The sequence below is a fragment of the Lycium barbarum genome, chromosome 1, assembly GCF_019175385.1.
Source record: "Lycium barbarum isolate Lr01 chromosome 1, ASM1917538v2, whole genome shotgun sequence".
Taxonomy (NCBI): domain Eukaryota; kingdom Viridiplantae; phylum Streptophyta; class Magnoliopsida; order Solanales; family Solanaceae; genus Lycium; species Lycium barbarum.
In genome coordinates, this window is record NC_083337.1 from 11678701 (window position 1) to 11750789 (window position 72089).

The following is a 72089-nucleotide window of genomic DNA, read 5'->3' on the forward strand; positions in this document are numbered from 1 at the left end:
GCAGTTGTAAAATTTCATCTTACTCTTGTCTTTCTTCTTGAAAAACCATTTTCCCTTCTTGGGATTTGGCCTGTTCCTTTTCTTAGAGGGTCCTTCTCTGGTCTCCTTATCCTTTCCGTCACTTTTCCAACTCTTCTTGCGCTTGAAGCCTGAAGACTTCGTACCACTTGATTCTGCCACATAGGCACTAGATACAGTTTTAGCAGTACTAAGCCGCTTGTCTTCAAGCTCGACATGACGGGCAACATCAGAAAAAGTTTTAATACTGTTATTGTGGGTTAAGTTAACCTTCAAATGTTCCCAACTATTGGGAAGAGATCGGATCACTGCCTGAAATTGCTGCTCATCAGAGAGAACATAACCAGTACTTTTGAGTTGAGCAATCATGTTAGACATCACCCTAAGGTGTTGTTTGACATTTTGATCATGACGCTTCTTGTAAGTGTCAAATTTGATAAGCAGTTGTCTAAGGCGGGTCACAGTAGTACCCCATATGTCTCTCGTAAGTGTGCCCACATAACATGAGCAGTAGGGTATTCCTCAAATTCGTGAATGAGATCATCAACAATAGAACTCACAATAATCCCACGAGCGGTAGAATCTTTCTTTTTCCGCGCATTATAAGTTTTCATACCACATTTTACGACTACAGATGTCGTAATTCTCACCGTTTATTTTCTCACCCTCGTTTAAATCAGCAATGATGATCTTAGATGCCATATATGTTGATTGAGACAATTAAGCAAGTTTTTACTCATCAATATTTACCCTTAAAATAAAAGCATTTGATATACACATTCAAGCAAATCAATTTTCATAAAGGTTTCACATTTAGTGTAAAATCGCAAGGTCACCAAAGTTTCCAATCATTATCTACGAACTAAATGTTTAACCAAAATTAAAATCACTTCTTAATGTGTATTTATTTTAAAGACTTTCAATTAGGTCTCATTCTCTCACAACATTCTGTTATATGTATAAATGAACAGAAATGAGGCCTTGGACATGTCTTTTAGAAGTCAAGATTCCTTAATTTTAGCTTTTTATGTCCCTTTTCTCCTTCCACTTGACTTCAAGCGTCTGGGTATACACTAGAGGCTCATTTCAACCATACTTGGAATAAATATTGGTCAATACCTTACCTCACTGGCTTGAGAGAAAAAACCTTTAATTACTAAAGCTCTTCTTGTGTTAACCCATATATAATAGGTCCACAATTTTGCCTCTGACCAAGAAAATGAATACATACTTTTGTCTGGTTTACATTGAATCATGTCAACCTAACAAAAGAGACAAGTTTTCATTATACTTAGACTACTCAGAGGAGTATGTTAACAGGCATCTATATCTAATCTCTCAGGCACTGCATTTTGGGATTCATTTCAACAAAGGAAAAAACAACAACTTTGAGGCCGTGATTGGCGGTAAAGAATCCTACGATGAATATGAGATTGCAGATATTTGGACTTTATGTCGGGATTAATACTTTGGCCTGACATATTTATGTACCAATTCTCAAGATATAATGGAAGACCAAGTATGTTGCAGAAAGCATCAGTCCATCAATGTCCAAACATTTATCCATTTCATTAAAAGGAATCACAAGTCATTTAAAAAAAAAAATACTGAGCAAAGTTAATCCATAAATGAATGCATGCTAATGCCTTTTATCAATGCCCCACCAAAAGGAAAACTTTAAAAACAAATATGAAACACCCTTTTACTTCCAAGTTCCAAGTACGTGACTATGATGCAAGCACCCTTTTAGTCATGCATTATCCAGTGAAAAGAGATTTCCGGTCTCTCTTTGAACTTGAATCGAACCAATAGTTTATTAAATACTATAGCAAATTACTTTCAACTGTTAAAATATTTCACTGATGGTACCTGTTGGAATATTTCACCTGTGGTACCCATTTCAATGGTGGTACCGAAAACAAGTTTTCAAGGACTAAACAAATTTTTAAGGATAGTACCTATTTCATCTATAGTACCCAAACTAGTTATTTCAAATGTAGTACCCAAGTAATTTAAACAATTATTACTCCAATATTAAAAACTATATAACAACTCCCACAGTAAGACATGTACATCTTAATTTTAATAGACCAAGATAAAACAAGAACCATGACACAGTTGAAACAAAGTGCAATCAAGATTCCAGTTTCTTTTTAACGTGTTAGACTAGGAAGCAAATTAACCCGAGGCTCTTATACCATTGTTAGAAAAGAATAACGGGGCAAGAACAACGAATTGTGTACCTTTCAGTTGCAACGGAAATAGTTGAACTTACCACCAAAATAATTGCCCAAAGTAGACTTTGTCTCTCTTGGAAACGTAGTTCTATTCACGAACTAAATGTCACAGTAATCTTTTCTATGTATCAGAGATCGCAAGGAAGAATGAGAATATTTGTGCTAATTTCTCACGGAGAAGAAAGAAAGAAACGTTAGTTTCTTATGGAGAAGTCGGCAAGTGGCGGTTTACCTGTAAACCACGTTTTATTAATTGTAAAGTGAAAACTTTTCTTATCCCTTTGGTAACTTCTTTCATCTCTATCTCTTCTAAATGGGTAATGGGTCGGGTTAGTTCACATGGGCGACCTGTGACCCAAGTTCCATATCCAACATGGCCAGCACCTAGTTTGAAAATTATCAACAATTGATTTTAAAGAGTCCCACAAGCCGTCCTTCGCATCTTAATGCTACAACTAAACTTTCAAACTAACAATTATTTCCTTTTATGGCTATTTTAATGTCCTAAAAAATTTGTAACGTCCCTAAAATTTCAAACTAACAATTAGACATCAATTCGTTTCTGTTATTCATGAATCAAAATCTAGTATTAGAACGAAATCGGCATAAATTAGATATGGAGTACTAAATTATACATAACAATGAAATTAAGGTGTAATTGATCGATTAATTTCGTTAAAGAAAATGAGTTAGAAATAATTAAGAAGATTTCAAAAGGGTGATGCGATCACTTAAAAGGCAAGAAGTGCCAAAGAAAACAAGAAAGGTTTTGCATTGCTAATTTGTGTTATTGGTTATATGAGGATAAGAACTACCATAGTCATATTTATATCATACTATTCTACTTTATCATGATTAAGTCATAAATAAAAGTGAAAATGTATAGTAATTAAATGTATGATAAGAGTGTGTATGTCAATATATGTATCATATATTCACTAAGTTCGGGTAAATACCGAATAAGATAAATTTTCACCGTTAGATGAAGACACTCACATAACTAAATAATTATGTCCAATTTAACTCGAGAATCGATTTAAATGGTTAACACAAAATTTTCTCATTTTCCATAGGAATGATTGTTAAATGACCCTAAATTTAATTTCTCCTAATTGCACAAACCCAATGTCAATTCTTTCCCTTGCTAATCATTCGCTCCCCTTTTTCACACAACAAATTGGCAGTGCCATAATTGTACACTTGAAACTATCTTATCGAACAAAACACCACATCGAATACCTCATAGTCCTCTTTTTTTTTTTTTTTTTTTTTTTCTCCTTAAGGTACTTCTCTATGCGAAGCTTCCAATTTTTGTTTGTTTGCTCAACCTTTGCATATATCTAGACAGACACGTTTTCATTCCCAACCACACAACCCTACCTAGTCATATCCCAATTTCTATTTCTTTTTATATAAAAATAGTGTCGGAGTTATCCTGTATGCGGCTCGACTATTTTATCAGATAGTTACTATCTTCCGCCGGTATTTATATCGGTTAAGTTTGATCACCAATGCTTATGCAAATAAGAAAGAATCAGCTAATCTATTATTTATCTCTAGTGGAATTTGAACATTGTTTTTTCACAGTTTTCACCCCCATTTTATCGAACATTAGCTAATTGTGCAATCTTGTCATAAGTAAAAACTTATTCATATTGGGTGTTTACACAAAAAACATAGATATATGACATGTATTTGCACATACACTTATCTCACTTAATCATGTTTAATTCATACTCCCTCCGTCACAATTTATGTGGTGGTGTATGTGAGCAAGTACGCAGTTTAAGAATGAAAGGAAGACAACATGTGGTCTAAGATAATGCATAGATATTTGTGTGACTATAAATAATCTCATTAACGTACAATGAGAAGTTTAAATTAAAATTGTTACTACTAAATATATTAAGGTATCATTCTTTTTGAGAGACTTTAAAAAAAAAGTATCACGTGAATAGAAACACTAAAACCACAAGAGTAATATTTTTTTTTTAATGTATTTTCTCTCTTTTCGTTTCCTTATGGAAAATTGTCTTATCAACTTCTCCTATTTCCACAGGCGGATTCAGAATTTGACGTTTATGAGTTTGAAATTTTAGTTTTTAAAAGCTATTGGGTTCTAAATTATTAATTTGTACATATTCAATGGATTTTTTTACTATAAATATAAGGTTTGAACTAAAGCTACTGAATTAGGCCGAACCTGCACCCGATGAGCTAGCTCCGCCCCCGCCTATTTCAAACAATTTTGACGTACAAGATGAAAGAAGAAACAAACATTGCACCCCATAATAAATATGGAAAATGGAGGTGTTTAAATATAGGCGTAACGTGCATTTGAGCTATAATTGATCGGTTGACGTTTCAAATTCCCTCCCAATAAAACAGCCATTAACTACTAACCCAAAATTTTAGGCAATGTTTTTCAAATTTCCACTTTGACTGACTCATTTGGATTAGACCAAAAATAGAGAGAAGCAAAATGGTTTGTTATTATTATTGATGATCATTGTTTAACGGTTGATGCTCCTAAAATCTTGTTCTTTTTTCATTCTTTCTGTTATGTTACCTATTTTTATCAAACTTGTTCTCTTCTTGTCTTAAATCTTTTTGCTTGTTGAAAAAAAACATTGACATGTTCAAAGATTTCACCTTATTCTTATTAGAATAATAGTAAGAGTTTAGTTCCTTAACAATCTTGATTGTGGGGAAGAAGAGAGGATTAGAATAATAATAATAAGAAGAAGAAGAAGAAGAAGAAGAAATAAATGGCTTCTTCTCAAGTAGAAATTGCCTCCTCTTCTCCATTTGGTTATGTCCTTAATAGATGTTGTGCTAGAGATTCCAATGCTTATCAGAAAAATTTCAAGAATTTGGTCCAAACACACTTGCATTCTTGCATGTCAAATCAACAAAAAAAAACATTTGCTTCTGATTCTTGTGAAAATTCTCAAAAGCATGCAGAATTATGGGTTCACAAAACAACAAAATGTGATGAAAAGAATGAGAATAGTAGTCCAAAGAAGAGAAGTAAAGCTGCTGAGAAATGGGATAAAGCTAGAAATATGGTTTTCTCAATGGATAGAGAGAATCAAGAAAGTTCTGTTGAATCTCCAAATCATGGTGGTGTTTCTTCCCTTGTTAGAAAATGGAAAGATTTTGAAAATTCTGAATTTGTGGGGTCCCCTAAGAAGGGATATGATGAATGTGATGAATCTTCTTGTTCCATTGTGAAAAGTGAATCAGTTGGTGATTGGGAATCAGATAAAACAGATACTATAAGTAAAGATTCTGATGTTAAAGAAAGTGAGAGGCTAGGAGTTGCAGATATAATCAAGAAATTGAAATTTGATAATAGTAATGTTGTTGTTGTCAATGGCGGATCGTTGCCTCGGGTTAGAACATCAACAATGGATCATTCGGAAGGACAAAGGTGCAATTTTTCCCCAGTTCTGAGTTCGCCCCGTTTCATCAGGGGGCGACAGGCGTTTAGCGATTTGCTCTTGCAAATGGAACGCGATAGGCAGAGGGAACTTGAAGGTCTTGTGGAGCGTAAGGTGGTTTCTAAGTTCCAACAAAGAGGCCGCATTCAGGTGCATTTTTCTGTTCTATTTGTTGGATGTTGCATCTGTTACTGCTACATTTCTAAGAATAATTAGTTGTTTAGTTGGGAGAAAAGTCATATAGTCAAACCTCTCTATAACAGAGTCATTTGTTCGGATAGCTTTTGACTGCATTTGTGAAATGCTGTTATAGAGAACATATATATATATATCATACCATTAAAGATCGTTTCCACATGAAACATAGCTATTATAGTGAAATGTTGTGATAGACAATGGTTGCTATAGAGAGGTCTGATTGTGGTTGATTTAGTAGAATATTCAGTTTCGTTTTGATAAGAGTCTAATACTTTACTTGCAGGAGGAGTCTACCACTTTGTTTATTTGGGTATTTAAAGCCTTATGATTAATGAAATTTCAAGAGACAGATTTTCATTCATATTTTCATAGTTGCTGCTTGCGTCTCTCTTAGAAAAATCATTTCCCCAGTTTGCTTAGATTGCTAGTTTTCATTGTTTCATAATGTAATTTGTTGTTGAACTTCATGTTTGGATAGACAGTATTGCCTGTTGTGCTTTCATGACACTTTTCTTATTTGATTTAACTGTGTTTATTATTGTAATATAGCTGATAAGCTTAACCATTAAAGGACATACTATTTGTGGGTACTGATTAATCTTTATAATTCAATTTCCTAACTAGGCTGTGCTTCGAGTTAGACTCATACGACGTGGTGCAGAAGTTAGAGGTGGTCGATCAGTGAATTGTCCAGCATCTGAATCAAATAAATCGACACATTCTGCAATTATGCATCTCAGGTGCAGTACTTCCTTCTGTTTTTGACTCTTTCTCCATGTGTGGATGCTGAAAGGCCAGTCTTAAACAGTCAAACCTCTCTATAACGACGTCGTTTGTTTTGATATTTTTGGCTGCTATAGGGAAAAGCTGTTATAGGGAACATATAATAAAACATAACGTGAAAAATCAGTTGCAAAGAAAACTTGGCTGTGATAGTGAAGTGTTGTTATAGAGAGGTGTGACTGTATTTTGAATTGAATATATTTGCAGTTACAAAAAAGTAGGAGATTAAGACTTTTCCTCATGAATTGTGAAGTTGAAAGGAACTCAATTATGCTTCTGTTGGTAACAAACTTGTGATCTTTCTGATGTATATTGAATTCTAATACACATTGAACCAAACCATAATGCTAATTCATTTCAGGGAAAAGTTCAATACAGTAGGACAGCATGGTCTTACCAAATTAAGAAACACCTCAAAAGAAGCAGCAGAAAGTTCCCATGAGAGCGGAAGCCTCCCTTCCACACCAAATCGACAAAAAAAAGAGAATAATTATCGGGACTTCAAAGGCCCCCATAGAGAACTGGCTCGTAGTAACTCAGCGAAAGGAACTGGATTTTCATTATATCAATGGAGAGAACAGGATCCGCTTAAGGGGCTGGTCAAGGAGAGAACAGGACTGCACCCCGGTGTAACTGAATCAAGACGTACCCCTATAGGGTTGGGAGATAACTGTCGAGACCCTAGCATATCTGAAAAAGAGAATCACAACAAACCAAGAAGCCCCCAGAAGGAGGTGGTAGTAGATAACAACCCAAAAGTTGGAAATACTGATATATCCAATCAACTACAAGAAGAGAATCATCACGGGGAAGTACCCCAGCAAGTAAGCCCCCGGAAAGTTGCAACTGGTATACAAGTGAGAAATGGAGTTTCAGAGTCAATAAGTACCAATAGAGCATCGGGAGAAAACACTCGAGACCCTTGCACGTCTAAAGAAGAGAATCATCATAAACCAAGAAACTTCCATAAAGAGGTGGTAGATGACATCCCAAAAGTTGAAACTTTTGGTGTATCCACTCAACTGCGTGAAGAGAATCATTATGAGGAATTATGTAAGAAATTGAGCTCCAGAAACTTGTCAAAAAATCAGAAGGAGATGGCATGCAGCACGAAAAAATCAGAAGGTTCTTGTAAATCAAATCAACATGACATGGACCTTAACCATCACAAAGTTACCACCAGCTTACCGAGCTTTGCTTCTCAAGCACAGAGCTTAGATAATGTCACTGAAAAAGTCAGTTGGGGAAACACAAGCTCCGAAGCTAGCCATAGTAACTTGCTGGATTTTGTAGAGTCAGCAAGACCTCCTAAGTATCTAGTTGATAGTGAAAGTGGCTCGGTAAGTGATTATTCCCTCACAGCTAGTGGATGGGATGAACTGCAGTCTAATGAAGACTGGATAAGTAATATCTCTCGCCCACGTAAAGAATGGGAAGGTCTCAGGCAAGAAAGATACCAAGAGATGCTTGATCCTTTCTCAGACAATCATGACATACAACAACTTCTTCACAGGTATTACCAACTCCTTCCACTTAATTGCCATACTAATCTTATACATTTGTCATCATTTTCTGCACCTTTTGTGATTTAGTTCAAAATTACTTGTTAATCATCCATGTTCGAAAAATATGCTTTGTGTGCCCATTAACATAGCAGAAAATGTGAAAGGCTTGTTCATACATAGACATGTAAACTTCAGGCATCTTTAAGAGATTGCCTAGACATTCTTGGTAAAAGAATCAGACAATGAAGGCAATAACAAAGTAAACTTCCCTTCTTAAAGCATTTAAATTCTCACTTAGAAACACGAAGGTTATCTGTTTTTGTCCTCTCAATTTGTAGTGAAAGACTCGCTTGATATGAGATGGGAATCAGCCATATATATTTCTAAATATTTGAGAAAAAAATGCATCATTTTAATCAACTGTCCAACTTGCCTTTGGGTCTTGACGGTGTTTGGCTAAGCTTTTAAGCCGGTCAAACTGGTTTATAAGCACTTTTTAGTTTATATGTTCTTGCTCCCTCCTATGATATTCCTCCTTCAAATTTTGAAACTGAAGCATAGTCCCTGACTTGCACTTTGATTATGATTTTCATATTCGTGCAGAAAAAGTGTTTCGGCATTTCTTACCAGTGATTTGAGAGAGCAAATTGATCGAATAATGGCTTCTCGCTCACAACAACTACCAAATGCAGTGAGAAGCTATGTTGAGGAAGACGAGGAGGAGGAAGTGGAAGAGAATGCAAGAGAAGAGGAGGATGAGGTACGAGAAGAAGAAGAAGAAGAAGAAGAAGAAGAAGAAGAAGAAGAAGAAGAAGAAGAAGAAGAAGAAGAATGGGGCTATGCCAATGACTCTGAAGATGATAGTAGCTCTAGCAGACAACCCGAAGTACTAATTCATCAGAACACATCTTCACAGACTTTACAGTCATGGAACACAAATCAAGGCCAGGAAATCACTGATGACTCTTATCACTTCCCATCTCCTTCTTCACTGCTATCTCAATCGTCTAATATTCCCTCTAGCAGACATCCTTCAACTGTGAGTTGTCTATTCTTGGATTGACTTGCTAGATATTCTTGCTAAGTATGGGATTAGTTAGATCTAATGACATGGAATTAACAGGAAATGGAACTCATATACGAAATGAGAGGACATATGGAGCAGCTCCACCAAGAGATTTTCGAAATTCGGAGATCTATGAAGAGTTGTATGAACATGCAAATGAAACTACAACGTTCCATTAAGCAGGATGTTGCTGCTGCAATTAGTCAGTTAGGTGAGCTGGAACAACAAAGATCTGGATATGAGATTCTAATAAATTTTTTATATTCAATTGAAGTCCATTTTATGTTTTTGTTTTGACTTTGTAAAACCCTTTATACAGTCAGACTTCTCTATAACAACATTTCACTATAACAGTGTTTTCTGTGGAACCGATCTTTCATGGTATGTTATATCATATGTTCTCTTTAACAACATTTCGCTATAACAACTAAAAAATATCTAGACAAATGATGTTGTTATAGAGAAGTTTGACTGCAACAAACTACAAAAAAACTTCATGGGGAAAATACCATCTCCTTTCATTATGTAAAGAAGAGACTGAGATTCTTATAATACAGGTCAAAAGAGCAAGGGGAATTCAGATAACAAGGGTCCAAACAAAGGAAATTGTTGTATTTGCAGTGAGAAGCCAGTTGATTCTCTTCTTTACAGGTACTTTTATATAGATAGCAGTTTAACCACGCTAAGTACCAAACCAAAAAAATTATACTAGAAATCCATTAAACTAATCATGTCCATAACTTTTTCCATTGTTTTCAGATGTGGGCATATGTGCACCTGTTTCAAGTGTGCACATGAATTGATTTCCTGTACTGGAAAATGTCCAATATGCCGAGCTCCAATAATGGACGTTGTACGTGCATATGCTCATTCATGATGTACATGTGAACTGGATTTTGCTCTGGAGGTCTGCCAGACAACAATGACAAAACAATAACTATGCCTCAATTCTGAGCAAGTTAAGGTCGGCTATGTGAATCTCAAGCTCATCCCAGTCCAATATATTATGTAACGTGTGGATAGGAAAGCACGACCAAGCATACTTTGAATTGAGGATTAATTATAAATTGACTAGTTTACGGCGGTTGTCACCCTATTACAATACTCCTCCTTTATTCGGGGTTGGGACGGACACCGAGAGCAAGCTCACACAAGCAGAGTTCTGGAGGTGTGCCGGACGCCCTTTTAGTACAAGGAAAGACGAGCAAAAGGGTGATTACTATATTTTTTTCTTCTTAGTCATGAAATTCTTTTCTGGTTAATTTACTATCTAAACCAGGTGTAGATTGACAGAGGATTCAGTCTCAGCTGGTTCCACTTGTGGGGTCCAGTCCCCTATCCCATATTTTTAAGGAAGGAAGATTTTTCTTCCTTTGACAAAATCACATTGGTAGCAATTGTGGAATTGGCCAACAAGCTAATTCTTTTGTTCACATTTTCGTGATGTAAGCGCTTACCTCATCATAGGCGTGATGTAAGCGCTTACCTCATCATAGGCGTGATGTAAGCGCTTACCTCATCATAGCCTATGATGTAAGCGCTTACCTCATAAGCGTAATTCATTCCTATAAATAGGCAGCTTATGGTTCATTTGTTACACACCAAAATCATTTGCTACACACCAAAATCTCAGACAATACATCTGAGTGAGAGCAAAGTGAGGTATTCCATAGACTGTAAGAAAATAGTCTGTGAAGAAAAATAGAGTGTGAGTGATATTGTAGTGAGGTGGGAAAAATCAAAAGAGTGTTTTTCTTTTTGAGTGTGTAGTGGTCTTTGGAGTATTTATACTCGTGACTACACAGTGTAAAATTCCTTACTATAGTGATATCAGCTGCTCCTCTTGGCCGTGGTTTTTCCCTTATTCAGAAGGGTTTTCACGTAAAATCTTGGTGTCATTATTGCTGCATTTTATTCTTGCTGATTTAACCAACTTAGTGTTCCGCGTTTATTACTAATACCGTGAATATTATTTTTGCGGGTCTATTTTATTCCCAACAAGTGGTATCAGAGCCAAGGTTCTGTCTGAGTATGCTCTGTGGTTGCAGCACAGTCTGAACTTCCACATCAGAAAAGAATTACTTTGGTCTTCGAATAAAATAGTATTTGTATTTGTGATAAACGATGGAAGCCAACACTAGTAGAATGGTTACTTTGAGTGGCGTAAATTATGCCATTTGGAAGGGCAAAATGGAAGATTTGCTCTATGTCAAGAATTTTCATCAACTTGTCTTTGGAAATAAAAAGCCTGATAATAAATCAGATGAAGAGTGGAATTTGTTGCATCGGCAGGTTTGCGGCTTTATTAGACAGTGGGTTGACGATAATGTGTTGAACCATATTTCTGGAGAGACACATGCTCGGACCCTATGGGAGCATCTTGAAAGTTTGTATGCTCGAAAAACTGGTAATAACAAGATGTTTCTGATAAAGCAAATGCTGGGTTTAAAATACCACGATGGTTCCGCAATGACAGATCATCTGAATATTTTTCAGGGGATCATGAACCAGTTATCTGCTATGGGTATTAATTTTGATGAAGAAATTCAAGGCTTGTTTCTACTTGGTTCCCTACCAGATTCTTGGGAAATTATTAGAACTTCATTATCAAATTCTGCTCCGGATGGTGTGATCTCTATGGATTTTGCCAAGAGCAGTCTTTTAAATGAAGAGATGAGAAGAAAATCTCAAGGCTCCTCCTCATCAGATGTCTTGGTGACTGACACTAGGGGGAGAGGCAAGAATCGTGGTTCTCAAAATAGAGAACATCATAGAAGAAAATCCAGAAGCAGACTTAAAGATATTGACTGCTATCATTGCGGGAAAAAAGGGCACACAAAGAAGTTCTGCCGGATTTTGAAAAAAGAGAATAGAGAAAAGGAGGAAAAGAAAGAAGATGGCAATCGTGTTGCCGCTGTCACTACAGAAGATCTTGTTACTGTCCTTGATGCGGATCTGATAAACATTGCTTGTGATGAGTCAAGCTGGGTTGTGGACAGTGGTACCGCATCTCATGTGACATCAAGGAAGGAATTTTTCTCATCCTATACTCCGGGTGACTATGGAACTTTGAGTATGGGTAATGAGACTATATCTAGGGTGGCTGGTGTTGGAACGATTTGTTTGAAAACTAGTACTGGAACTAAACTAGTTTTAAACAATGTAAAGCATGCACCTGATATTCGTTTGCACTTGATCTCTGTTGGTGTTTTGGATGATGAGGGATATGTCAGTACCAATGGTGCTGGAAAGTGGAAGCTTACTAAAGGTTCCATGATTGTGGCTCGTGGCGAAAAGCGTCGTGGTCTATACTGGACTACGGCCTCTACCTGTGTTGATATAGTGAATGCAGTTGAGGGCAATAGCTCTTCAACGTTATGGCATAAGAGGCTTAGCCACATTAGCGAGAAAGGACTAAATGTTCTGGCCAAAAAGAAATTATTGTCAAATTTCGAAAGTGCTAAATTAGAAAAGTGTGAGCACTGCTTGGCTGGAAAACAAAATAGAGTTTCTTTCAAGTCTCATCCTCCTTCAAGAAAGACAGAGTTGCTTGAGTTGGTGCATTCAGATTTATGTGGTCCAATGAAGACAAGGACTTTGGGTGGTGCACTTTATTTTGCTACCTTTATTGATGATTGCTCAAGGAAACTTTGGGTCTACGTCTTAAAGACTAAAGACCAAGTGTTGGGTGTCTTTAAGCAGTTCAGGCCTCAGTTGAAAGAGAAACTGGAAAGAAGCTGAAGTGTATTCGTACTGATAACGGTGGTGAATATTGTGGACCGTTTGACGAATACTGCAAGCAACAGGGTATCAGACACCAGAAGACTCCTCCTAAGACTCCTCAGCTTAATGGTTTAGCAGAGAGGATGAACAGGACCTTGATGGAAAGAGTCAGATGTTTGCTTTCTGAAGCAAAGTTGTCGAATTCCTTTTGGGGTGAGGCTTTATTGACCGCTGCACATGTTATTAATCTATCCCCTGCGGTTGTTTTGCAAAGTGATGTTCCAAACAGAGTTTGGTATGGAAAGGATGTTTCCTATGACCACTTGAAAATGTTTGGTTGTAAAGCTTTTGTACATGTGCCTAAAGATGAAAGGTCGAAATTAACTGCCAAGACAAGGCAGTGCATCTTCATTGGTTATGGCCTTGATGAGTTTGGTTACAGGCTATATGATCCAATTGAGAAGAAGGTTGTGAGAAGCCGTGATGTTATCTTCATGGAGGATCAAACCATTGAAGATATTAACAAAGCGGAGAAGATAAAATCTTCAAGTTCTGAAGGTTTAGTTAATCTTGATCAAGTTCCTCATACAAATGCTGATGAAGTTGGTGGGCTCGATGACGATGGTGATGCCCAGAATCATGTTCCAGATCAGCATGTTGATGATGATAACGATGCTACTATTGATGAAGTAGATGCTCCTACTCATGAAGTCGTGGATGAGTCAGATATTCCACTTAGAAGGTCTACTAGACAGCATGTTCCTTCTTCCCGTTATTTACCTAATGAGTATGTATTACTCACTGATGGGGGAGAACCTGAATGTTATGAGGAGGCCATGGAAGATGAGCACAAGGATCAAATTACAAGCCAGTGTACCCTCCTTCAGGTGAATGAGACTGGAGGGGGAGATTTGTGGGGTCCAGTCCCCTATCCCATATTTTTAAGGAAGGAAGATTTTTCTTCCTTTGACAAAATCACATTGGTAGCAATTGTGGAATTGGCCAACAAGCTAATTCTTTTGTTCACATTTTCGTGATGTAAGCGCTTACCTCATCATAGGCGTGATGTAAGCGCTTACCTCATCATAGGCGTGATGTAAGCGCTTACCTCATCATAGCCTATGATGTAAGCGCTTACCTCATAAGCGTAATTCATTCCTATAAATAGGCAGCTTATGGTTCATTTGTTACACACCAAAATCATTTGCTACACACCAAAATCTCAGACAATACATCTGAGTGAGAGCAAAGTGAGGTATTCCATAGACTGTAAGAAAATAGTCTGTGAAGAAAAATAGAGTGTGAGTGATATTGTAGTGAGGTGGGAAAAATCAAAAGAGTGTTTTTCTTTTTGAGTGTGTAGTGGTCTTTGGAGTATTTATACTCGTGACTACACAGTGTAAAATTCCTTACTATAGTGATATCAGCTGCTCCTCTTGGCCGTGGTTTTTCCCTTATTCAGAAGGGTTTTCACGTAAAATCTTGGTGTCATTATTGCTGCATTTTATCCTTGCTGATTTAACCAACTTAGTGTTCCGCGTTTATTACTAATACCGTGAATATTATTTTTGCGGGTCTATTTTATTCCCAACACCAGTAACCATCCTTTGTATATAATAGGAGAAAGGAAAGATTTCCTTCTGTGATATATAGTATGAGTTGTGTCTTTCAAGTTTCTTTATATTTGCAATTCTAAAGCTCACTTGGAGATATTTGGCAACGTAAATAATATCTAATAAGACTAGCATTGTGTACTAGCATCATATATAATAGTAGAACAAATTTATCCTTAGATGAGAGTAATCTTACTTGAAAGTCATTCAGAATGATCCATGTTGGTGCTTGCTGATGAGGATCTCGAGAGCACTAGTCAACTTAGTGGCGATGGAGCGTTAAATTAGACAATAGAAATCCTGGTTGCTTTGATCAGGCTGATTTGTACAGGTAAACTGGTGAAGAAATTCATTGTGAACAAGAATCATCAGGAGGCAAAAGCTACCAGTACCCAATGAATTACCCTTTGTTTCCCATTATTAAGATATATAGAACATGCAATGTATATCTTCTACTTTCCAACAAGTTTCCCTTTAGAATTTAGAATTAACATCCACCAGTTAAAGGGTGAGAGATTCTTCATAAAATGTTAAGTTTAGCTTTGGCCTTGTGCTTCTTAATTTCTGCAATAAGGTTTTAGTCTTCATAAACTGGCTGCTCTGGAAGAAAAAAAGCCATGCAACCTCTTCGGGTCGTGTCACATGAAGATCATGGACGTAGGTCATGCTGCACTAGCGGAGCCAAAATTTTCATTAAAAGTATTCAAAATATAAATAAGTAAACACATAAGGATCCAAGAGGATTTAATATCTACATCATATACATAAAACATAATCCGTTTTAGTTTTGTATATACTATATGTAATTTTTCAGGAAGGGGATTCGGATGAACCCCTTGCACGCCCTAGCTCCACCATTGGGTCACGGGCGGAGCTAAGAATTTATATAAGGGGATTAAAAGAATCTAAGCTATGATTTGAACTTATAACCTAAAACAACTTTTGAATCAACTTACTATTACACTAGAATTTCCTTATATCAAGGAGATTCAACGATCTATACACAACCAAAATGATTTACTTTTACCCTATTTGCATAGTATAACCAAAATGTGAATTTTAGCTCTGGCCTTGTTCTTAATTTTTGCACTAAGGTTTTTGACTCCATAAATTGAGTGGTCCAGAAGAAAAACGGCCGCACAGCCTCTTCTGGCTGTGTTACAATTAGAAGGTCACGGGTCCAATTGTTCAAGTGATAAAAACAAATTCTTGTAGAAACGTAAAGTAAAAATGGAAGTTAGAACAAATATAATAAACCACCCATTCCCCGAGCCATGGGCGGAGAGGGGTGCAAGGGGGTTCATCCATCCCTTCACTGAAAATTATAGTATATATAAGGTCAAAATAATATTGTATGTATATATAGTAATGTTGAATTCTTTTTGGCTTCTTTATATTTTATTTCTTCATACTTTGAATCCCTTTAGTAAAATTTTTAACTCCGCCAGCTTGAACTCCACTTAGTTCGAACTTTAGCGCACCTGACTGTTCTTTTTTTTTTTTTTTTTTTAAAGGTGATAATGGATGAACCATCCCCACTAAAGCAATGCATGTGCAGTGATATGGCTTACGGATAAGAGTTGATGCTAATTAAGAGCATATTGCCGTCACTATAGTAATTTCATTAGTAATATATCAACTTGCAAAAGGCAGAAAAGAGGGACAACATATCTATTTGTATGCCAACTTCAAAAAATTGGTTGTCGCGGACCCTATGCATATACATGTTAGCTCTTTTTTAAGAAAAAATGACCTAATAATACTACTTAAGATTTTATATTACAAAACATAAAAATATTTTTCCTTATTTACAAAACTTACCAATTTAATTAGAAAACATAACGGATTTGAAAAAATTAAATGCTCATCCTTCCCTTCCTCTTCTCTAATCTGCCCAGACCTGGAAAAAAAACAACCGACCCTTCCCTTCTCCTTCTCTATCACAATCTTCTCAGATTCGGAAAAAAACCACTCGCCATGCTATGTTTCATCGGTGCTTTCCTTCAAAGCCCCGCCCCAATTATGAAATCCTTCAACCAATAATCAAGTGTGATATATGAATCATTAGTTCTTTTGCCTTTTGAGAAGATGACAACTAAATTTCTACCGATGGGAAGTACTTATGTTACAACGTGCACTAGCAACTTTATATTGTTCTCCTTTGATCCTTCAACCAATGACTACTCGATTTTCAGTATAGAATGTCTCAGACTAACCCAAATGTTCTCTAATATTTTTAAAGCTAGCTATGAAAACGAAAAACCAAGACAGTTGAGTTAATTGCCCCTCTAGAAATTCGGAAGAAATAAAAACTTCTATTCTGATTTTGGACTATTGGAAAATGTATTAACATTATATGAAAGTTGTATACAATGTTATTGTAGTTGAATTAAATTTCATCAGAATTTCGAAGCGAGATACAAAATTGTGTTAAATTTGTATGAAAGTTGTATAAAATGTTGTTGTAGTTGTAATAAATTTCCAAAAACCCAACATGAACTTTATACAAAATTTATACAGTTATATGCATATTTCATACCAATTTATACATTTTCATACACGAAAAATGTTGAGAATTCTAAGGTTTGAGCAAGATATACATATTTCATAGTATAATTTTCATACACAAAAATTTGAGTGAAATTTTTAAGTCCTGAGCAAGATATACATATTTCATACACAAAAATTTGAGCGAAAATTTTATGCTTTGAGTGAGATATACACATTTCATACACAAAATTTTCGTATATGTTTTGTAAGAAATCTATTGGTATGTTTTGTAAACTGAAAAATATCGTCATATTTTGTATATATACCCTATTCGTACGTATATATAGATTATTCTCCCTTTTTTTAAATATGTACAAATAGTGTCAAATCCACATCAAATTGAGCGGGTCAAAACGGTTAAAATCAATAAAAGGGTCATCGTCCAACATGTTCAACGTTTGTTTGGGTCAAGGTGCAGTGGCGGAGTTAGGATTTTTACTAAGAGGTGTCAAAATATAAAAAAAGTAAATATACGATGAAATTAAGGAGGTTCAACACATAGTATATATACATAAAAATATTCTTTTTACTTATTTACATAGCGTAATTTTTTGGCCAATGCATGTGGCTCCGCCAATGTCAAGGTGAATTAAATAATCGTTTCATAATCCAATTCGTCCAACATGACCCAACCTCTCCTCCTTTTTATTTTGCTTTTCAAAAAAGAAAATAGAAATGTCAATGTATTTTTCTTAAATTAAGGTTGGATTGAATTTTAACCCCTTGGGTTATACCATGTTGGCCTTAGTCAATAATGATTTTTTATTTTTTTTTTGCAGAGGCAGCCTATTTAATTTGCACATCGCAATTTAAGGCGTAATCACATATTTTAAACACTTAGTTTGCATCCGTACTCGGATACTGTTTTTTAGCATTAAAATCACCATTGTTCCAAGCTTGAAGTGGGTCTTGAATTTTGAATATGAAAATTGAGTTTAAATCAAGTGGGGTGTTGTTGTAATGCTTTGAAACATTGGTCACATAGAGATTAGTAGTTCAAACTCCAAAAAAAATTACTTTCAATTTCGAACATATATGTTTGAAATTTCACATATACATGTTTGACGTTTGGTCTTGGCAAACAAACTTTAGGCACGATTGTTGGAAGTTTGGTCTTGGCAAGATAAACTTCAAGAAAAAATGTTGGAAGTTTGCTTGCACAATCAAAATGCCAAACTTCATGTGTGAATAATTGCAATTTGAATTATGTATGTCTGAAGTTGGTTTTAAAGTGGTTAAACTTGCAAATTCTTATACACTACGGTTATGACTTAAATAGTGATCCCAAAAACAATCCATCTATGCGCTTGTCCCAATAATGATGGATCATTTCGAATTCAACCCGCTAGGTTAAATCAAGAAATGAATCATAATATCCAACTTATTAAAACTTGAACGAGTTAAGCGAATTACTTTTAAAAAAAAGAGTTGATTTTGCCACTTTCTGCCTTTAAACATAAACGTTCCATCATCTTTAGTGTACGTATTAATTGATCTAGTTGCCCTTGGTCCTCCTGCCTCTTTAATAAAGACCTCTTAGAGCTGGAAATATGTAAGTAATACTCTTTTTTTTTCTTTTTTTTTTATTATATCTTTTTGTTGGTTGGCTGAAGGATGTTTGGGACCCTTATATAATACCTCTCTTGCTTGTGAGACAAAAATAAGAGAGCTTTTCACTGTTGCTCGAGTGTGTTGTAAACATTATTTAGATCATGTACGTACAATAATTCATAATGATATGATTGTAGGTGTTCAAAACCAAGCATGCATGTAGGTCATAGTTATCGCCCCATTCAGGGTGGGAGATAGGAGCATAAGGGATTTATCTGTATCCCTTTATTGAAAAATTACACTATATATAAGGTTGGAGCCATGGAAATAGCCTCTTATAGAAATGCAGGATAAGACTGCGTACAATAAACTCTTGTGGCCTGGCCCTTCCCCGGACCCCGCGCATAGCGAAACCTTAGTGCACCGGGCTAGCCTTTTGAATTTCCTTGACTTAAGCAATTTATGATATTGAAGTGAAATAGACTTTTGTGATAATATTTAAGAGGACATCATCTTTAGAAATTCAGAAACTGAATTGGATAATTAGTAACTCCATTTTTATATATTATTTTCGTTATTTTTAACGATTTATAAACAGAAGTCTCTGTTCCGAAAGGTAGAGATTCAATTTGTTCCGAAAGATAACAATTTCAACCTAAATTAGCTTTGTGTTCTTAATATTATATAAGGACGTCATTTCACTTCAAATTAAACAACTAAGAAAACTGGCAATTATCCAAGTTTAATCCGAAAAATAGCTCATGGGATGAGGGTAATTCAAGAATCAAACCATATAAACAGACCACGCCATCCGTACAAAGTCGATGTGGGAGTCAACACCCTTTCCCAGTGTCACGATTTGAGCTAATTGAGAGCTCAATTAGTGAGTTTAGTTGAAGAAATAACGGAGATAGAGAAAAGAAGAATTGGGGAAGAAGATATAGATTATATATTTCATAAAAGGACTACCAGTACAACCCAGATAATATAAAGGACGATTACATCAGCCTAATTCTAACGTGTATTGGAACACGTGGCTAAGTCGTTACAAAGAAAAGGAAATGACGAGGACTAAACTGCAATTATTGAAAGCTGAAATAACAACCACACTATTCTAAAATAATTCTGGCTCGATAGTGCAAATGTGGCTAAATATTAAATAACTTCTGCTAGAAATAAGCTCATATCATGACATTCCATCCCCCTTAAGATCCTTGTCCTCAAGGATCACAGTTGGGAAATTGAGAGATCAGAAAATTATAATCCTCCCATGTAGCTTCTTTAGGTAAAAGATTCACCCATTGTACTAACACTTGAGTTACTACCACATTGCCCTGCTTCACAACTCTTCTGTCCAAAATTGCAACTGGTTCTGTAAGTGGTTGCCCCTCAGATGAGCATATTAGTGGATCTATTGCTGGAATTACATTGGACCCAATCTTTCTCTTTAAGCGAGAGATGTGAAAAACTGGATGTATCTTAGCTGTTGAAGGAAATTGTAGTGCATAAGCCACAAAACTAAGCCTTTTGATCACTCGATAGGGTCCATAATATTTAGAAGTCAGCTTGACATTGCTTCTAATTGCCACAATGGTCTGTCTATAAGGTTGCAGTTTTAAATACATCAAATCACCAACTTCAAATTCTCTCTCAGTTCTCGTTCTATCAGCAAAGAACTTCATTCTCTATTGAGCCTTGTCCAAGTTGTCCTTTAAGACTTCAGTCATGATCTGCCTCTGTTGGAGCCACTATCCACTGCTGCTACTTTGGATTGAGCTTCAACTTAAAAGCCAACTGAGGGGGTTCATAACCATACAACACCTTAAATGGGGACATCTTTGTGGATGTATAGTAATTTGAATTGTACCAAAACTCAGCTAAGGACAACCATCTGTGCCATTCACTTGGTTAATGACTGCACATACACCTTAAATAATTTTCCAAACACTTGTTCCCTCTCTCAGTTTTCCCATTTGTCTGGGGGTGATAGGCAGAGCTAAACTTCAATTCAATTTTCAGACCTTTGAACAACTCTTTCCATAATAGGTTCAGAAACACTTTGTCTCTGTCACTAACAATGCTTTGGGGCTGTTACATCCGGCATTTTTGTATCTTCGTAAAATGCGAAATAATTTTGAATTATAAGGAATAAGGTCAAATGGTGATTTGAATTCCTTAAGTCTATTTTGGAAAACAATTTGGAGCCATTTAGTTCATCTAGTAAATTCTCTACCATAGGAACGTGATACCTATTCTTAACAGTCAAAGAATTTAACCTCTTAGAATCAACACATAATCTCCCAAGTGTTATTTTTCTTCTTAACTAACAATGCAGGAGATGCAAAGCATGAATGACTAGGCACTACAGTTTGTGATGCTAACATTTCACTAACAATCTTCTCAATTGCCTTCTTTTGATAAAATGAGTACATGTAGGCCTCAAACTGAATGGTTGAGCTCTAGAAATCAATAGAACAACATGATCACAGTCCCTGTAAGGTGGTAGCGCTTGTGGTTCTTCAAACACATTATGAAAAGTGTGTAATAATGTTGTTACTTCAGCAGGAACCATTGAGTCATCTAAGCCTTCTTTAGTGTCATCAAATAAGTTCTCAACGATGCAGACAACACTAACAGCCTCCCAATGTTTGCTGAACAGCTTTTGCACTTGTTGTTCTCCAGTACTGACCATTTTGTGCTCCTCTTGTTGTCCCATTATTGTCACCCAATGATCACTTCTAAAGAAGGTGATGCTATGAGGTCTTGTATTGAGCATGATTGAGGTGAACATATCCAACCAATCAATACCCAAAACCATGTCAAGACCCCCAATCTTCAATAATCTCATATCAAAACAAAAGTGTTCCTCTTGCATTTTTCACCAAAACTGTGAACATTATCCTCTACACAGCATATCAACACCATTAGCCACCTTCACCTTCCTAGGGATCAAATAAGGAACAACATCCAATCTCTAACTTTTTAACTAATTGAGGGTACATAAAACTGTGAGTGGAGCCATAATCAATCAAATTAATGATATGTATTTTATAACATACCCAAGAATCCTTATAGTGGAAGGAAAATCATCTAATCCCAAGGCTACACATAAGGAAACTGTCATCTCAGTGACTTGTTCTTCCTCCTCAGGGGGCTTTTCATCCTCATTAGTTAAATTAACTCCACTACTGTCACCCTCTTCCTGAATTGCTGGAATAGGCATACCCTATTCAGCACTTTCCCAAGTAATGGCATTCAAAGTTTTTGATCTGTATTGGTGACCAGGGTAATATTTTTCATGACACCTATAACATAATCCTTTACCCCTCAACTCATTAGTGCAGGGTTTAGTTTGAAGAGAGTTGTTTTTGGAACAAAAGCTCTGAGATTTTAGGCTTGAGTGGGTCCTAAATAAGGTACCACAGCTCTAGAATATGGGTTTTGAGTAGTTCCTTGTTAAGGAACCATGTCTCTGGTTTGGTTGGTTGGTGGATAATTGTTTGATCTAGGTGATATGGCTTTAGCAAAGGCTTTGAAAGAGGTTTCATATGATTTAGCAATTTCAAAGGCATCCATCAAGGTAGTGGGATTAGCCATTCCCACCAAAGGTTTGATCGCAGATTTCAATCCACTAATATACTAGAAATAAAGTGGGTATCATTTAGCAAAGGATTTACCAATAACATATATGCTTTAAGTTCATCAAACTTCTCCTGATAACTCTCAATACTCCCAGTATGTTTGTGATTGTTAAAATCATCAACTATGTCAAGGGATCTAATATTACCAAACCTAGTAATTTCAAAGGCATCCATCAAGGCAGTGGGATAGCCATTCCCACCAAAGGTGATCTCATATTTCAGTCCGCTAATATAGCTAGAAATAAACTGGGTATGATTTAGCAAAGGATTCACCAATAACATATATGTTTTCAGTTTATCAAATTTCTCTTGATAACTCTCAATACTCTCAGTATGTTTGTGATTGTTGAACTCATCAACTATGTCAAGGGATCTAATGTTACCAAACCTTCGACACACTTCAACACAAAACAATTGCTAATTAGTACCCTTCTTCTCCAATATATGGCTATCAAACCATACATCTGCCTTTTCCTTCAAGTGAACTGATACATAACTCATTTTGCTATGGTCGGGAATTTGATAATTCAAAGAGCTATTCACATTTTGTTATCCATCCTTGGGGATTAGTTCCATTGAACTCCGAAAAATTGATTTTAGCTTTGAAGGAGTCGCAGGAATTGATTGTATTTTTGGGGTTATGGTTAGTATTTGTGGTGGGTAAAGGGAGTAATTAGGGGTTACCGGTGACGGGCTGTGTGGTTTTGTGAATGGGTTGGAAGTGAAAGGGAAATTGCTGGTACGGTGAACTTTGAGCTGAAAAAATAGGAGGAAAAGTAAATCCCCTTCCGACTGGATAGCTAGTAGGAGTAGAAGAAGGTGTTACCTGCATACGATTGTTCATGGTTTGGCCTGTTCGGAGGTACTTGGATGTCCATGAACGTTGGAAGCCATAAATCCCGGTATGGTGTCAGCAGTGTTAGATTGTTTCATTGCTTCTAGTTGAGAGATTATCAGCTCTAATTTCTTTTTAGTTTCCTGTGTTTCTTGTAGCTGCGACGAGAATTGGTTCTAGTTCGTTTCTAGTACCTCGAATATTTTGGCATTATTGGCAGCCATGGATTGAACCTGAGTTTCAAGCTTTTTAATTCCTCTAATCCTTTAAACTTTTGATTATCCAACATTTCTGGCCCTAGAACCGTGATTGCTCTGATACCAATGTCACAATTTGAGCTGATTGAGAGCTCAAGTCGTGAGTTAAGTTGCAGAAGACAGAAATGAGATAGAGAAAAGAAGAATTGGGGAAAAAGATATAGATTCATATATTTCATAAAAGGACTACTAGTACAACCCAGCTAATATAAAGGACGATTACATCAGCCTAATTCTAACATGTATTGGAACGCATGACTAAGTCGTTACAAAGACAAGGAAATGACAAGGACTAAAATGCAATTATTGAAAGCTGAAATAATGACCAAACTATTCTAAACTAATTCTGGCTAGATAGTGCAAATGTGGCTAAATATTAAATAACTTCTGCTGGAAATAAGCTCATATCATAACACCCACATAGGGGCAGATGTAGTTACAAATTTACCGATTCATTTCAACTCTATTGATTTCGATTCATTTGAACTCTATTGATTTCGAATCCTATATGTATATATATATATATATATATATATATGTGGGTTTTGCTAACTATATTTTAGCAAAACCCTATATTTTAGAATTCTACTTAATAAATTCGAATAATAGAGTTCAAATCAAGTAAATTATTTGTGGTAAAATTTCGAACTCGAACAAGATTAAAATCTTGAATTCACGTCTTCTTTTAGCTGTGCACATTAATAAAATATAATATATAAGAACCTCATTTATTGGATGAAGAAAATGATGAAGCGCGGTATAGCACATCTTCAAGAAACAAGGACGAAAACAAGAAGGGAATTAGTACATATGCATTATGACTTTATTTAGCTATGTATTTATTAAGGCCAAAGTCATGGATGGACCCCTGAACTTGTCCTGATTTTCCATCTAGACCCCCCAACTGAAACGTTGACCATCTGAACCCCCGAACATATGATAAAATGTGTCATTTAAACCCCTCATGCCAGCTGGGCACACGCGTGAAGCTCACTTGCTGTGACATGGAAAAATAGACCAGTGACATGGAGCCATGTCATGTTACCTGTTTTTTTTTTTTTTTTTTTAAATAAGTCATGTCAACAAAAACAATTAATTTTAACAAAAACTCTATTTTAAAATCTATTTAAATAATTAAAAAAAAAACCCAACCCATCCTCTCCGATAGCCCACCTTGCCACCGCCACTGCCGCCGCTGCCTCCTCCGCCGCCGCCGCTTTCTTTTTTTAAATTTTTAATCATTAAAAATTAATTTTAACAAAAACTCTATTTTAAAATCTATTTAAATAATTTTAAAAAATTGAAAGACCCAACCCATCCTCTCCGATAGCCCACTTCACCGCCGCCACTTCCCCCGCCGCCACCGCTTCAAAATCTATTTAAATAGAGTTTTTGTTAAAATTAATTTTTATTGCTTAAAAATTTTAAAAAAGAAAGCGGCGATGGCGGCGGAGGAGGAGGCGGCGGCAGAGGAGGCAGCGGCGGCAGTGGCGGCAGTGGCGGCGGTGAAGTGGGCTATCGGAGAGGATGGGTTGGGTTTTTCAATTTTTTTAATTGTTTAAATAGATTTTAAAATAGAGTTTTTGTTAAAATTAATTTTTAATGATTAAAAATTCAAAAAAAGAAAAAATTGGTCTCTCACGCTCTGTTTAAAGCAGTGAGCTTCACGCGTGTGCCAGCTGGCACGAGGGGGTTCAAATGGCACAGTTTATCTTATGTTCGGGGGTTCAGATGGTCAACGTTTCAGTTGGGGGGTCTAGATGGAAAATCAGGACAAGTTCAGGGGTCCATCTATGACTTTGGCCTATTTATTAATGATATTGGATAAAGAAAATGATGAAATGCGGTATAACACATCTTCAAGAAACAAGGATGAAAACAAGAAGGGAATTAGTACACATGCATTATGACATTATTTGGCTATGTATATATTAATGATACGGAAAAGGGCCAAAATTATCCCTGAACTTTGAAAAATAGTTCATTCATACCCTTCGTTATACTTTAGGGCCAATTATACTCTTACAGTCATACTATGGGGTCAATTATACCCTTCTGTCTAACTGTTGCCACGTGGCATCATCCCAGCCCTTCAAAATTATTTTACCCTCAAATAATTTTTTACTCACTAAAATAACTCAATCCGACCCGAATTTTTTTTTTCAGCAAAAATAATACGGATAATTTTTCCAGAAAAAAATATAAAAATTATCCGTATTATTTTTGTTGAAAAAAAAATTCGGGTCGGATTGAGTTATTTTAGTGAGTAAAAAATTATTTGAGGGTAAAATAATTTTGAAGGGCTGGGATGATGCCACGTGGCAACAGTTAGACAGAAGGGTATAATTGACCCCATAGTATAACTGTAAGGGTATAATTGGCCCTAAAGTATAACGAAGGGTATGGATGAACTATTTTTCAAAGTTCAGGTGTAATTTTGGCCCTTTTCCGTTAATGATATCACATATGCCTGGGCGGTGATTGAGCATGTGTGTTTCATATAATAATTGCATAAAGTATTTTAAGAACTGAAGTTTCCCACTTCAGATTGTACGTACAACAATAATACATAATCCTATAAGCTATTTTTCCCCCCCTTTTTTTTTTTTTGTATTTATGAAAATATATAAGACAAAAAGAGAAGAAAAATCCCAGAAACAGAGCCCGACATGTGCAAAAGAGCAGTCGATATATTGACATATTCCTAATCATATGTTCGGATAATTTCTTTTAGTCACGAGATTCATTTTTCAGTATTTTTTTCGTGGTTCTTTTCATAACTTTTTTTTTTCTTTTGCGACACCGAAAGGATAAGAGTGAATCGCCGAGTAATATAAAGTATAATTTACTTACAAAAAACTTACAAATAATACAGCTATAATAAGTATAGACCCATTGTCATGTATAATTTTTTATTTTAAGAACTTCAATTTAAACATTTTAGTTTGGTCTCATTGATTTTAAGTGTGAAAGTTCCGTGTGTCCTTTATTCCTGATATTTTTAGAAAACAAATAAAATACAAAAAAGGGAGAGAATTTGCGAGGAAGGTGTACAAATAATTTTGTCTGATTTTTCTGTTTTATGGAGGTACGAATTGATAAGATAGATGTCAAAGACTCAATCATGTGTTATGCCTTGTTTTTGCGTCTCATTATTCGATGCATTTGTTGGATTTGCACATGGCTTGTCTTTCTCTTTTCTATTGAAATCCAAAGTGACTTAAATGTGATTTCCATCCATTAATATTAGTACTACTTTATTTGGGATAACAAAAGGTTTGTAATTGAAACGTAGTTGATTGGTTGATTATATTTTCAAAGTTGAACTTGAGTAGTTATAGTAATTCTGAGTCAAGCTCGACGAGTTAACAAATAAACTGAAGGGAAAAGATCTAGATTTGCCCCTAAATTTTGCAAAATAGTTCAAATTTGACTCAGTTAATAAATGGGGTCAAATATATCTCTATTGTAAATTTGGTATTATTCCCTTATTCACTTCAAGTGGAAGCTTTCCAACACGAGTTTTTTTTTTTCTAATTAAAAGAATTATATTTGACCTTTTAACTTAATGGTTCAAATTTACCCAGAACGTTTAATCTATCCGAACCAAATTATATCGAGTTAATCTTAAATCAAGCAACAGTTAATCTTTTGAGTACTCCTAATCCCTTATAATCAGTTCTTACAGTTTAATTTGATCAGTCACTTTACCTAATATAGTACTGCTTGAAGTCCAAGATTTCACACTTGTCACATATATTGCTTACAACGTAAGGTTTAGATTATACTCTTGGAGAAATGAAAACACCAGTGATTGGAACAAGGCACCAAAAAATAGATTGTTCTTGCAGCTGAACCATTGGGATTCATCATCACCTACTACCTCAATCCGAGACACCCTTTTAGGAGATATTATCTGACATTGCTTTATCGAATTTTTTTTTATAAATACATATATAAGTAATATTTTCGTGAAACATATACATATATGTAAAAAGTCAACCCTTCCTGAAAATGATGCAACGTAATATTAATTTTGGACAAAAAAAATACGCATTGAAGTCTTAGCTAGAACTTCTACAACACCATATATACCCAAGCCCCCTAAAGTTGTGATAGTGAGCAATGCTAAATTAAAAACAGTCCGGTGCATCAAGCTTTTGTTATGTATAGACAAACGCTATTTACAAAAAAATTAGCATAGTCACTGCGTTCAACTGCTTCTAATAATGTCTTACCGTTCACGGTTTTCTTGTACTCCATATGCCAATTGTTCTTACTTTATATCACAAAATTGCATAGTAAACTTAGATTCTGATAAGACTCAATAATACATAGACATCCACAAAAGGCACTGTCTTAAATGCCATGGCTAGTGATAGGAACATGCCTATGGCCACTAGACGAGGGGAATAAGATTCTTACCCTAAAATTAATGGATGAAACTTGAAAAAGTCATAATAGCTCAGAATCAAATTACCAGTGAATTATCATCTTAGCGTTCCATACTTTAAACCTAGCTTGTTCATTGCAAAATGACCCTGTTGATATTAGTAAGAGTTTAAGTTTTACACATTAATTGTATAAAAGGTTTTACATAATCAGATCATTTAAAAATAATTACAATTTTTTTTATTCTTCTAACAGTTGACAACTATGTGTTTTCGAGTTCTCATTCCCTACTATGACGCGGTTAAGTTTTAAGCCAATAACCAGAAAATAATTGTCATACAGCTGAATCACAATAGTTTTGTTATTATTAAATCTACGGATAGCTTTTCAGAACATTCCCAGCAGGAGTGAATATAATGTACGTAAAACTCAATGGTTCAGTTTAACTTGGTATTTTTAATACAAATCACAAATATATTATTACTAATTTTACTCCATTCATCTCATTTTAACTGTCGTTTTAGCTTCTTCTTTTTTTCCACGTTCATTGCCTAAGTTACCCCAATTTAATAAAAGTAGATTTAGCTTCTTTTTTTTTTTTTTTTTTCTATTCCTATATTTGACTATTAATATGAAGCGTATAACTTAAAGCAATTACCAATTTTATTTTTGAATTCCTGAAATAACAATTACTTTGGAACAATTTTTTGAGCTAAAGTAACAATTAATTTGGGACAAAGAGAATAATATATATCAAGTTCTGAACCTATAATTACGAAAGTACAATGAAATTCAATGATAAAAACATAAATTTAAACTCTACATCCGCCTCGGATTGTAGGGAAATACTCAAGTCTTGGGCACTCAAAATAGTTGTTCCAGTACTGAATCTTGAATTAGAATGCCAAAGCAAGTTTAAATAAAAGCCCTTCTTTTGGAGTTAGGATATATCAACTTTTTGTATACAGGCAGTTGGCTACTTCTAAGTACTAACTAAACTGAATTACAACTAATCACATAAATAATAATTAATCAAGAAATGATATTTTTCCTAAAAGGTATGTAAAGCTAGGAATAAAGAGAAGGAAATAAAGGGGAATTAATATGAAGCCAGCTCTAAAGGGAAAAAGAAATGATTGGTCTATTTCTGGCCCCAAAAAACCTAAACCTCACTCCAGCAACCAAAAGAGACAGAGCTGGCTAGCAATGAAGCAGTAAAGGCACAGAAAAGAGTGTAGGGGAAAAAAAAAAGGATCCCTGAACTGCTGGCACTGCCACCGCTTTCATTCCCCACCTATGTTGCTCGGACTCTTTAAAAATGTAGATAGATGCGCATCGGATTCTCCAAAATTTAAGCAGTTTTGGAGAATCCGATACGAATGTAGCAACATTTTTTAAGAGTCCGAACAACATAGTTTCCCACACTTCTTTTCTCCTCCCCTATCCAAATTATATCACTTTATCTTGTTTTTCTAGTTTTTCCTCTATGTTCAGTATTCGTATTAAGGTTCGATTAAATTCGAATTGGTGTCAAGAAAGTTTCACATTGAAGACAAATCGCTCCCTAACAAATGCAACTTCATATCCCGCGTTCGAACCACTTTACAATATTTAATTGAACAACTTTTAAGAAAAAAATAAAAATATCTTTAGACATATGAAAAATGATCTTAGAACTCAACGTCTTAAGTATATATTATGAAATTTCTATGACTGTAAGAGCTTTCCATTAAAGATAGGATAGCTAACAAGGAAAAAAGTAGTATCATATAAAATAAATAAATTAGAGGGAGTAGTGTTTTTTAGAATTATGCTTTGGACTGCATATATATGGTGGGATGGATAGGATCTTCCACCCTTAATTAAAGTTTCGGGTTTAAGTCAATGAAAAAACAGATGGAGAGCGTTTCCCTCTTTATTTTGTCTTAAAACAACACGAGTCTGTATTAATCAAAACTATAAAAGGAATACTGAAACATCGGTGGGAACAAAACAATGTAACTCTCCGTATCAAACGTAAAGGTAAGTTGGAAAATAAAATACTAATAATCTACTATAACTAATTAAATCATTAGAAAAAAAAATTACATGATCAATATTAAATACTCTAAACCTTGCAAATGCAGATGCTGATTCGAGGAAGGTTTGTGTCACTGTCATCCTCGTGGTTATGTTAAACAAAAAGTAAGTGCCCCTCACAAGATGGCATATCCCAACTCCTCCATGTTCCAACTAAGTTAACTACTTCCCCTCATACATGTTCCTTAACCCCACGCCCATTTCCCTCGCTCTTCTCCTTCCCCCACACACACATTAGAGACAGAGCTAGAAATTTTAGTTTATGATTCATAATTACAAAAATTAGTTATATATAAATAAATTGTTTAAATATAAATATAAGTTTGAGATAATGGTAAAAAATACACTTGAACTATCACTTTTCCGTGAGTTTCCTATATGAACTATCAGGTACACAAATTTCCTACCTAAACTATCAATAATTATTTATTAAAACACACCTCAACTGTTAATTATTCCCTTTTACACATGATAGTTCAGGTGCGTTTTTTTTTTATTATTAACTCTATCAGTTTTGAGCTAATGCTATTGAATTCTGTTCAGAGCATAACTTTATGGTTGGCTTCACCCCTACCCACACTCCCTCCCAACCCCTCAACCCCTGTGGCCCCACACACACGAAGGGTCCAACCCCTTCATCTTCTTTATAAAACCCTCACATTTCCCTTACCTTCTCTCCTTCCTTAAGCCCCTTTGAGTTTCTTCATCACCTTCATTTGAACACTAGCCTCAAATTCATTTTGCTTCTTCCTTTGTTGTTCTTCACTCTTTTGACACATTCATTGTCCAAGAAAACAAAACACAAGCCAAAATGTGTTCTTCCAAGAAACAAGCAGGGGTTGTTGATATTTCCCCACAAACACCCTCTCATATCAATGGACGCCCTGTTTTTCAACCATATAGCAATAGAGACCCTCTCTTGGCACGCCACAATTCCCACAAAAAATCAACAAATTTCAAGATTTCTTCTCCTTCTTCAACAACAAATAACAATAGTGCTGCAAAAGTGAAAAATTCAGTACTAACAACTCCTCCTATCTCTCCTAAAATCAAGTCTCCTAGACAACAAACAAGTAGTGAGAAAATTGTGACACCTAAAAAGTCACCTAGTTTCAAGATTTCAACTCCTCCTGTTTCTCCTAAAATTAAGTCCCCTAGACAACAAACAAGTAGTGAGAAAATTTTGACACCTAAAAAGTCACCTAGTTTCAAGATTTCAACTCCTCCTGTTTCTCCTAAAATTAAGTCCCCTAGACAACAAACAAGTAGTGAGAAAATTCTGACTCCTAAAAAGTCACCTAATTTACAGATTTCAACTCCTCTCGCTTCTCCTAAAATCAAGTCCCCTAGACAACAAGTTATCAAGAAAGTGAATACAAGTTGTGAGAAAATTGTGACAACTAAAAAAGGAAATACTGATTCTACAATCTTGGTGAAGGATTCTTGTAAAAAAGACTCTTCCTTTATGATTCTTGAAGTTGCTGGAAGCATAGCAGCAGCAAGAAGGGAACAAGTTGCCAACATGCAAGTGCAAAGAAAAAAGAAAATTGCACATTATGGAAGAACTAATTCTGTCAAATTAGTCACTCCGCTTGATTCTTCCAATAATTCAAGTTTTAAAGAGGGCAAAAGATGCAGCTTTATCACACCTAATTCTGGTAATTAGAACATCACTTCTTGAGTTTATTTTAATTTAATTATGATAAACACCTCATGTGATGAGTGGAACTAACTAAATATTCTGTTTTTAGACCCTGTTTATATTGCATACCATGATGAAGAATGGGGAGTTCCTGTCCATGATGATAAGTAAGTACTTTTCTCCCACTTTTTTTATGTACATTTTCACATGTCGAGTTTAAGTTTTATGCACTAACGATATACAAAATGACGTACATAATTATGTCATTTGGAAGGTAGTTATACTTAAATAATCTGCTATAGCATGTTAAATTATAATGATGGAGTAAAAACTATTCTACACCATCAACCCTTTGTCCACTGAAAGTTAATTGACACCCCTTCATTTGAAAAATTACATTGTGTAGATAAGTGAATTATTGGCTTGTTCGTGTGTTTACTTCCTTATATTTAAGTGAAAATCCTGGCTGTGTATAACTTAAACCAATTATTCATATTTATCAGAAGCATTTAGGGACTAATTTCCTTATTTTATATATGCAGTCTGCTATTTGAATTGTTGGTATTAACTGTGGCTCAAGTTGGATCAGACTGGACTTCAGTGTTAAAGAAAAGGCAAGATTTCAGGTGGGTATTTGCTTTTCTTGCTAGAATTCCTTTAGTTAATTAGATAAAAAAAAAAAAGTTCCAAATTTTAGAAAGTTTTAGATGTAATTTGCTTGCTCTTTCTTTCAGGGATGCCTTTTCAGGATTTGATCCAGAAATTGTTGCAAAATACAATGAAAAGAAGATAAATTCAACAAGTACTGAATATAGCATTGAGATGAGCCAAGTTCGAGGGGTTGTTGACAATTCTAAAAGAATTTTAGAGGTAATTACCATATTAGCATTACACAAATCTCTAATTAACTTTTAAACTGTCTTTTCCATTTCATTCTTTTTCCTTTTCTTCCAAAACTGTATGATTTAGTCAATCATGCATGTAGCTTACACCACTTAATTAATTACATAACCACATGGTGGGCCACATGGAATCAGAATAACACATCTGGCCTTGACTTAGCCAAATGTTAGATTCTTAGTAACCAACACTTTCATAAAATTAAAGAGTACAGGCTTAACCACCAATAATTGTGGTACAATGGTTGGAATTTCTATACTCTTAACTAAAAGCCTCGGCTTCGAGCATCGGTAATGTAATGGTAGTGAGCCTTATCTCTTTATTGGACTGACCAGACGCAAAATCAAATTAGTCTGAGTTAATGAGTTTCAATAGACTATCATATTGTTACACGCTTGTGATTCTTTTCATAAAACAGAAAAAACATACACATTAGCTTGATATATATGATCATATTTGTAACAACTGATTTTGTTGGTCTATTAATTGGTCACATTTTATTCATGAAATGGCTTGGATGGAGCATTAGTCTTGATATGGAAAATCCATTCTATTAGATCGAAGAAGTACATTCGATAAAAAAAATAAATGAGACTATTATATTTAACAAAGGGACATAACAAAGATTTGGACCTAAATTGGTAACACGAACGAGGTCCAACACCCATGGAGTGGTCTTTCTATAATTACAAAACCGATATAATAAGCGAATGTGTTAGAATAATATACATACTGTAGGTGTGCAGAAGTTAAAACTCTTCATCAAATTAAGTCGTCAAGCTTGAGGAATAGTACACTTAATAAAACTTTATGCCTAATAATATTATCATTATAAACCTCTGATTATATATTAATGGTTTTGTCTGATTCTTGATTCAATTTACAGATCAAGAAACAATTCGGGTCGTTCCAAAAGTACTTGTGGGGATTTGTGAGCAACAAGCCCATTGCAACACAATACAAGGCCTGCAACAAAATTCCAGTAAAGACATCAAAATCAGAAGCAATGAGCAAAGATATGGTGAAAAGAGGATTCAGATATGTTGGCCCAACTGTTATACACTCCTTCATGCAGGCAGTTGGGCTTACTAATGACCACCTATTAACCTGCCCAAGACATGTCCAATGTGCTGCCTTGGCAACTCATCCACCTATTGCTCTATGAAAATTGCACCTACTAACGTCAAGAATTAATATATTGTTTAGTTTATAAGGCATTGACTAACTAGTAACCAATAAGTTGTTAAGATTGTGATAAATATACCCCTTTTAGTGTCTTTTTTTGGTGATTAATTTAGAGTTGTGTGAAATGATATAGTTTTGTGATGGAATTTATTTATGTAGGCGTTCCGTTTGTACAATATTTGATTGCAGTTGAAAAAAGAGCTTGTGAAGTTGTAATTGAAAAAAAAAAGTATTGGAAGTTTGATTAAAGTTATTTTTGGAGATGAAATTCAATTGACAAAAAATTATTATTTGTGACCGCAAATCATTATTTCACTTGAAATGCTCGTTAAACAAGCTTTACACTCCCTTAATTTGTCTCAATTTGTGTGACATATTTTTCTTTTTAATTTGTCCGAAAAGAATGTCACATTTCTATATTTAATAATAATTTAAATTTAAAATTCTCATTTTACTCTTAATGAGATATCTATAGCCATACAAATGGAGTTTGTTTTAGACCGTAAATTTCAAGAACCTTTCTTTCTTAAATATCATGCCAATGCACATATTGAAGCTCAATATTTACAAATACTGTTTATTAAGTCAGCATTTGTAAGTACTGTAAGTAGATAAGTTGTAGTAATAATTTACGCATAAGAAAATGAAAAGGTGTTTGGGATTAGTGGAATTAAATGGATAGAGGAACTAATGATCAGGATTATGGCGGGATGGATAGAATTCTTCCACCTTAAACAGAGATCTCATGAGGTTTGAGCTTTGAGTATGAAAAAGATCTTGTCATGAAGCGCTTCCCCTCTTAAATGGGCCTTATACGGCACAAATCCAAAATATATAATCAGTTCTGTGAATATCAGATATCAGGTGGGAAAAAAAAAGTGGATAAAGGAAAGGAATATGTGCATGGTGGTCACTGGTCAGTGGAATGGCAAATTGGTGCATATGCCTTTTGGTTTGTGACCATCACCAGCACAGCAGGAGAGGGGTAGGGGGCCACTTATTATTTCCCCACCAGTATTATTTTGCGTGCTTTTCAACAGGCTTTCTTCTTTCAAGGATGACTTTCACAACAGTGAAGCAGCCTTCGGGCCAGCCTTTCCATTCCTCTTTTCAGCTCTTTCATGTTGATAACTATTGTATGTACCCTATCCTTTCATGGTGATATTCGGGTCAGTCTTGTCAGCCATGACCAATGAGGTTGCTGGTCCTCAAGGGCGATGTACGCTTGTTGTATATATATGTCAATCGAGGTTGTTGGTCCTCAAGCGGGACGACACTTGTTATTGTTTGTCAATCGAGGTTGTTGGTCATCAAACAGGACACTTGTTGTATGTCAATTGTCCCTCATTAATTAATAAGAGAAATAGCAATGATTTACATGATGAATGGATTCGCTCATTTAATAGGTTAGTCTTTTGAATTGCGATCTCCTGTTCAGTCTATAAAAAATAAGTTGAGTTGGTTGATTGCAGTGATCCCACAAAAACTATATGTGTTGCTGAAATCTAATATGACTAAGAAGGCAAACACAAAGTATTCTGCTGTTCTCTGTCATATAAGTTATTTAGCATATTTAAGTCGCCAAATTAAAGTCAATAGACGATTACCTGTTCCTTTTATACCTTTTGAAAATGGCATAGAAAACCATCTTAGTCTATGGTTGCCCAGACACCAGCCACACAAATAGAAATTTCAGAGAACTTTTAAATCTCTCAATTGCTTTTGTAGAAATTAAAAAGTTAATTGATACGAGACTTAAAAGAAAGTGAAATGATAAAGAGGGCAGAGGATAAAGACATTCAAGTATTTTCTAATTTCTATATATAAGCTAGGTAGGTATTTATAGAGAGTGAAACATAACTAAGATACTTTTCAATGACGAGATCTGTTATTTTACAATGATTGGAGATGTGCCCTAAGAGTAGTGAAAAGTCAAAATAATAGTGGAAATGGGGATTCCAGTGGACGAACTTGCACGAAGGCAGTGATTTAACTATAAGAAAAAGTTTTAATGATCTCGAGGTAACTAAAGAATACATGCATTTGTTAGTTCAATGCCAAAATTGTTATGGATTAAAATATAAGAATTTCGGATGCATCTTTTCAGAAAGAGTTGTATATATTTGTTCAAAAGACATACTCCCTCTGACCTCTGTTCCAATTTATGTGGCATCATTTCTCTTTTGGTCTTTCCCAAAAGGAACGTCACATTTCTATATTTTGAAGCAATTTAACTTTATGGAATGATTTACAACCACACATTTATATAAGATTTGTTTTGGACCACACATGTCAAAAGTATTCCTTTCTTTCTTAAACTACGTGTCAAGTCAAATGGTGTCACATAAATTGAGACGGATGGAGTATTAAATTTTGAAACATTCCAAATAAAAACCGAAGTTAACAAGATCAGTCTCTGGAAGAGCAACTTGGTTTAGCAAAGAACTGTAACAGAAACACATAGGAGTCTAGTCAAGACAACTTCAAGAATTTGAGAAAACAACACAAAATATTCCTAAAATGCAAAATATTTATCTGTCCATGCCCCCTCCAAAACTAATTGCCCAAAACCCAGCCGGCCAAAAATATTTATCCGAGTACCCCCCCCCCCCCCTCCCAAAACCCGTCATTGTCACGACCCAGCCCCGTGGGCCGCGACTGGTGCCCTACTTGGGCACCCAAACGGACATACAAACTAAATCATCATAGCAAAGCTAAATACAGATTTCATATTCATCATTTTTAAACAGAGTTGAGAACGAATATTATCTTGCGCAATTGCACGTACAAAACATTATATCAGAATCAGAAAAGGCGACGGAATATACATCGCCGAACATGTGCACATATATCAAAAAGCCGGCAAGGCTACCAAATGTGTCAAAAGCCGACAAGGTTGTCAAATATATCAAAAGCCGACAAGGCTATCAAATGGCACAATGGTCCAAAACACATATACAAATGCACGCCGACGAGGCTGCCATAACGAATGGAATCATATAAACACATCTATACAGAAGTAGGCACACACACCCACAAATACGTCTACAGACCTCTAAACAGACCAAACGAATCATATGGCGGGACAGGGCCCCGCCGTACCCCTGAACGAAAATATACATACATAGCGAACCAAAATTATACCAAAAGTGTATGCTCTGAAATGAGAAGAGCACTCCAAACAGCTGAAAGGGATATCCTAAACTGGGGGATCACCGAACTGTGCGTCTGTACCTGCGGGCATGAAACGCAGCCCCCGAAGAAAGGGGGTCAGTACGAAATATGTACTGAGTATGCAAAGCAGAATATACAGAAAACAAACCTGAGACATAAACGAAACAGAAGTGCCGAACATAAGTGCAAATCCAATCATATCAAAATGTTTAGTTTCAAATATGTAAGTCATGCATAGGGTACAGAAGAATATGGTCGCCCGCCCGTCGATGGCGCCATAACACAGCATAACACCAGAAAGTCTCAAATCTCCGTATCCCCGTCACATATCACATCACAGCATAACGCCATACACAGCATAACACCAAATATAAGTGGAACCCGACCCTCTTTTGCGAGTAGCTCGGTGAACCATAAACACAGCATAACTCCGGAGTATAACAAAGTGCGCACGATAACAGAACCGGCCCGGGACTCGGCGAAAGGAATAACAGGATGCACGAATAGAGTCGTGAGTAGTCATATGCAAAAAAAATCATTATCACAAATTCAAACAAAAGTAAAATGATCATATTTGAAAATCGAAATAATAGTCTTAACAAATTCTTTCAAAAGTTTCCAACTTTCATAAAGGAAAGTCGCGGGACCCACGGGTGGTTATTTACTCGAGTCGGGCCCGCCTATGGAAAACATACCTATCATATGTCATATAGACTTCTACAAAAATATTGGAGTAATCCGAGCATATTTGTGCAAGATATGGCATTCCAAAAATTACGAACTTCTTTAAAGTGAACCCTTTTATGCAAAATTCGGAAAGCGATATTTCAAAGACATAAGGGTTCATATTTCATCAAATCATACATAAGAGTGCCAAGGAACATATACGGATCATAACATGCTCGGATTTCGAATTGGGAATTTCCTTAAGGCTCTAATCTAGCCTATGTAAAACTAAGACATGCCAAAAAGAAAGGAGGTTACTTTACATACCTCGTACGCATTCCAAGCTAGCCAATCTAAAGTTAATCCCAACTACGCATCGGGCTCCCCAAGGTCTACAAATATGTCAATGAACACCAAACATTAGCTAAGGGCACTTAAGCCATTCATTCCAAACTAATCATTAAATTCTACGGAAAATTCGGGCATTTCCCTTGTAAATAGGCCATCCCGAGAATTTAACTCGCTCAAAATCAACAACAACAACCACAATAACCAACCTAGGAACATCGATAATCAATTCGAAAGGCAAAACAACATTAATATCTCTCTTTTACACCATTCGACAACTTTCCAAATATTCAACTCAACGGCTTACATTCAAGCCACAATATCGCTCACACATTTAATTATCAACCCAAATCCTTACCACAATATTCAAGGGCATTCTAAACAATTCACATAATATCTCCAACAATCCAACAATTTGCTCCAAAAGTGGCCGAAAACAGCCCCCTAAACCGTGAGCAGCCCCCTATTTACATTCCTCATTTTCAAGTCATGTTTTGTATCACAATCCACAATATAACGACAAAATTTTCATAGATATACGAATTACATCAAACGCACAATAAGCCTTAGATCAACCCATAGCATCTCAACATAATTCTTGAGTCATTAGATGCTCAATTCCAACTAGAATTCATAACTACGACAATTAAAACGTTAAGCAATATTAATGCGATCTTCGACATATTCTATGACCCACATTCGTCCACACTATACATATACATAGGTTGATGGTTCTCATAAATAAAGATTGCATTAAATGCACAAAGTTCTCCAAATCAGTCCGCAACACTTACTATATCAATTTGGGACATTTTTTTTTTAAAATTCAAGTCCACTAGGCTTTTGGCCTAGAGCTAATTTTATAAATTTTATCAAAAAATCCAGAAGTTTGTACAACCGTAGCCAAAAAGGCTAATGAAAAATACAAAACTTAAACTAATGATCAAATTAAGACTTATAACTTGTCTTAATTTGATATTACAAAATGTTAAAAACTTACTAATAGAATGAAATTTGAAATAATTGCTCCATAAAGAACTTCTGTTTCTATATCTCACATGCTCTATATTTGGCCCTCTATATGCACCAAGGCAGTACATTTTCTAACTAATGACCAGTTCTCAGTAGGATGAGCATCCCGGGGTGCTAATACCACCAACTAAGAAACAACCACTAAATAGAAACTGTATGCCCATGTGTACTCAAGAGGTCTGTTGTGTTCCATGTGCTCAATCATTAAGAGCATTAATTCCACTTCATGTCATTTGTCAAAAGTGCCTCCAACCAGTTGCAATTTCTTCTCAACATCCTGATTGCACTGTGTTTCGCTGCTTGTTGGTATTCCTTCGGTGTGGTTGTTCTGTGGTACCTGTTGAATTAAAAATCCTCCATTTATGTTAGTTTGTGTACCTGCAACCATTAGCAAACAGTTAGTGTAAACCAAATCCTTCACATTCTCCTCCCAAAGGATTTGAGTGTGAGGACCTCCTTTTCTCCGACCTTCCCCCTATATTCAGTCTCCTTAACATGATCTAATTCTTAGATAGGGCAGCTGTAATTTGTCACTGTTCACAATTCTTTTACAGTGGCTCTCCATGTCATGAAAGGAATTGAATTGTATGTCCCCTGTGTCCAAAGCTAAATTAGCCAAGTGATCTGCTAATTTGTTTCCTTCCCTATAAATATGCTCTATCACCACCACTTTTTCCTCACTTATTCTCCAAATTTCTTCCACCATAGTAATGATTTGCCAAGGAATTTCCCATGTCCTTTGAATAGAGTTCTTCAGCAAAAGTGAATCTGTCTCTATCCTTATTTGATCCCATTGATTGTCTTTTAAATACCTAAGAGCCTGTAAAATGGCTAGGGCCTCTGCCTCGGTGTTGGTGCTTTGAAGATCCTCTATTTCTCTGGCCTGTGCTTGTATCACATCTCCCCTTTCATCCCTTACACAAAAGGCCCATGAACTCCTACCCGGGTTTCCTCTTGAGGCTCAATCAGTATTGACTTTTATCCATCCAATATCTGGAGTTCTCCAAGTCACTAGTGTTACTCTTATCTTTGGAGAGTATCTCTGTAATGCCTCAACAATCACACTCCAATTATATGGTGCATACCTAAAATGTTTCCTTCTCACCTTCATGAATTGAATCAAAGTATGCATCACCTGGTAAATGAGTTTTGTGATTGACACCTTCCCTTCATGTCTCATAGTGTTTCTCCTCTTCCAGAGTTCCCAAATAATAATAGCAGGGACAGCTTGGTTGATGCATTTGACATGTCGTCTACTAGGCATATCCCACCATCTGTTAATTATTTGGGTGACTTGCAAATTCTCAGTATTTATTCCCACTGGTCCACAAAAATACTTCCAGATGGCTTGAGCTGTTGGTGAGTGTAAAAAGACATGGGAGGTATCTTCCACTTCTGGATGTTGACAACAATAGCATCTGGAAGGGAATTGGTGTCCCCATTTCTTCAACTTATCATCCAGTGGTAGTTTGAACTTCCAAAATCTCCAAATAAAAAAAGATATCTTTATTGGTAGTCCTTTAATCCACATCTGCTTATACAATTACTGGGGTCTTTTCTTTGTCTGAGCAATTGAAATGCAGACCCAACTGTGAATTTCCCCCTCGAATCTAATTTCCAGAAAGCCTTATCTGCTTGGCCATTTTCATTTGGTGGATTAATGTGCTGCACAATATGATTTGCTAGATCCTCAGGAAGGATTCTTCTTAGCAACTGTTCATCCCATTGCCCCACTTCTGCAGTTTCTTTTACAAGAATGATTGTGGGATCACACTCAAAATCTGGTGGAGTAATATGGTATAGGGCTCCCAGTCCTGTCCAATTATCAAACCAAAAATAAGAATTACCTTGTTGAAGCTTCCACCATATCTCATGTTCCATCTCATCTCGGTATTTAATCATCTTCTTCCACACATAAGTACCTGATCCGCTAGGGGCTATCACAGCATGAAACTTCTTTAAGTACTTATTACTCATGAAAGTTCTCCATAAGGATTGTTTGGTTCTCATGTTCCACCACAGTTTAGCAAAGAGGGCTTTAGATATATCTTGTAGGCTTCTGAACCCCATGCCACCTTCTTCTTGTGGGTGACATAAGGTTGTCCAAGTTGCCCAGTGTTTACTTGAATTTCCCACAGAGTTGCTCCAAAAGAACTTAGCAAACAATCTATGAATCTGAGCAAGTATAGCACTAGGAGGGTCACAAGCGGGTAGTAGGTGTATAGGCATGCTCTGTAAAACATGTTTGATCAGTGTTGTCCTTCCTCCAATAGATAACAGCTTACCAGTTCATGAGCTCAGTCTATTCTGAATCTTTTCTATTATCTCCTTGTAGTGAATGTTCCTTCTTCTCCCATAGTAAATTGGTACACCCAAATATGTGAATAGAAAATCCTTTTTAGGAATCTGAGTGACAAAAAATACCAGCTCCTTAATGTTATGAGATGTCAAATGATGCATATAAACAACACTTTTCTGCTTGTTGATCTTCTGACCACTCACCTTCTCATAATTACTCAAAGTCTTTATCACTAATCTCATAGACTGTTCATTAGCAGAGGTGAAAATGATAGTATCATCTGCATATGCCAAATGATTGACATATGGACTCCATTTTGGCATCCCATATTCCTTGTACTCAGCCTCAGTATGCAGTGCATTGAGAGCCCTAGACAAACATTCTGCAGCCAAAATGAATAAAGTAGGGGACAGTGGATCTCCTTGCTTTACTCCTCTAGATGATTTGAAAAATCCATGAGGTTGCCCATTAATCAGAATGGAATACCAATTATTTGAGATAACTCTAAACACCAGATCAATAGTAAATTCACCGAACCCCATTCTCCACAGGACTTTAGTTAGAAATAACCATGATACCCTGTCATAAGCCTTTTCCATGTCAAGCTTAATGACAACATTTGCAGGATTTTCTCTAATCCTAATATCATGTACAATTTCCTGAGCCAACAGAATGTTTTCTACAATACTCCTGCCTTTAACAAATCCTGATTGCTGAGGTGAAATGATCTCAGGCAGCAGATACATTAGTCTTTCATGAATGATTCTTGAGATAACTTTGCTAGTGATGTTACTCAAGCTGATTGGCCTCATATCAGAAAATGTATTAATTTCTTTCTTCTTTGGTATCAAAACCAAATTGGTACATGTTACATACCTTCGGAGTTCACGCCCACAGAAGAATGATCTCACCATGGTCACCAAGTCATTTGCAATAATTTCCCAACAAGCTTGGAAAAATCTTCCAGTGAAACCATCAGGACCCCCTGCACTGTCTCCATTTAAACCAAAAGCTGCTCTTTTCACCTCTGCTTCATCTGGCATTTCATAGAGTTGTTGATTTTGTTCTTCTGTAACCATTTTAGGAATCTTATCAAGCATAGAGAAATCTGTAGGGATATTTTCCTCTTTGAATTGGTCTGAGAAAAATCCGATTGCTTCCTGCGCAATCTCCTCTTCAGTGTCCAGCTAGGTACCTATATGATCTTGAATTCTCTGTAATTGTAGCTTTCTTCTCTTTCCATTGACATGAGCATGAAAGAATTTTGTGTTTCTATCTCCATCCTGAAACCACTGCATCCCTGCTTTTTGTCTCCAAAATTTTTCTTCAATAGCATAAAACCTGATCAGATCAGCTTGTACCCTTTGTAGCCTTTCCCTGTTAAGCCCTGTAGGATTCTGTTCAAATTCCTGCTCATGCACCTGCACCACTTCCTCCAGAGTTGCAATTTGCTTGAAGATATCACCATAAGTGTCCCTACTCCACTTAGAGAGAGCTCGTCCCACCTTTTTTAACTTATTATGAAAGTTAAAGAAGGGGTCTGAGCCATAAGATTCCACCCAATTTTCTTTGATTACCTCTAGAAAAGATTCATGCTCCACCCAAAAATTAAGAAACCTGAAAGATTTCCTAATTGGTCTACTATCTGCTCTCATATTTACCAGCAAAGGGGAGTGGTCAGAACCTTGTTTAATGAGATGCTCTACTTCCAAATTAGGAAACCAATTCTGCAGAGCCTGATTTCCCAAACATCTGTCCAGTCTTTTAAATATACAAGCCTCATCAGATCTCCCATTCCACCATGTGAACATACTTCCAGTAAAACCAAGATCCATCAGTTGGCAAATGTCTATACATTGTCTAAAATCCTCTGTTTCAGCAAACTGTACAGGAAGACCCCCAAATTTCTCAATGTCATCTGTAATGACATTAAAATCCCTACCCACAAGCCATGGGATGGTGATGTGTGAAGACATGTCATATAGATCCTCCCATAGAGCTATTCTTCCACTTCTATCAGTACTCGCATAAACAACTGTAAGTACCAACTCTTGCCCATCACCCAAATGAGTGAATCTACAGGATAACAGTTGTTCTGTATCTCTAATTATTTCTACTTGAATTTCTGCATCCACAAAAATCCAAATCTTCCCATTCACATTATGCCATGATGTCCCCATATTTAACCACAATTTGTACATGTCAATATGTCTAACATGCTGGAAAGGCTCTAGTAACGCAACATAATTAAAATGTTTCTGTTTATGTAATAGTACTACCCTCTCAAAAGCCTGTTGAGTGTTTACAGACCTTATATTCCATATTAATGAGCTATTCATTGAGAAACTCCTTTAGAACATGCCATCCTTGTTTGTACTCCTCCCACTGTCTTGGGAGGAACACTTTTATCTCTTGCCTTGTGACCCTTTTTAGTTTTTGTCAAGTGTTTAGGGGAAATATCTCCTTTATTGTGGCCATCCATTAAATCAGAACTAATAGTTTCACCTGCTTCCTCCTCTCCAATATCTATTTTATTCTGATTCACTTCTTCTTGTGTTGTGTTTTCATGATCTTTGGCTACCAGTTGATACTTATGATTTCCTGAAATTGCCTGCTTTTCTATGTCTGTATCTTTGTTGTTTTGATCTCTCTGATCCCTTGCTTGTGTTGCCTTTTCATTATTTTGTTCCTTATTAGCAGATGATGCTGTATCTCCTTCACCCATATTGTTTGCATCAGGAGGCTCTTCCGGTAAGTCCTTCATTTGATCCACTTGTTGTCTAGCTGATTCCACTTGCTGATATGAGCTTGAATTAACACTGTCATGTACTTCTATGGGTTGAAGTACATCTTGGCCTTCAGTAATCTGTTTGTTATCATCTTCTTTTTTGTTATCATTTTCCACGATATCTGTAATTGTTCTTTCTGAATCTTGTATGGCTATCTCCTCTAACTGATTACCCCCTTCCCCTTTCTCCTTCTTATTATTTTGCTCTTGTCTGCTATCTATCTTTCCCTGCTCCTTCATAGCTTTGTTATTTTCTGTTTGTTTCCCAAAGGCAGCATCCACCCATGGCCTAGCTGTCTCTTTAACAGGATTGCTACTATGTGTGCTTTCTTCTTGTGTTTCATTTTGATTTTCTTGTTCCTCCTCCAAGTCCACCAAAGTGTTAAATTTGTTGCATGTAGCAGTGACTGTTGTCTCTTTCTGTTGGCTATGATTTGCATTTCCCTTCTCAGCATTGAAGTTTCTGTTGTCTTTGATGGGATTCCAATTTCCCGAATTTCCTAACACTCTTCCACCTGCCAACACTCTAGCAGAATAATTGTACAAATTATTGTATCCTCTATAATTGTATTTTTCCATAATTCTTTTTCCCTTCATATCCTTGTTGGTTTCCATCCTCTTGCTTTTGTTTGCCCTTGTCATTAGCCTGCTTTTTATTATGTTGTTCCTCTGCTTGTAATCTCTTGGCCTTTTTTGCTTCAGTTTCTTTATCCTCTTGGAGATCTTTATTGCTTTCCTTACTATTGTGCACTTCATCAGAGCTTTTATGAGGTTTTGTCTTGCCATTCTTCTTTGGTATTTCCTCCCTTTCATTGTCATACTGAACAAGCTCTGGATTTATAATTCTACAATCATACTCATCATGTCCCTGTAATTTACATTCCTTGCAATACTTAGGAAGGTAATCATAATGAATCTGAACATTAACAGTCCTTATTGCTCCTGTTTTTTCATTTTCGATATCCATCCTCACTATTTTGGGTAGATCCGCTAACAAATCTACTAAAACCTTGACCCTAGCACAACTAGGTCTAGTCTTGTTGATCGTAGCCATATCCAATTGTATAGGAATACCCACTGCAGATGCAATTGAAAAAAGAGTTTCCTTCACAAAGTATGTAGGCAATAACTTTGGAAAGGAAATCCATGCCATTGTCTTTGATGTTTCTTCATCAACCTTGAAATTCGAATCATAGATCATTGTTCTCATTTGGTACGAGTATCCCTCTCTATCTTGAATGTAGTATACAGGCTTTGATGTGAAATTCACAAAGTCTTCCAAAAGACTTAATCTGATAAGCACATGGCGGTTTCTTAGAAAACCTGTTCTACACTCACCTTTTATTCCACATTGTGTAGGGATTATGAAACGAAGTTGTTCAATATCTGGTTGGCCATATGAAAACTTTCCTATCACGGCATACTGAAGATTTTCAATGATATTCATCTGATCAACTTCTACTTCAGTGTATTTAATGTATGGCACCCCATGTAGAAAAGTTATTGGTTTCATTGGAATTTGGGGCAGTGATTGGATCTGACTATGTAATGCATCATTCAAGGTTTTTGATTTGAACAAATCTGAATATTGTAATGGATTAGGATTGGTTTTTGGAACAGTCGTAGTTAGTGAGGGTTGGCCAGCCTTCATTGTGGACTGGCCACCGGCCATCACTTATTCCACAATTGAATTTAATTTGTTAATTCGGGAGATCTATATGGGACGGAAAAGTGATGCAAAGTACCAATCTTTAAAGGTAAAATTGATTCAGATCTTGAGCAAATCTAAAAATAAAATTGATTGCACAAGAGAAGTAGCTAAAGAATTGTACAACTAAACAGAGAAAGAGTCAGATCTGACAAATTTGAAAATAATCTATGTATCTTCAGATCTTCAGTCTGCTTTTCTGGACAGTTTGAATTTTTAGTAATTGTGATTTATTTTTTTATTTTTTTCTTTTAAATTTTAACAAAGCAGAAGAAGAACTAATGGAGCTAATATGGCAGAATGGTCAAGTAATTATGCAAAGCCAAAATCATAGATGTATGAAAACAGCTCAACAATCATGGAGTATTAAACCACAATAAATACAGCAATAGCAGACACAGAGGATTGAGGAAACAATGGCAAGTTCAATAGATCAAACTTGAATTCAGTAGCTTCGATCTTTCTTTACCTGTAAATTAATCCTCTGCTGCTCTTAATTAAACAAGTACGAATTACAGCGGCACCTTCACCGTCATTTCAGATCTTCGATTTGTGATGAACACCAAAAAATTTCAGATGTATCTTGGATTGGAAAGCTTTGGAGCTAAGGAGAGAGATCGTCACTGTATTTTCCTCTGAATCCCAACCTTAACGAAAATATAGGGTCTCAAAGTATACGATCGATATATGAGACCATCAGAATTTTCAGTAATTAGTACAATGGTCCCCTTCGACAATGAGAATTTCAATTTGGGACATTAAACTCCCATTTCCAACACAAAAGTCATCACAACAACCATTAAAACGCTAAGCGATGCTAATTCATTCTTGGCCAAACATTTGTGGGCTATACACGGCTACATTACCCACATATATACATGTATTGATGATTTTTATTATCTTCTCCATCCTACAACAATCAAATATGCTACAAATAATTAATTCATCAATTTTATCACAACACCCATTTACATAACCACACCCATACACACGGCTAGAACACCCATCACACAACCCACTTCCAACATGCTATATTTCATGATTTCCATCCATATTAACATACCATAACATGAATAAAATGTTCACAACACATAAAACAAGAGCAAACTTACTTTTCTCCTTCAATTGCACAAATGGCTAGGGTTTGCTATTTGACACAACGGATGGTTGGATGACCCAAACAATACTTCCACGCCACTTAAGGACCTCTAATTAGTGGGTTAACACCAAGGAAATAATTTTAGAGAAGCTAAAAAAATGGAGTTGGTTTTTCTTGGTGCTAGCCGAGAGCTATGGGGGAGTTGTGCCCTCCAAGTTCTTGCTCTTCTTTTTCTCTAAGTGTTGAAGTAGAAATGAGAAAAGATGACTTGGTTTTCATCTTTTAATTGCCCACAAAATATCTCTTATTTGTCTTTGGCCCACACAATGTGTTGGACCAATTAAAATTGGCCACACAATGTGTGGGACCCCTCTCCTTTACACGGCCACAATGGCATCTTGTACAACATTTTTAGTTCCAATTTTATGAATTGTGGTCCCAATTTTTCCTAAGTGTTCAATGCCCACAATTTCATATATATAACTTATGTCTCAAAATAAAATTAAAGGTCAAAAGTCCCGACTTCAAATCCCGGAATAGTCTTGGCCTTAAATTATCATAGTTAATACGGGTTGTCCCAATGTATAAAAATACGGGACGTAACAGTCATCCATGATACAATCGCAGTATATTTATATATCATGGTGGTATTATAGAGGATTAAGAGAATGACTGAAGCAGTCCTCCATGATATCGTCTCAGTATATTTATGTACCACGATGGTATCACGAAGGAATGAGGAGTGTCTCATTGAAGGACTGAAGCAGTCCTCCACGATACCATCACAATATGTATATAAGATGATGGTATTATCGACCTTTTTTTGAGAAAAGTGTGTCGTTTGAATAAATGAACATGATATCTCTCGGTATATTTATATACTATATTGATATCATAATTTTGGGGGCCTTTATAGCTTTAGGGGCATGAAAGTAAAAGGAATATGGACGAGTAATTATTTTGTTTTCACAGGACAGCGACGTTATTTCCCCCGAGAATTTTGTGTTTCATTTGCTTCCAGCCTGTAATGAGGAGGCCTCCTAATTGAAGTTCTCTTTTCGGCCCAAACTTAATGGATGAGCTATTAATAAGAATATTTAGTTACAGATAGCCCTCCCTAGCATTTATTTGAGCCCAAACCCAAAGATTTTCTTTAGGGGGAAGTTACATAAATACTAATATATGAATATAATATTTCATAATCTACAACCATTAATTAAATTACATAATCTACAAAATATACTCTATATATAGGGTATATATGATTTTATACCATAAATAAGAATGTTGCTATGAATAAAATGCTAACAATAAGGAGTTTCATATATTCATGATAACCAAATTAAATACATATCAAAACACATTAATTGCTTTTCTAAAAATCTCCAACTTACTTAGTTATCTAATCTATAAACAGGTATGTTACTGTTTATATGATATGTATGTATACAATTCTTTGAACAAGTATATATATATTATTGCACTTATATATTACGTATATTTCACTATTATATACTATATATAATATTATTTGTTATGTATATAACTATTACTATATACTATATATAACTTTATTTCTTATGTATATTACACAAAAGGTATTATATATATATATATATATTTGAGCACATATATTATTGCATTCATATATCAGGTACATTGAAGAAGCACACTATAATATTCATATATTAGGCATATATTGTATACTATGTTAAATATATATAAATTTAAATTTAATTTAATTTTCCTATTTCATGGAAGAGAGAGAGAGAAATTGAATAATGAATATATGATGGCAAAAAGTAAGAGAAAGTTTTATGTGATGGGGTGTCAATTATTAATTAAGATCCTATTTTAGTGGTAATCCATACATAATTAGATTTTTTTTTTAGGGAAGCCAAGTTTTCCATTTTAATGCATTTCATAGAGATATTTAAGGGATATATGAAAAGTTGTACACAATGTAATTAAAAAGTTAAAAATTAGAATAAATTTTATTTATGTAATTTTCTGAAAGTAGTTGTAACTTTTTTAAATACCTTTTTAGAAAGTTGTATTTGTGTACCATTTTCTTTAGGCATGTGTTTCTTTAGGAAATGAGGCCCGGTGTCAAAGCGTATGGTCTTGAATTTTTGTTCCCGCTTAATAAAATCTTTAAACAATGACCTTAACTTGAGAATTTTTGCTGGGGAAGAACTTTTATTGCCCATCAGGCATAGGTTCTAGCTTTTGCCTAGAACGTATGGATAATTGAGCAAATTCACTGCCTTGAAATAACCTGAATTTTTGCCTTATAAGCAAAACTAATTTATGTCCACAACTTATGTCTGATAGGCAACAAAAGTTTTGCGTAGTTAATTTTCTGAAACGGAAGTTATTTTTAAAAATTTTGTTAAGTGAGGCAAAAAAATCAAGACAACCCCTTATGAAGGTCATGTGTGAAATATGATCAACTTTAGAGCTCCTAGTGGTAATATTACAGTATTTGTAATATTGAAGTTTGGTATTTATATTGTACAAGTTTGGTCATAAGTATAGCAAATATTGGATAGACTTTCAGTGAAATGGTGATATATCAGTTTGACTGTTTATTTTTAGTGCAATAACTCAGTCATAATTTTTAATTTTCACAAAAAAGAAAATTCAAGTATGGTTCACGTTCAAACAAATTTCTTTCCGATTTCAATATCAAAGGAGTTCTACTTTTTTTTTTATTCAACTTCAATTCAAATATTGTCCAAACGTCTATTAGGAGTCCAGAGCACCACGTTCAAACAAATTTCTTTCCGATTTCAATATCAAAGGAGTTCTACTTTTTTTTATTCAACTTCAATTCAAATATTGTCCAAACGTCTATTAGGAGTCCAGAGCACTGAGCAGAACCTACGGGTGTCAATGGTTCGGTTCAACCGGTTTTTTGTAAACAATTATACAATACCAGTTTTTCGATTACTCTATTATATAATCAAAATTAAATTCTTAAAAACCATCCCAATCAAATCAGTTTTTCTTCAGTACCGGTAAGGTTTAGTTAATTTTTCGGTATTTTCTTTAAAAAAACACCTAATGCAATACAACAACAACAACAACAACAACAACAATAATAATAATAATAATAATAATAATAATAATAATAATAATAATAATAATAATAATAATAGAAATTAAGAATTAAAAAGTGATGGAAGAAACAAACCGAAAACGTTAACATTATCGATGAACCACACAAATATGACGACATCTACTTATAACTTATAAGGAACACTATAAAATAAATAATTATATTCGTTGCTTCTAAAAGAATACTCTTTACTGTAAAGAATTATTAAAAACTAGAACTATACAAATTAATAAAATTGAAATGGATCTTATAGATAGCAAAGCAGCAAGCCAACGATGATATCAAGATATGATGGTTGGTGTTTACAGAGTATTATCATAAAAAATTATTGTAAACTTGGGGCAGCGGGTGCACTGACATAAATTAATTGTCGTATAGATTTCAATGGCAATGGGGAAATGGTAATTGTACTGAATGTTTAGTTAAAGAATTGGCAAGATGAAGTTATATGTAGAGAATATCATTGCTTATTGGAATAACAACTTCAAAATTTAGAAATAATATCATATAGAATATACATCAACCCTATGCATGCATACTTTTTCTTCTTTGTGTAGTAGCGTTCGAGCTTTATATAAGGTTTAGGTTTTAATTATAGTCCTCTCCATTCAAATTCATCCTAAAGCAAGGTTCAAGGTTAAAATATCTAATGCTACATATCATAAATTTTGATATATAAATACATTTTCTACATATATGTTTATTCGGTCCGGTTCGCTATTTTTTTCGGTACTTTTCATAAAATAAAAAACCCACCCTAATTATTCGGTACGGTTATAGATTTAAATTAAAATCTTCGATTTTATTAAAATGAACCTAAAAATCGGTTCGGTCGATTTTTGAAAAACTATTGACACCCCTAGCAGAACCATCAATTATTATGATAGTATGAATAGGATTTCTCCTTCCTAATCAAAGGTCTTGAGTTCGACTTTGAAATAGAAAATTTCTGATAAGTAACGTCTTCTCGAAAATTAAATAAAATTTATACTAAGTGGATATATGGGCATATCTAGTAGCTCTTAGGGGTCCATTGGTACGCGGATTAAATTATCCCGATATTATAATCTTGGAATTATAGTCCTATGAATAATTTATCTCATCTGAAAGGTGGGATAAAATAATCTCAACTATGATGGGATAAGGTGAGATATCCCAGGATTAGTTTTGCGCTTCATTTTATTCTCTGTTTGTTGCAAGGTATAACATTATTTTGGGATAAATTTATACGTTGTACCAAACAGAGTATAAAATTAATACCAAACATAATTCTGGGACCAAATGACCCCTTAGATCTTTCCATATATTACCGGGGGCCAGTGACAATAAGATGATTGGCAGATATGGATAGTTGTACAACTTGTAAGTTGGAAGGGAAAATGACAAAAAATGGTCCCTCATATTTGGATTAGATTTAAAAGGGTCGTTGAAATATACTTCAGACCAATTTTAATACTTTAAAATTTGTTGAAGCTGAGCATTTTGGTTTCGCGAAGTATTTAGAAAGCTCTGTTTTTTAGATTTAACGAAAAATGTAAAAAAGAAAATTTAATCAGAAAACACAAGAAAGTCCCGTAGAATTCAAGAAACAACAACACTTAAAAATTGCGCCAAACATCATAAATAGATAAAAAGTATCAAAAACTGCACCGGACACTAGAAATAAATCAAAAGTAGCAGGAAATGCATCTAAATATGTGAGTTCTCATTAAAAAATCACAATTCCCCGTTAAATTTAATAACCGGGTTACTTAAAAGAATTGAAAATTAAAATTGCTCACTTTTGACCAACTTAAAAGATTAAATTGCTCATGGATATATTCAAAGGCCTATTGTAAACCTATTTCTAAACGTAAGGGATTTTTTTGTCGTTACCTCTAAGTAGGCGTTGGCCATAGGATTTGGGACCCTGATACGAAGATTTGATTTGAAATCAATGATTTTTTTTATGAAATATGCACTTTAGTTTCAAATCATGATTTTAAATTTCAAATTCTTCAAAAAGTAGGATTCAAATTTTTTTAAAATGTAAAATTGACCCATAAGTTCATAATTTGCAAAACAAATACCCATCATTTTAAATTTTATAAAAAAACGACTCACACTCGACGTGAAGAGATTGTTCGTACCACGTGAAAGGATTATATTACAGAATAGCTAGTTACTACTATTTTTTATTTTTTGGATTAGTGAATCTTTGTGAAATTATGTGCATTTGAAAGTTTGTAATAGTATGTAATCGCAAACATTTATCTATAAAAGAAATATGGAGATATGCGATTTATGAATGTAGAGCCTTAGGATATTTCAATACCATTTTATGAACTATGATTTGCTCATTTGGTAAGATTGTCTAAGAGTTGGGGAGATTCTAATAGTTTTCACGAATCGTGTGTTTTCATGTTTATGAGAAAAATACAAACAACAACAACAATACCCCATGTAATCTCATAACATTTAAAAAATTCAAATTATATGTCCAAATAAAATTTTAACTTCAAATCAACCTCATTTCAAATCGCCGATTTCAAATCACGTCCATACGGATAGGGTCCTTAACACACCTTGTGGCTCTTGGTCTTGGGCCTCTTGGCCACAAACACAAGGATGCTTTATGAAATTGAGCAAAAAGAAAGAAAGGAAAAAGAATCAATGATTGATGGTGCCTAAATGTTTGGGAGTCCTTATCACTCATGACTCATGTAAATGTGGATGTGGACTCCCCCTTTTTCCTATACTCTACAGTTTACACCCATATAAGATTTTTGTGCATGTCGGCTTCACCTGCTATAGGAAGATTTTTTATTTTAGCTAAAAATGAGGAACAAAACTTTGCTTACACCTTAAAATCTATAGAAAAATAATACGTATTCTCACTTCTATTATCTAATTATAGTAAATTCACGTATTGTAATGATTGTTTTAAAAGGCAGTATCAGGACTCGCCTCGGGGCTCGCCTCGGGGCTCGCCTCGGGGCAGGGCAGTGGCAAAACGCCCTGAGGCTAACGTGCGGGGCTTAGTTCCTATGAGGCTTACGCCCTAAGCGCCCAACCGTACGCCCTAAACACGCCTAACGCCCAACGCCCAGGGCTCGCCTAACAGTTCTTACACAAATTATATTTTAAATTCCTTAATTAAAATCATTCACCCTCATAATTGTTTAACAAAATAATGATACTTAATAGTTTTTCATCCATAGAAATAAAAAATTGGGTGTAACTCATATAACAAGTCGTAGTATTGGATATTTACTATTTGAGAACGTCGTGAGGGTGAATATCACTTAATTTTAAAAAAAAAAACACATAGCGGAATTGTACATTTTCACTTGTCATTGGTCATAAGTCCTATGTATCAGAATTATCATATAATTTTATTTTTTGTTCATGAAGAAGTTATGTTTTAATTGTAATCTTGATAAATTTTATTGATTATTTGCTTATAGGGAGATAAAATGAATAGTATGATAGTAATAGTGTTTTAAGAAACTATGTTTTTTTTCCGTGTTTGAAAGTTAAAATGTTAGAATTGATTTGCATTTCATAATGGCTTTTATTTCATTGATTTGTTTATACTTGTAAAATTATGTTATATATAATTACAAGTTATAAGCGGTGTATAATGGATTGCTTTGATCATTTTTTTTGTGAGGATCAAGCGCGCGCGTGCGCGCACATACACACAGATATATATATATATATATATATATATATATATATATATATATATATATATAATTTATTTACAGTTTTCTTTTATTTTTTTATGTAATTTTACCTATTTAAAAATATTTATTGTAATTATATTATTTTAAGAAATACTAAAAATTAAATACCCATGGGGCTTACGCTCCGTGCCTCGAGGCTTACGCCTCGTCGAGGCGTATGTAAAACGCCCCGTCTTACGCCCTCACCTTTTAAAACACTGATTGTAATAACTAATAAGTATTGAGTAAACAATTATGGATAATATTTCATAAGTTATATGACAATTTTTTTGAATTATATTTATACTAAATGTCTAAATCTAAGAGTTTGAAATAACATATTGCTAATATGTATCACACACACGTAAATGATAAAATGGAACACGCCGATCCGATTTAATTATTTGATTTCAAAACGATCCGATTTAATTATTTGATTTCAAAATTAAGTTATTACATTAGATTTTCTTAATGAATAACATTAGTATTCAAACAAAAATTTGTGTTATATGATATGCAAATAACAAGTTTAACAGACTATAATAGAAAAATGTTGAACTTTAATAAATATTATATTAGACATTCAATTATGGTAACAAGTGCCAAATGAAAGGGAACAAAATGTAAATAGTCTGCTTCTATAGATGACAAATAACAGGTTATTTTTTCACGTACATCAAAATGGCCAAATGAGGATGAATGTATTCCCTCCATTTTTTTTTATTTGTCCAATATGCCTTTTACACTTTTTAAAGAAAATATTATTAGTAATAGTCTACTTTTAACATACATTCTTCTTTTACAAGATTTGATGAAGTTATGTGAATCGCTAGAAATATATGCAGTAAACAACTAACCAAAGAACGAAAGTTTCACAAGAAAATTGAAGCACGTTGCACATTTCTTCTTCCTTTTTCTTATATTGAACTTATGTTTCAAAAAAATTATTAGTTTATTACTTACTTTTTAGACTTTCTGAATCATTTTTTTTCCAATTCACATTTTCTTTAATTTATAATTATAATTATAGCCCATCTATGTGCCATGAGAGTGGAATTCAAGTAAAGAGGAACATGGAATAACATTTTATAATCGTAAATAGTAGGGACTTGTGAAATGAACCTATTTCATAGAAACTAGCAAAAAGAACATGAAAAACAACAAAAAATAAGTCTTCTTTCCAAGAAAGAAGTTACGTCCATAGTTGCCATTCGATATTCCCTACAAGTTGCCAAATTCAAGAAAAAAAAACATACTCCTATAGTCGTATGCCTAGGCAACTTCCTCTTGTCTTTTTCCCGTACCCGTATTAATTTAACCAACTTTTTTTATTTAACTAGCTAAGATTTAATTATATTTCCAATTTGTCTCCAAAAGATAAATAAACTATTCCTAATTTTGTAGACTCAATTTGTGAGGTGGTCTTTCTTTTACTCCTTTTCTCTCAAATTATTTATAGTAATTTTTAAAATAAATGTCTAAAATTATTTGTCATTTTAGAAGTTTAAAATTACTCTCTTCGGCTCAAAATAAGTATCTACGTAACCTTTAACACACCCCTTAAAATAGACTAACTCCTAAAAGAAGGTACTTTAACTAAATTTTACTTTATTAATAAGACCTTGATTATTTATCGCCTTCAGTAAATATATAAGGGAAAATCTAAAAAAATTAAGTTAATTATTTATTGATTATGTAAGTGAAAACTTGTTTTGAATCCAGATAAAAGGGTTAAGTGGACACTTATTTCGAATGAAGAGGAAATATTTTTTTTCCCATTTATCCTTAGTAGTAAGTGTTCTTGAGACACTTCAATTATGAAGAGATAACACATAATAGAGTAAAGATTATCTAAAGAAAAATTATATCTTAAGTGGGCTAATAAGGATAAAATAAGCAAAACAAAATTAATTAATATTTTTTAAGAGGCAAGTAAAACAGAAACACGAGAAAAAATATTATCAAACGAACTACGTGTCATTGGCTGGGAGAAGAGCGGCGATGATAGGGACTTAGGCTGGCCAAAACGTGGTGCATAATCAGTATGTGATGAACCCATAGAGGTGATAAATCTCCACCGCCAAGAAAAAAAGTCTTCATAAAAAAATAGTGTGATTTATTATACACTAGATATATTTTTATGATAAATTCACTACTAAAACTCACTATTTTTTCATTGAAATTTTAGTGAAAAATATAAAGCGGCTATTTTTATTGATATTTGATAGAATCATCAACACAAGAAAAAGTTAATAGCGTTTTCACACGAAAAATTAGAAGTTTTTCAATATTTTAATGGAACCTGTTTCTATCATGCTTTTTCTCAGTGAGTTGGATCGATGAAAATAATTGAAAAATTATATTTTATAAAATAAATTTCTCACTAAATGCCGGTTGAAAAAATCTTTATTTCTGATTGAATGGAGAGACACACACTAAATGGTATACGCAAATTGCACATATATATCAAACTAAACCAAAGAGGGAGTAACAATAATTGTACGTAGCTAACTTTTTCAAAATGTAGACCACTACTATTGACCATCCTAACACATAATTCACATTTTTTTCTTGACGCAAGGTACAAGAAAGATATGTTACCACTATACAGGTAAAAAGAATCGAATTTAAGAACTTCCCAAATATGTATTCTTCTATCTTTTTTCAGGGGTCAACTGATTTTGTGACCTATTAGAATTAGTTTAGTTTTATAAATATTTACCTTATCATATTAGATATCTAAAGATAACATATATTAAGAGATTTTTGAATTGTCATTTTCTTCAATACAAAATTGTAAATAGTTATGCCGAACTATTTTTTTTTCTTCATTTCTTGTCTTGTTCATTTTTTGTCAGAGCAGGGAGATTTGAATTTATAGTTTTTTACAAATACATTTTTTTATAAAGATAATATATGATATATGTGAAAAATAATATAGAAGATTTTTATTGAATCAATTTCTTTCAAATTATAAATGAGCATAGGAGATCATATTCTCCCTATTATTTCATCTATTTCGTTCCTGAATGTTTTTTTTTTCTTTTTTCTTTATAATTTTATTTTTGTTTTCTATAATTTTGTTACATTTTCTCTCATATTTTACACTCTATTACTCATTTTTCATTTATTAGACTATTCAATTTGTTATTCCTTTGATCAAACAATATAAAAGAACGTAATGAGAAACGCAATGACAAATGCAAAAGTTAGAGGGAAAAGTTAATAATGGTGGTGTTTGGGTAAATATATAGTTAATACTTCAGCTGTTTTGTTAGCTAATTAGCAATATTCAGTTAGTGTCTTAATTAGTGATGATATAAAATCATATATAGTTGATGTACCAGAAAAATATATGCATATAGAATTCAAGAAGTGATGTATTTTGCTATTAACTAAGTATAGTAGCATGTACGATTGACAGAAAGCAATGGAACTTTTCATCTATAATCATAGGATAGAATAAACAATTTTGAAATTAAAAAGTATTTGGTAGAAGCTTTTCTGTATAAGAACACACGATGAGTGGGTAAGCAATTCTTTTTTTGACCTTTTGCAAATTACGAAGATCCATTTCTCTATTTACATTCTTTCTGAACTAATTTGACTCTTCATTTTTCACCACTAGTATCGGTGAATGGAAAAAACGATACCATGTTTTTGTATGATTCTGCCACATTCTTTACCTCCTAAGCTAGTTTTTTGAATTAATTTAGGTTTAATGTCCATTTCTTATAGTGTCAGAGCTAATCATATGTATCCATCTAGTTCTTATTTCATCCGATGTCAGACTCCCATATTATCTTGATAGATGGGTGGGGGATGGGGGTGTGTGGGGTTAATAGTCTTACATAAGTGGCTAGGATAACTGATAATAATTATTTAAAAAATTGTTTTGAATAATCCTCTTTTCTTGTGCTAAATTTTTGGGTTAAGTTTGACCTACGCCAGATGCATTTCTTATCATTTAAACAAGTTATAATAACATTTTTCTATTTATAATTGCGAGAGAAAAAAATACTCCACTAACTTACAGCTTTGTTTATGACCGGCCTTTAAATCCAAAATGGTTCAGTGTGATGTCAAACTGTGTCTGTGTTGTGATTGAGCTTATAGAGAAGCTATGTGTATACTATATTAAATTTTTCAGTCAATGAAACTTATAATAAGTTTTTTTCTATCTTAGAAGAAATTGGAAGTAGAAAAGATGCAAAGCAAAGGTGTAGAACACAATTGCAAAGGAAATAAAAGGATGACATTTATAGAAGAACGAATATAATTAAATAGTGTATTTGAGAATCCGAATATACTTCACGTACAGGGGACGGCCTTAGTAGCTACATTATTGAAACACATCCAAGCCCCACCCCCACCCCACCCCCACCCCACCCCCACTCTCTATTTTTTTTTTTTTTTAAATATCCTACCCATTGGGGTTAAAATTAATTTAAAATTTGTGTTGCATAAAAAGAAAAACGCTCTTTATTAAGAGCTTTTTTATTCTTAAGAATCAAATTCGAAATCTCTCCTTAACGGTGGGAAAACGTTTCTAGGATGCTTTCAATACAGAGAGTTTAATGTTAATTTAGATATATTTTAACATTTCAAACAAATAAGTTAATGGGTGAAAATGATTTTCACCCGCAACTTTGCTTTAAAAATCAAACTCCCCCCTGAATTTTGAACAATAGACATTCTCCCCCCTTTATCCTATGCAATGACTATTTCACCCTATTTTTTTTTCAATCCTCAATTTACGTATACATTTTTATATTATATTAGGTATTTATAGATTCTTATTTAAGTTCATTAATATTATAAGTAGAATAATACTTTTATGAATTTGTAACAAAATCTAATGCTATTTTTTATGATTGTTATTTCAATATTGCATGCAATAAGTATGTATATATGTATGCACATGCATGTGTGTATATTTAAGTTTCACTTCCCTCTTATTCTCTATTATTTATATAAATAAACAGTTTTGGTTGTCACTAATGAAATATTTCTTAAATTATAATAAAATTCATTTACAGATTAAATATATCATTTTTAACATTTTATTATTTTTCTTGCATTACTTGCATATAAACATATTTATAAACTTATTATGACATGTTATTTTCACCTGTATAAATAAATATTAAAGTTTTGATTATTTTTGTAAAAAAATAATTTTTTGTTTATTCTGCTAATTTATTTTATTATAAAACATCATTAAAAAGGGAAAATATCTAAAATACACCTCAACCTTTGCTCGAATTTCCTGTAACACACCTAACCTTTACAGGGGTCCTATTACCCCCTTGGATATATTTTTAAGGAATTTCTTTGGCATTTATCGAACCTGGATAACAATTCAAACACGTACTGAACAAAATGCCAAAAAACAAAGGAGTCCAGTCATTTTTAGGTCATTTCACTCTTCCAACAAAATAAAAATTAGAATTCTCTCCTACACTCTTAATTCATGGAGAAAGCAGTTGATTCTCTTGAAATTTGATCTTGTGAATCACTATATTCTTTCATAATCGAGTCTTGGCTTGTGTCATGTTGGATTTTGGTTTGATTTTTCCAGAAAAATGCCAAAGAAATGCTTTAAAAATATATTCAGCGGGGTAATAGGACCACCGTAAAGGTTAGGTGTGTTATAGCAAATCCGAGCAAAGGTTGGGGTGTATTTTAGACATTTTCCCAACTTATATACTCAATTAGTATTTCTCACTTTTTTCTTCCCCTAAAAGATGATATTTATCTTTTATAAGAAATTTTTTACATGAATTAAAAAAAATTAAAAATATCATTATTTTATAGAAGTAATAAAAGAAGACAAAAGTTGATAATGTAAGGGTAAAATAGGCATTTAAAAAAGTCAATTGAGATAAAGGGGGGAGAATGTCTATTGTTCAAAGTTGAGGGGGAGTTTGATTTTTAAAGCATAATTGGGGGGGGGGGGGGTGTAAATAATTTTCACCCATAAGTTAATTTATAACTGTAAGGGTATAATTGGCCCTAAAGTATAACGAAGGGTATGGATGAACTATTTTTCAAAGTTCAGGGGTAATTTTGGCCCTTTTCCGTATTTTAAAATGTTACAAATGATACTTTCACGGATCCATAATAAGAGCATTTGTTGAAACTATCAATTCTTTTCCTTAAAATATCTCTCTTAACTAACACTTCACCAATTAAAACATTAGAAATTAACTTAGAAAGAAGTAAATTATCTTATTTTTAGAATGGCAAGTTTTCTAAACTAAAGCAGTTTATTAAAATGACTAATATTTGATCAAAATTAGTTAACTATAGTTAATAGTACTTAAATTGATTATGCAAAATGTAATCTCTTTAATAATACTATATCTTTAAAACTAGGAAGCATTTTTTTTTAAATTATTTTTATTACATAGCGGGTAGGGGAAAGGGAAATGGGGAGGGGATTATAATGTGGTGATTCGAACTCTCACCAACAAAGTGAAAGTTCAGGTAGCTAATCAACTGAGCTACTAGATCTAAAAATAAAAAAATAAAAAAAAATAAAAAAAACTAGGAAGCATAAAGCCATAAACTATGAATGTGGAGATTTTTTTTTTTTTTTTTTTTAAATGCAACTAAATTTCAACATAAAATAGATGAGGCCTCCCCACTCCCTAGTACTGCTTCATTGTCCAGTAAAAGCAATGCCTTTTTATTACTTTAATCAATTAATTTTATCATTTCCAATTTCCTAAATTTACGGGGAATTACACACATCACGCCTTGGTCTTAGTTCTCAATTCTGAATACCCACTGTCACTTTGCATTATTACTGCTCAGATAAAATTTTCTACCATTAAAAACTTATTATAACAATCATTAAATTTAATGGTGCATATGTAGCTAATAAGACACCCTTGTCATTTTAAATAATTTATATCAGTTCCCTACTAATATTATTATGTACGACATTGTTTTTTATCTTTCACAATCCTTCTTATGAAGTTTCAAATTAATTTAAGCATTTAAATTCTTGAATGAACAAGAGTTCCCTAAAAGTTAAAAAAAAATGATGAACTGCAATAAGTTGTAAAGAAAAGAAGAAAGTCGTAGCAATAATGAAAAATTGATCTAATTAGACAAGAGTCTTAGCAATAAGTAGTATAAAGTTTCACTGAAAAGTATCACTCTTTATTTCCTATTAAGAAATGTTTTAAGTAGTTGTTACTTGCCAAGTTTGATTGAGAAAGTAGTACTCGGATAGCAAATATCTGTCTTAATTTATGTAATACACTAATTAACCCTGCACAAAATTTAAAAAAAGATAGAAAGATTTTTAAGCTTATGAACTAAAACAAGTCACACACACTTATGTGAATATAAAGTAAATTTTTATGTGCAAAATAAATTATTATATAAAAATAGAAGTAATATTTTTTGGCACAATTTTTTTTTAAAAAAGTGCAACACAATGACATAGAGAAAGTGAGAAAGTATCGTTTAAGCTCTACACGCTCGATTCACTTGCATTTTATGCTATCTTTACTTGTTTGACTTGTTTTCATATCATACTAGTCCGGAATGTTGAAAAGATGGAATCTTTATGACTATACTTGAAAAGGGACAAACTTTATGAATAGATTGAGTTGTGGGTACTTTCTTTACCTATTGAATGCTTTTAAACTGTGAACTTTGAAACCAACGAAACAAGAAGAGGAGTATCGGAAATACAAACCATCGTCATCACTATAATTTAGGGTCGGTCGACGATGTTGTTGGTTGCACGTGCTTCCCTTACTTCTACGCTTGCTGCACTTTTTGTGTGCAGGTTCGGATCCAAGTAAGAGTGGAGTTCGAGGCTTGTAGATTTCATGGGAGCTTATCTCTGTCTTTCCTTATTTCAGACAGTAGTATTGCAATATTCTAGACCTGTATTCACATTAGTATTCTTGTACACTTTCAGGTTTGGGAGATGTATTGACTTAGACTATCGTATGTCCTTATTGTTAGACTTATTATGAGACTTATTATAGTTGTTTTTTATTTATTTCCGCAATTTATTTATGATTCTCAACTTAGTATCTATTGGGAATTTTGGTTCGTGACACCCAAACAAATAGTAAATGAGGAGTAAAGTCCATACTACTAGTACAGGTCCACAACAACAAAAAAAAAAAAACAGAGAGCACAAATTTGATATTTCTATCAAAGTTGGGAGCAAATCAGATGTTAAATAACTTTGTAACACAATTTTGATATTTCTATTAAAGTTGTGAGAAAATCAGATGTTAAGTAACTTTGTAACAACTTTATAAAAAACCCTTACTCCTCCTATATATAATGATGCTTTAGTAGTCCCTCTTACTATAAGTTCTACTCAACCTACTGCTCCTAAGAAGAAGGTACTTCACAACAATGAAGAGGACGATGATGATGATGGAACCCGCTTCAAAGATGAATCCTCTAGATGGATTCTTTAGAATTGAATTAATGAATCACCAAATTGTAAGTTCTTTTTATTATCTTTTCTTTTACTAATGATGTTTATAGATTCATGTTTTGGTTCTATCCTAATATGCATCGATTTTTATTTTTGGTTTACGGGATCATGATTTTATAAACTATCTCTTGCACATGTGATGTGTCGTGAAATTACGGCACATTTGATGCTAATTCTTTAGACTTTTGTGACTCTTTAAGTACGTTTGGTGTTACTTTTCTTGTGTTTGTGTCGTTTTGTAGGATAAGATTTTTGGAGAGTATAACAGAGCAAAATGGATCAAAATAGGCCAAGGATGTAGGAAAGCATGACCTGAGGTTCGCAGGTCATACCTGCGAGACGCAGAAGGTGATAGTCATTTTGAAAAAATTGGAAATTGGGAGCAGCACCTGCGAGACTCAGGTGCCACCGGCGAGACACATCTAATGCCGCAGACGCTGCCACTCATTTAGTAAAGAATGCACCACCTGAGGGAAATTGGTGCAATTGCACCTGCGACTTGCATGTTATGCACGCAGGGGTATTTTTGTCCAAAGATGGTGCACGGTTTTTGGGATGTTATAAATACTCTCCTAGAGTTTTGTAAAAGTCATTCTATATTCAGTTTCTTGTCTCTTTGTAGTAAAAGCACTTAGTATTGGTTGTTGAAGACTTTAAGGAGGAATCTTGCACTTTTTGTGTTCTTCTTCGTAACTCATTGTAAGCTTTATGAATATTTACTTTATACTTGTCTTTTATTTAATGAAATGAGTAGCTAAATCCATTAGCTAAGGTTGTGGAACCAAATGTGTTAGTTATATGATTGGGGGTTTGTATTCCAACTATATTTGTATGTTAAAAGGTGTTTTCTATTAACTCTTCATGCTTGAACTACTCTTAATGGTGGCCAACATTATTTGTGCCTAAATACTTGTAATTTTCTTGGAAAAGAAAGTGTAAGTTAGGAAAAGAGTTAATAGCAAGAATTTGGGGCTTTAAACCCCATCTAATAGCTTGAGCTAGGAAAAGGAAAACTACTTGAGACTAAAAATTGGTATTCATATTTGCAACATTTTAAGGCTTGGAAAAGCTTAGTAATGAGATTTACTAATTTGGTTGAAAGACTTTTGGTAAAAATTAAACAACCCATTGTTTACTACATCCAAACATACAAATAAATTGAATTGATACCCACTTGCATTACTTTCCTCTGGAACCACAACTTTAGTCCTTTTACTAATAGATTATCTTTTATAACATTAGTTAACAATCTTCAAACCAATCATTATTATACTCCCTTCCCTAGAAATATAGACTAATAGTCGAGCGTTACACTTAGCAAGTATATTTCTTCATTATATTCTCTATGGAATTCGATCCCAACCTCGTTGGGTTCTATATTTGAACAACGACTGCTTTACTCCTATTTTAAAGGTTTAATTTGGGCATATCAAATTTTTGGCGCCATTGCTGGGGAATACAGTCTAGAAATTTACCAGTTAGTGTAAAACTCTACTTTTAGTCTTTATTTCTCTTCTTACTTTCTTGTTGTTGATTGTGTTAGTTCAAGTGAAATGACGGATACTGATTCCGATGATGGCATGGTGGAAGAGGCTGGGTTTGCAGCTGCTATCCGCCCACCTCCAGTTCAAAGGAACGCGAGCTTCAATGTCATTAACAGCATATTGCACTTGCTCAACACTAAGGGCTTTCGGAGGTCTAGCCACTGATGACCCGAATAGGCACCTTAAGAAATTTCTTGGGGTGTGTACCAACAACGTGCATCCGAACGTCTCAAGCGAGACGGTCAAGTTGAGACTTTTTCCGTTCTCTCTCATGGGGGAAGCCACCGCATGGTTGGATGATCTTCCGGCCGGATCTATCACTACTTGGGCGGAATTGACTCAAGCTTTCCTCAAGAAGTTCTTCCCTCCATCCCGGATGTTACAACTCTGTGACGAAATCAACAACTTTCATCAACTTCCGGATGAGGCTCTACATAATCTTGGACTCAATTTAAAAAGAAAGTCAAGAGTTGTCCAAAGCATGGGTTGCCCGATAACGTTCTTCTCCAAACATTTTATCGATCACTTAACTTGGTCAACAAGTCGGTGGCCAATAATATTGTGGGTGGGTCCGCGATGGACAATTCTTATGATGTTATGAGTGATCTCTTAGATAAACTAACCGAGACCAACAAAGCTTGACATACTAGAGAGACGGAAGTAGTTGGGGGAGGTCTTTCCAAAATAGTATTGTCTCGTGTGGGAGATGAAACAATGGTAAAGTTGGTCACTCAAATGGAGCTTCTCACGAATTATGTGTTGGGTGGAAGCACGAAGCGGGTTAATGCGGTAGGGTCTTGTGAAGGGGGACCTCCAGGTGAACAATACTTCCAAATGTATGATGAGAGGCCAATTTTGTAAACAATCAAGCGGGGGGTTCCTGGTCTAACTACTAAGGTTCCAAGCAAGGACCTTGGAGGAAAGGTCAAGGAAATCAAGGTTAGAACAAAGCAAGCGAATTCACAATGACGGGACAACAATCAAGGTGGTTATAATAACAATTACAACAACCACCGGAGCTCAAATCCTTATGTGCCACCCAAGGGGAATCAACTTTCAAGCCAACCATCCTGATAAGAAATGATATGTTTTGATGATATGACAAACCCTAAGGAACTAGATACAATTAGGTTTATCTGTCTGAACTTGGTTAACCTTATGATATCGCATATGTTGCTTGTCTAACATGCTCCTTGAAGGATCAGATGCCTGCAGGAATTGCTCATATATAAGAGACCAGGGATGCTGATTCAGAAGGACCGGATGGGATCTGTTACACCCTAAAAAAATTCGCGTTACCAAGATTGCAGACGACTTAGTATGGGCTTAGGGGAGAGTAAATATATACAAGGATTAGGGATGAAGATTCTGTTATATATGTATAAGAATAACATATAGATGACATTGGATGTCATATGGTGTAAGTTGGTTAATACGTTACTTGATAAATAGCCCTTGTAACCTTAAGTTAAGGTGGGGCCCACAAGTCGTGATTTTATAAAGGGCATATGACAATTTATATGAATAGTACATGGGAAGCGGAGAAAGTATTAACAAGGACACTTAAGCCAAATATGAGCATAAGCACTCCAAAAGAATGATTTAAGGATACGTTTTCGGATGATCAAGATTTACAAGGCCAACACGCCATTATAAGTTTAGAATTTGGGGAAACACAAAAAATTAAAGTTGTATATAATTGAAATACCTTTCCAACCATAGGTTGTAGGCCTTCACACGACATAGGGATAAAGAGTTATAGACGTTTTAAGGCAGAAAGGCCAAACTGGGCAGTGGGCTTGGCCCAACCCGACTCAAGGTCGGTGGGAACCGACCCAAGACCCATAAATAAGGGATAAAATCATATAAATTCGCTCATTTACACATCAAGCAGTCCACAACCTTTTAGAGAGAGAGAGAGAGAGAGGAGAGTTAGAGAGAGAAAGTGGAGAATCGAGCAAGTTCGAGGTCTCGAATCCCGATGCTCGTGAAAGGTAAAGGATACAACGAGTTATTACCGGATAGAACGAGTTGTTGCTGTCGTTTTAAGCCAAAACGTGGACTTGTAAGTTGTTTATTTCGTGGTTGTTGACCATTAAAGGTATGTTTCAGTTGTTTATCACATTATTAACTTGATTCTCGATTGATCTGACGAATTAAAGTGCTGAAAACATTGTTATAATTACCGTATAAATTGCATTACGGCGTTGGGGGTTTAGGAGTTGTTTTGGATGGAATAATATTATGGATTTAGATATATTATTGATGGAATATCGTTGGGTTTGTTGTTACTGATGTTATTATTGATATATTAGCTGAATTTGGAATTGCTGGGATGGTAGGATTATAGAGAAGATGCTGTCCAAATCCCGTTAGGCGAAAGAATAAATGATTAGTTAGAATAATCTTGTTGGCCTAGTCTTAATCCTTATATTTTTTATTGTGTTCTAGTTGACTAAGATCGGGAGGGGACTTGAGGATTAGCTTGAGGCGTAAATAAGGTATGTAAGGCTAACCCTTCTTTCATACGTTGGCATGATTCCGTTTATATGACTCCTAAAGTACGTAAAACATAAGTACTCTATTCTTAGTTGGATTAGAAGTCGATATCCAATGTCTTGTTTCGTTCATGCTATACTTTTGTTGATAATTCGAAGGAAGCTTCTACGATACATTATGCTTACATGTTCACTGCAAAGCAAATGGTAAATGAAGGAAACTCTAAAACTTATTCTCAACATCTCTCCAAAGGGAGTTGTAATCAAAACCACTTTGAAAGGGGTGCAACGTTTTGTAACTTCATTACATATTCATACTGTATATCATACGTATTGTTATTGTTCCACCTGATCAGCTGGATTATGATATTGTTAAGCTGGAAGCGGCTGCCCGAAGGGGCCACCCTAGCTAAGCCGGAAGCGGCTGCCCGAAGGGGCTATCATGACTACGCTGGAAGCGGCCGTCCGAAGGGACTATTGTGTTATTAGCCGGAAGCGACTACGAGTAGGATATTCTATATTTATATTGTGATATGATTGAATTGTGTAAGGGACCATATGACATGGTTCATAAGTGCTGTTCCAGGTTACTCCCAGGTTGCTTTCTAAACTTGCTTACTGTTACACTTTCCTTGTTTTATGATTTAGTATTGCCTTACATATTCAGTACATATTCCGTACTGACCCCCTTTCTTCGGGGGGCTGCGTTTCATGCCCACAGGTTCAGGGACGCGGTTAGACGATCCAGCCACCTAGGAGAAGTCATCATTGAGAGTCAGACAGCTCCACTTGCTTCGGAGACTGTTCCTGTTTTGGTATACTTTTGTTTGTATATATTTATGGGTACGACGGGGCCCTATCCCGTCACTTATGTACGGTTATACTCTTATAGTAATCTGTGGACAGTGTGGGTGTCATGGGTACTGGCCTTGCCGGCCTTTGCTTTGTTGTACAGAAGTATCGACAGCCTTGTCAGCTTGCCTTGTGATATATTACATATATATAAGTATCTTTTGAGTTATAGATGGAATTTGGTATTCTGTTTACAGCTTTTAAACTTAGTTAAATAGACCCTACTGAATGTCATGTTTGAGTACAGGTAACATAAGTTGGGTTATCGGGCAGGTCAAGCTCGGTCACTCGTCATAGCCTTAGGTTGGGTCTTGACAGGATCAGGTCTTCATCCTGCTCAGCTAACAATGCAGTTGTAGAGCTACTGACAGTGCATCCAGTACTTACAACGTGTTCGAAGAACATATGAGGAACTAGGTTCCTCCAGATAAAGGTTCTGGTCACTGAAGTTGAAAGTCCAAATCCACAGCTGTTAAGTGAGAGGCTGAAAGGTACAATGCAGTTGTACAACAGCACCTCATCAAGGCCGATTGATTAACGGTCCAGATTTCATGAGTAGTCATCTCTACTCTCTCTCTTTCCATTCATATAAATACATCATCTTCCAAAAGAATACTCATTCTTGCACAATCCAAAAATTGCTCCATCCAAAGTGCAAGTTTCCACCTTTCAAGGTGTTCCTCAAGTACAGAGCCACAGCAACCCGAAGGACCAGGTGTATAACTGAAGATATTTTAGGTCTTTAGGTTGTTGAGTCTTTGTTTTTTTGTGCTTAAACTGTAAGCCTACTCTTTCATGAAAAGAAGCTATTTGTAGGTGTCCATAATTCTCAAAGTTGCTTCCACAAGCTTTTGAGTGGCACCCTAGGCTAGAGTTAGCTTAATCGTATTAGTGTGTGGCTAGAGTTAGTCACCAGGGTGAATTATGAAAGGGTGCCTTTGAGTGGTATACTAGGCTGGGGTAAGTCTAGGTGTATTAGTGGTCCTTGGTTGTGGGTATTCAAGGGTGAAGGTTGCATAAACGTTATTGTAAGGGTGAGGGATTATGAGAGTTAATTCCTAGCTTACGATAGAGTTGTAAACTGAGTTGCTTGGTTAGTGGAGTTGAAACCCTACAGGGGTAGGTCGTGATTTTTAATCCATTGAGCAAGGAGTTTTTCACTTAAAAATCTTGTATTTATTCTCTTACCGCACTATCTGAGAGAACTGGTAGCAACCAGGTCTCTCTATATACTTTGTTTGGTGGGCGTGTAGCCTCCATCAATTGGTATCAGAACGGGTTCTTTCTAAAAGATTAACACCTAGAGAGGCTCTTCATCATGGCTAGTTCACCAAGCTTAGAGAAAGAAGAATCTATCACAAGACCACCAAGATCCAACAGAGAATATTCTGGATGGTGGAAGGGGATAAGGCATAACTTTTCATGGCTGAGGATCTAAGCTGTGGACATCATTTGTGATGGACCTTGTGTTCCTATAAAAAGTTGCGGGAGTGGATCTGGGACTGGTCAAAATATTGGGAAGAAGCCAAGAGTTGACCCACCCAGTTTCCGGAAAAGGACGAAGGCTGAAGTGAGAGGAGGCAGTAAAAAATTACTCTAATAATGTTTACTTGGATAATGACTACTCAAGGAATATAACTAAAAGAGTGGATAATTTCCTCTCACTCAAGGACTACTAAGGAGGGAGTGTGTCTTGTGGAAATGGCAAGAAACGTCACATTATTGGTTGTGGCAAAAATTGGTAAGATATTCTCTAATGAATTGGAAATGTGGCACAGAGGAAACGTGGTCCCTGCAATAACAGAAGAAGTAGCCTAATCTCCAGAAGGCATAAAGGAAGCTGGTCCTCTATCACTCTACTTGCTGACAGCTGATTCTGCAAAACAAAGGACCAGATAGCAGACATCTTTACCAATGCACTAAGCAGGGAGCAATCTATAGGAGATAGGTTTGATTAGGGTCAACTTGTTGCCCTTCCTCAAACTTCTCAGGCTTAGCTATGTTAAGAGGAAAGGTACAAGGCTAAAAGGTATTTTTCGAAAGCATCTAACTCACTCTTGTACCGTTACAAGTACACACACGTGGCAGGGTTAGGACAGCGCAAGCATAAGTGATGTTGCACATATCAGAGCTCTTGCCTCGTCTTCAAAATTGTGAAGGGACCTGGTGTCCATGACTCAGGTTAGCAGTCTCTTCAGTGCTTAATATGTCTAGAACTGTCTAGAATGCCATATCATTAAGATTCTTCCGCTTCCTATTCCGATTTGAGCCCTTTGAATGCCTGTCCATCCTGAACCTCTTCGTACCTTAAAAGAAAACCATTCCTCTACAGATCTTGCAAAAACAAAATTACCCTATCTGAAATCTAAATCGTCCTTCCTCACTCACTAGAATCTAAACCTCACCATATCACTACCAGATCCCAAAGATAGTCTGACTTTGGTAAGACCCACTTTTATTGACTATTCTAGAACAGATAAATGGCTTTATGAGCCTTGTGTAGACCTTCTCCTCAATGAGTCTAAATGAGGGGGAGCAAAACAGATCTAATATCATGTAAAGTGGAACTGGAAATTTTTTAGGGGTTTAAAGAGGCCTTGAAGGCAAAAGAAAGCGATGAAGGAACTCAAAAGGATCTGATGACGAAACGGATGGAGGGGAAGGAACCTATTAGAGAAGAAATGGATGCAATCTTTAGGGCATGCAATCTATTGGAAAAAAGGTATCTATCACGAGTAATCCTTATGGTAGTGCAGAAGAGACATCATGCACATCTGTTCCCTGCGAATCATAACGATCCTAACATGACAGACAATGATAGAAATACCTTGCCAAATACTGTGATAGATACCAAGATGTGCCACCTTATTGAGCCTAATGTTTATTGGTATAGCCACGCTAAAATCTGAGGTACTAGCCGTCCATCTCATTACCATGGACAGGTTGATGAGAACGGATTTGGCGTAGCTATAAACTAGTTATGATACATATGCAAGGTACACACGTTCGGTCTCCATGACTCTATAAGCCTATTATACACATTTGGTTGCGCACTTTACACAATATTACATTGAGGATGTTATGGAAATTATGGAGAAATAAAAAATGCTCAAAAAGGCAAAGAGACCAGGTCTCAGTAATGCTACAAAGGAAGATGACTCTTAGCTAAAGACTGAAAATGTTTGTCTAGACCCACTAATGACTCCTTTGTCTAGACCCACTAATGACTCTTAGGAAGATTCCTTTGCTTAATGACTATGACACTTATGGTAGTTTAAGCATCTTATTTTGTATTGACTAAGACTACTATGTTCTCGATATGCTTAATCTAATCTGGGCAATTACTCTGATTTTTGCAATGATCTTAATACTTGTTATTACTATTCTTGCTTATGTGGTGTTGCCCTAGTGGCCATGAGTTACTGCTACTGAACTTTTTTTTGGCTTATACTACTTTTATTACTCTTTTCAATGATGCCAAAAGGGGGAAAAACACAGGGGTGGGAAAGAAAGGAAGAATGATGTGAGAGAGACAGTTTGTCATCATCAAAAAAGGAGAAAATGACTATATATATGTTTTGATGATTGTCAAACCTGGTGAAACCAGAGAGAGCGCGAAACCCGGTCCTCAATATAGCCTCTCCATACATCTCACATTCTCAAGAATATAATCAATATATGTGAGAGAGACATGTGAAAGATAAGGGGAACCATGAAAAAGGGAAAGGGGACTGCAAGCTGGGCAAGTGAAGGAATGATCAGCAAGGGGAACAAGTGGGAATCTGGTTCTCAGGGGGAACTTTGTCAATGAGTTTATTATTATCAAAAAGAGGGAAATTGATATGTCATAACATGTTTTGATGATTTAAAAAACCTTACTCAACGAACCAGAAATACTACTATGTATCTCGAGGTCTGAGTCTCAGGGGGAACAAATGAGGTATCTGGTCCTTAGGAGGAATACAAAGGATGTTGCTTTGTCATCATCAAAAAGGGGGAAATTGATAGAAAATGATATGTTTTGATGACATGACAAACCTTAAGGAACCAGATACGATTAGGTTCATCTGTCTGTACTTAGTTAATCTTATGATATCTCATATGCTGCTTGTCTAACATGCTCCTCGAAGGATCAGATACCTGCGGGAATTGCTCATATATGAGAGACTAGTGATGATTCAGAAGGACCGAATAGGTTCAGGTCTCTAGCTTGCTCAAATAACAATGCAACTGTAGAGTTACTGACAGTGTATCCAGTACTTACAACGTGTTCGAAGAACTGATGAGGAACCAGGTTCCTCCAGATAAAGGTTCTGGTCACTGAAGATGAAAGTCCGAATCCACAGCTATAAAGTGAGCTGCTGAAAAGTACAATGCAGCTATACAATAGTACCTCATCAAGACCAATTGATTAACGGTCCAGATTTCATGAGTGGTCATCTCTACTCTCTCTCTCTCTCTCTCTCTCTCTCTCTCTCTCTCTCCTCGTTCATATAAAGACATCATCTTCCAAGAAAAGACTCATTCTTGCACAATCCAAAAATTGCTCCATCCAAATTGCAAGTCTTCACCTTTCAAGGTGTTCCTCAAGAACAGAGCCACAGCAACCCGAAGAACTAAGTCCAGAACTGAAGATGTTTTAGTCCTTAGGTTGTTCAGTCTTTGTTCTTTTGTGCTTAAACTGTAAACCTACTCTTCCGTGTAAAGAAGTTGTTTGTAGGTGTCCAAAATTCTCAAGGTTTCTTCCACAAGCTCTTGAGTGGTACACCAGGCTAGAGTTAACTTAGTTGTATTAATGTATAGCTAGAGTTAGTAAACTGTGGTGAATTCTGAAAGGGTTCCTTTGAGTGATACACTAGGCTGGGGTAAGTCTTGGTGTATTAGTGGTCCTTGGCTAGGGGTATTCAAGGGTGAGGGTTGCATAGCGTTATTGTAAGGGTTAGGGATTATGGGAGCTAAGTCCTAGCTTATGATTGAGTTGTAACATGAGTTTCTCGATTAGTGGAGTTGAAATTATACAGGGGTAGGTCGTGGTTTTTAATCCTTGAGCAATGAGTTTTCCATGTAAAAATCTTGTGTTTATTCTCTTACTGCACTGTCTGATAGAACTGGTAGCAACCAGGTCTCTCTATATACTTTGTTTGGTAGATATGTAG

At 35.1% G+C, this 72089-nt stretch overlaps 2 protein-coding genes across 2 annotated transcripts; both read left to right on the forward strand.

Moving 5' to 3' along the window:
- The first annotated feature begins 4569 nt into the window (after positions 1 to 4569).
- Positions 4570 to 11174, forward strand: LOC132631865 (uncharacterized). The gene is made up of 7 exons (XM_060347581.1): positions 4570 to 5848; positions 6521 to 6636; positions 7041 to 8192; positions 8788 to 9223; positions 9308 to 9461; positions 9808 to 9901; positions 10010 to 11174. Exons 1-7 carry the CDS (start codon positions 5024 to 5026, stop codon positions 10125 to 10127), a joined length of 2895 nt encoding a protein of 964 aa, XP_060203564.1. The 5' UTR covers positions 4570 to 5023; the 3' UTR covers positions 10128 to 11174.
- Positions 11175 to 30559: 19385 nt separating this feature from the next.
- On the forward strand, positions 30560 to 33886 carry LOC132631872 (uncharacterized). The gene is made up of 5 exons (XM_060347588.1): positions 30560 to 31549; positions 31643 to 31700; positions 32076 to 32159; positions 32268 to 32403; positions 33320 to 33886. The coding sequence occupies exons 1-5, from the start codon at positions 30703 to 30705 to the stop codon at positions 33596 to 33598; spliced, it is 1404 nt and encodes a 467-aa protein (XP_060203571.1). The 5' UTR covers positions 30560 to 30702; the 3' UTR covers positions 33599 to 33886.
- The last annotated feature ends 38203 nt before the right edge of the window (positions 33887 to 72089 follow it).

Coding starts and splice junctions, on each gene's coding strand:
- LOC132631865 (XM_060347581.1), top strand. CDS start 5,024: ATGGCTTCTTCTCAAGTAGAAATTGCCTCCTCTTCTCCATTTGGTTAT. Junction 5,849..6,520: donor AACAAAGAGGCCGCATTCAG/GTGCATTTTTCT, acceptor TTTCCTAACTAG/GCTGTGCTTCGAGTTAGACT. Junction 9,902..10,009: donor GTTGATTCTCTTCTTTACAG/GTACTTTTATAT, acceptor CATTGTTTTCAG/ATGTGGGCATATGTGCACCT.
- LOC132631872 (XM_060347588.1), top strand. CDS start 30,703: ATGTGTTCTTCCAAGAAACAAGCAGGGGTTGTTGATATTTCCCCACAA. Junction 31,550..31,642: donor CTTTATCACACCTAATTCTG/GTAATTAGAACA, acceptor TTCTGTTTTTAG/ACCCTGTTTATATTGCATAC. Junction 32,160..32,267: donor AAGAAAAGGCAAGATTTCAG/GTGGGTATTTGC, acceptor TCTTTCTTTCAG/GGATGCCTTTTCAGGATTTG.